General features: G+C 38.2%; 3 protein-coding genes across 5 annotated transcripts; 1 reads left to right on the plus strand and 2 right to left on the minus strand.

The window, feature by feature from the left end:
* Window positions 1–9,411: 9,411 nt before the first annotated feature.
* dhx38 (DEAH (Asp-Glu-Ala-His) box polypeptide 38) lies at window positions 9,412–27,155 on the minus strand. 2 transcript variants are annotated; one of them, XM_071489048.1, is made up of 27 exons: window positions 26,897–27,155; window positions 25,921–26,249; window positions 25,024–25,214; window positions 24,522–24,677; window positions 24,239–24,401; window positions 23,976–24,094; window positions 23,808–23,884; window positions 23,548–23,703; window positions 22,512–22,673; window positions 22,277–22,384; window positions 21,352–21,476; window positions 21,057–21,194; window positions 20,782–20,968; window positions 19,716–19,901; window positions 19,445–19,585; window positions 19,155–19,265; window positions 18,800–18,916; window positions 18,539–18,646; window positions 18,275–18,387; window positions 16,957–17,165; window positions 15,296–15,450; window positions 14,509–14,664; window positions 14,019–14,153; window positions 13,437–13,562; window positions 13,248–13,343; window positions 12,889–13,010; window positions 9,412–10,639 (listed from the first exon to the last, which is right to left on the minus strand). In XM_071489048.1, exons 2-27 carry the CDS (start codon window positions 26,244–26,246, stop codon window positions 10,558–10,560), a joined length of 3,765 nt encoding a protein of 1,254 aa, XP_071345149.1. In that variant the 5' UTR covers window positions 26,247–26,249; window positions 26,897–27,155; the 3' UTR covers window positions 9,412–10,557. The 2 variants fall into 2 exon arrangements, with proteins under 2 accessions (XP_071345149.1, XP_071345150.1); XM_071489049.1 differs by having other exon boundaries at window positions 9,770–10,639; window positions 25,024–25,211; window positions 26,897–27,034.
* Window positions 27,156–29,401: 2,246 nt separating this feature from the next.
* On the plus strand, window positions 29,402–34,654 carry cyb5b (cytochrome b5 type B). Of its 2 annotated transcripts, none has more exons than XM_071489444.1 (5): window positions 29,402–29,850; window positions 30,589–30,717; window positions 32,532–32,558; window positions 32,698–32,729; window positions 33,037–34,654. In XM_071489444.1, exons 1-5 carry the CDS (start codon window positions 29,650–29,652, stop codon window positions 33,125–33,127), a joined length of 480 nt encoding a protein of 159 aa, XP_071345545.1. In that variant the 5' UTR covers window positions 29,402–29,649; the 3' UTR covers window positions 33,128–34,654. The 2 variants fall into 2 exon arrangements, with proteins under 2 accessions (XP_071345545.1, XP_071345544.1); XM_071489443.1 differs by having other exon boundaries at window positions 29,499–29,850; window positions 33,034–34,654.
* Window positions 34,655–38,538: 3,884 nt separating this feature from the next.
* Window positions 38,539–42,446, minus strand: LOC139627872 (histamine H2 receptor). Its single transcript, XM_071489032.1, is given in 7 exon segments — window positions 38,539–40,297; window positions 40,300–40,484; window positions 41,716–41,779; window positions 41,781–42,073; window positions 42,076–42,156; window positions 42,159–42,314; window positions 42,317–42,446. Coding segments are annotated over 7 exon segments (1,005 nt in total). The 3' UTR covers window positions 38,539–40,201.
* Between the last annotated feature and the right edge of the window lie 29,643 nt (window positions 42,447–72,089).

Here is a 72,089-nt window from a genome sequence, read left to right on the forward strand (position 1 = left end):
CTCTCCATCTCACAGAGCAGAAACTCGCCTTTACATACAACCATGTTTAGCACTCTTCTCCTTCTGCACCCTCGATGACCCCCGTTGTAATCTGCTCGACTCTGGCCACCATGTGTCATCCCCACCTGTGTGGCCCGGCCTCCACTGATGGCTAAAGCTTGTTAACACTGAAGACACATTTGTGCAGTTTGCTGGGAAATGTTGAGGGTGACTGTGATCAAAGGACATGATACAGCAGAGGAAGAGGTTTCACCTCCATGGCACTGTTCAGAGCTGGCAAACTTTTCACCCAGCTGACCCAATGACGTTCTGTCCTCTGGACGAGACAGACAGATGTGTTAGTCACCTAGTAGCGTTCACTGAGGACACATAGGACACTTTAAGTAAACATGTCACTCAAGCGTCACCATGGAAATTTCTAACTTTTTCTAAATAAAATATGAATTGTATGTGTTGCTTGAGAAAGGATTATTTGTCGGTGGAATGGTGTCCCACAGTTGAAGCCATCTAATTTTACTCAGCCAATACCACTCTGCCTCACAGTAAGCCAGATTTGTGTTACCTGACATTTGCCTGCAACACATTCCTATCTGATATCCTCTCAAATTGAAAGGAGGGAAATTGGGGCTGATTGAAAGGATAAGTTTTTGGTGGTGGAAGGAAAGAGACAGCTTGAGAACGAGGGGAAAAAAATGTGAACCCAATCTGCCATGTGTTGACTGTACTGAATAGGGTCTTGTGCTAAGAAGAGCCTCTCTATCCCCTCATTCCCTCTGTTTACTTTGAGCCTCACCACCTTTCTCAACACAGGCATCACTGCAACCAATCACTCTCCCCATCCTCCTCTTCTCAGCTTCAGCAATATCACCTGCATCACAGGAGACACAATTGCTCCGTTGTATGCCACACTCGTTAGCTTAACTAGGGCTAGAAAGGATTTGATAGTTTGTAAATCCATTAGGAGAAGTGCAGTAAGCAGTGTGATAGGTATTAAGAGATCTGGACATGTCTGAATATTTGCTCGATTCACAGTGGTCTGACAGCTCTTCATGTGTGTTTATTTGTGGTCACCACTGGAGAGCTGATGAGAACTCAGCACATTAATGGCCACTGGATGACTGGAGCAAAGTCCACCTAATGTTTTGGAGCATTCAAAAACCTGCAGGGAGCCAGGAGTACAGATTTGGGCTGAAAGCAAACCAGTGATCCAGGGAATAATAATAAATAGATAAATAAGTGGATGAAATGGCATGAGAGAAGCTAGTGAAATACCACATCTATTCTCACACAGCACGTTTGTTTATTTATGGTGTCTGAAGGCCTGGTCTGGATGCTGGGTGGGGGCTGAGGGAATACATGCGCAGGCTTTCCCTCTCAGAACCCAGCTCCCTAGCTTTCATTAAGTGTCATTACCAGTACTTTCAGAAAGCTGGCCAGGCTGAGACCTGACATCCCCTCTACAGATAGTTGGCCATGCATATGGATGGATTTCTGATCCCTCTTATCCACCACTGAGGAGGGAGAATTAGGCCAGCGAGAAGGAGAGTGGGGGGCTTAAAGGGTGCATCCATATCTGCCATTAATGGCAAAGATGGAGCTATTACTTCAATTGAGGGACAGTGTTCATGCTTGGTTTGTTGTTGTGTATATGTCACTCAGGTTATCAACACTGTGAGTGTTTTCACTTAATATCTTTCTTCTTTATGACCATATGGGTCATATACACCGAAGTCTGTTCGATCAAATACATTTTACACTCTTGTGAATAATTGTATTTTCATGTCAGCCAGTTGTACAATATATCCACAGTGCCATTTAAAAATGTGCATTTCTAGCAGCATGCCATTCATTAGCAATTTGCTCTTCCAGTTCACATACTGTGAGAATGTACCCTGATTGATAGGGGGGGCTTGTTCTGTTTATTTGTATATCAGGAAATGAAATATTCATATTGTACGCCTTTCCGAGCAGAAGTTATCTAGATTCAGTGTAAATGGTACTTGGGATTAGATTTTCACAGCAGATTGCTGTTATTAAGGGGAAAAAGCCAACTCCTTTGAGCAGTCATCTTCCTGGGAGGCAATCTATTTTTCTTTCACGCAGCCAGAGTGCTGGACCAGGCTCTTAATGCACTGAAGCAAAAGTGCTTTGGTCCGCAACCTTTCACGCCTTCAGCTCTCCTTTATGTGATTGAATAGTTAATAACTATGAGTCGCCTTTGAAAGCTCTGTGCCGTTGGTCCTTCTGAGACACTTCTCTTCTTTTTGTCTGTTTGGCTTCTGTACCTGCCCATTGCTCTGTCTCCCTGCATGTCTACTTGCCCCAGATGCCAAGTCAACTGATAGCCCACCTCTTCTCCACCAACCCCTCTTACTTTTATCTTTGTCTCTTGCCTGACTTGCTGCTTGTGTGTCTGGCTGTCTGGCTGTCTTAGTCTGTACATCAGAATTTTGAGGACGAGGGATGAGCTTTTTCATCTCCTACTTCCTCTTTCTCTTCCTATACACATTCACACAAACAGACACACACGCTCACTTGCACAGCTCATTAGCCCATCCCACGCTCACAGCTCTGGCAGAATGTGACCCTGCCTAATTGTGTACCATGCTCATTTGTTCTCCCTGCGTGATGTTACGATTGCTTATTTATTCTCCTCAGGGCTCCCATCTCACATTAAAATGATTGACTCATTTCATTCACTGCACATTTTCGAGCGTTATTTGATAAGCTCATTTCCCTTGGCATTCAAATCCCTCCTTTTCTCATGCTTAAAAGTTATAATGTTAGCGAGGCACATTATTATTCATACTCGGGATTGTTTCTTCAGCTAATTATCTGTGTTAGAAAATAATTTTGCACGTGTGATTCTGTTTATTCCGGTGGAATTGAGCAGCACAAAAGGGCAGACATTAACAATGCAGCTGGAATAGCTGAGGAGCCAACTGTGTACACAAAGCTGGCATACGCGGTCAACAAGAAGCTTAAGAGGGATTGGGACACTGCGGAAACTCGGCCAGAATAAGCAGAGCAAATTTGCATTCTATTAGAATTTACATCTGGTTAGAGACCTGTTTTACAAATAAAAAAAGCCATCAACCTTTTTGTCAAATCATGTAATAAGGGAGTGTTTTGACACAGAAAGAGGCATAACAAGCGATTTCTGATCGGGGATTTAGGCAGCATTGTTACAGGGGGATTTTAGCTCTTGTGATCTCGTCAGCTGACAGTCGATCTTTTCTCCCTGCAGCTACTGTATATCGACCAGGCCCCAGTGACACAGCAGCTGCTGGAGACCTGCTCAGTGCTCTGGTAGGTCAATTCAGAGTGAGATATGTGATAGTGACAAGCACAAAAAGGTGTGATTGGCAGAGGTTAGTAGCCTAATACACATGAGGCATCATTATGGCTGGGTGTTGAAACTCTCTTTATTTGGTACAGACCAAAATGTACCTGAGTATCAAAAACTGTCAAGATTGAAGTGTGTGTGAGTGAAGTGTTTTTCCTTACTTAACTTTTACTTACTTTGTTTTTACTTATTCTCAAATAATTTCTAAATTAAATTTAGACATTTGAGAACAGGGCACTACACTTTCATAGGGTTGGAAGACTCACAAGAGACAGATAAAAAATCTCTTCAAACTTGAAGCAGAAGAGGCCATGGCATCCCAACTTTTAGTCTCTAATATAGGCCCAGCTACAAAAAGCCCACTATTCCCATATTGCAACTGAGTATCATCATCAGGGTCATTTGTGAAACTCATCAAACAGAAAACATTATACATCTGTTTTCACAGGTTAAGTAGCATATTGATAAGTTAACTGAACCAAACTCAAGTAAAATCAACAGAGTGTCCATTAAATGAAAAAGCATATCAGAAAAGCATCCCTTTAGTATTGGAATCAAAGCTGAGATTTCAAGATTAATATATTGGCAAGAGTACACAAAAATTTAACAAAACCCAGCCCTAGGCATCATCTAGTTGTTTTTTTAAGTACACTGAAACATCACAGAATGCTGTTTAATCATCAATTCATTGGAATTAATAATATCTCTCTTTTGCTTTTGCAGTGCTTTGACTATGAGAGGAACTTGATTAGTGGAGCAGAGAGCCTACAGAAGAACCTATCCAGATTTGGACATCAATTTGATTATTCGGATCCCACCTTTCCAATCCCATGGACAATTAGCTATTACGTTTTCATGAATGATTTTAGAGTTTGGGGAAACTTGTGGTCTCAAAAAAGCTATGAAGATGTATTTTTTATGTGTTATTCAAGTACCCAGATTTGTTATGTTTTGTCTTTTTTGAGTTTGCAGCCTCATTTGAGAATTTCACTTGTGTGTTTCTTTAGATGGCCAGACATGGCATTATATTGTAAAATGTAGCTCTGAATAATCAGAGACCTTGTCCATGTGGTGGAATAATATTTTTTTTACTGCCCTTTGTTGTTATTTATCAGAATGTCCTCACATCAGCGTATTGATCTCATTAGTTTTTAGAACATGTAAGCTGAATACATGATGATCTAAAAGGAATATTAATCTATTTTTCATGATTAAGTTTCTTTATATTGATTTCTGCAAAACAAGAGTGCTTGATGTGTTTTGAGTCACATACAGTAACTAATCCCAGAGCCATAGACCCCACAAGCCAATGTAGCCAAAATCTTAATGAATATGGGCATGTAGACAAAAAATGGCAGCCAAATAAAAGAATAATAAAGGCATCTAAATCCTAACAAGCCTGCCTTTGTTCTTCCACTCCACCCACCACAAGTTGGCTGTGTGAAAGCAGGCATTGTTGCAGCTTTGAGGGCAGCTCTGAGAGTTCCATGCCCATCGGCCTTCAATCACAAGGGATGTCTGAGTTTGACAGTATAAAGTCTTTCTTCTAGAACAAAATAAGACCCCTAAGCAATAGTGGATGAGCTGTTAGTAACCATACAGTCCACAGGGAGGTAGACCAAGCATGGTAGTACAGTATACACAAAGTGTTGGTTAGGGATAAGACAATGGACCAGTAAAAACATTGCTGAATGCTGCAACTCCCTTAAATTTCTTACATTTACTCCGAATTAAATGTTATGTTATGTTGTGTACTAAGATTCAGTTTTACCAAATAAAGACCAAGAACAAAGTTTGAGTGAAGTATGGGAAAACTGAAAAGAAGGTTGTGAAAAAATTACTTAAATTACTCAGTCATAAAAAAGATACCTGAAGCTTTCTCTTTTGCTTCCAGAAGTTGTAAAGTCAGTTGTATTGTACTGACTTACTCCTGCTTCCATAGCAGGTGCATCTGTTCTTGCAGCATACTGTCATTCCATACATCTGGTTGTGCCCATCTCTTGTTTCCTTTGACTTTTCAGAGGGCATCAGTGAGGATAGACTGTGAGCTCACATAGCGGTTGCTGTGTTGTAGTAGGTGAGTTATTCACGCACTGGCAGCATTTAGGGGTTAATTCCAGTCTTACAGGAAAAGGACACCATCGGTTTCTGCCTTGGCCAATCAATAAGCAACATTCTTTCTAGCATAGCAGTCAATACACAACACTTAAGGTGTCTGAGGAAACTAAAGAACACCAATAATTGTTATTAATGCCTTAGATATCCCCAAGCATTGCATTCAGAAGCAGTAAAGGCCTATTCTGCTCTAGTAAAGTGTATTTGAATACTCACTGGGAATATTGACCAATATTATATGATCAATTTCTTTCTAAAATGCCTTATATGACTGTTGTGTTGACATTCTGAGGAAATTTAAGCCATGCTAATGGCATGACTCTAGGGATGGTGATGTCACTCTGTCCGTGTTGGTCCAGAGTGAAATATTGTGGATTACCATGAAATTTTGTACAAGCATTCATGGTCAATGGAGGATGAATCCTAATGACTTTGGTGTACTTTTCCTTTAGCTGAATTTTTTGGTTTTACTGAAATTCCTCAGACACTATTTAACTAATTCAAACCCAAGGAATGAATTGTAATCACTTTGGTGCGTACACCTAATTTATCCGATAATTGTCCAATATTGCTTCTTAGAAAATGTTAGCACGCTAGCACTCAAAACTAAGATATATGAATAATATAGAATAACAGAATATATTATACCTAGCATGAGCATGCTGATATTTGCATTTCGCTCAAAGCAACACTGTGCAAATTAAGCCTACTATGGCTGTAGACTCTTATTGAACACATACAGAAAGATAGTCTACTTTGGAGCAGGTTGCACTGCTGATTGTTACTTGTTATTGGCATTCAACTTTAAAGAGGTGGGCACTTGTCTTGGACATAGAATTTTTGCATATCTATATTTTTGCATTTTGTCAAATTGATTCTCTTAACTTACAAAAGTAATATGAAAAGATGTTTTTACCATCCTAAAAATGTTAATGAGTCAGTTAACTGTTGATTAAATATATATATAGAGAGAGAGAGAGAGTCAAAAAAACATTTTCATGATTGACTTGATTACACATGAACAGTTTTTAAACCACATCGCATCAGTAATTTATTCAGTTTAAACACACCACAGTTCACAGAATTTAAATAATTCTTACAGTAGTCCTCACATGATGCAGGGACACAACACACAAACAGGCTTTGGTGTACCGATTGGAACCAGCCATTGCACATTGTATGCAAAGCCACTCTATCAGTACAAGCAGTTATCAAGTGAAGGACAGCTAACAACAAACATGCACTGCTTCCACAATAAACCACATGTGGATTCAGAACTGGTGAAGGTAAGGGACTACAGAAGATGGGAGGGTGGGGGTGTCACATTCAAAATTCAATCAAGTGAAGGCCATCTCCAGCAGCGTAACAGGGAGTGGAGGGGGGTAAGATGAGGGGAAACTCAGCTGAAGTTTCCACTGGGCCTGCTGTGCTCCTAATGCAGCCTTGGATGTAATTGGGTCCCAGAAGGCTGTTCATTATCGGGGGTGAGCGAGGCAACAAAACAGAAAGGGGTGGAAAGAGAAAGAAAATGTCTCATTCTTTGCTCAGTGCCTCCGTCCCGCCACCATTATGGGACAAGAGTTAATTAAAAGAGCAGTTGATGCCTCTGTTTTTCTCATCAATCTCACTTCTGCTCTTATTAAGTTTGTAATGACAGCAGAGCTTGTCCCTGTCTGCCACCAGACACAAAAACAAGGGGGAGGAATGAGTGGAAGGGAAGGGCGGGGCAGTTAATGTGAGGGACAGCTCATCTCAACAAATCTCAGTGTTCAACAACTAACATTCACTGTAATCCCTCCATCAAAGCTCAGGGTGACGATATGTAGTCAGTAGAGGAGAGCTGTACTTTATGAAAAGGCAGCTTCTTTATTTGGGGTGTGGCAGAAGAGCTCATTTAAGAGGCGTGGCTTTGCACCATAATCCTGTGGCTCCTATCTCCACCGCCTTGGAGGCCATTTTAATTCCCTCCATCATTACAGGGACCTTCCCTGGAAAGCTTTGGTAAAGGTGACTGCTGACACTGTCATTCACAAGGACTATTTCAAAATGTCAGCCCATAGCTGAGATTTGTCTCATTAAAGTTGGTGGAGTCCATTATATCTATCCCCTCTTCCGCCTGCCACGCTCAATCAAGACGACTTGGAGAATTGAGGGGGTCAAGGGAGCGCTCATAATCATGGTTATTTGCATAAGGGTTACAGTGCGACAGACTATCACTGACCAATAAGAAAGGAGAGAAGCAGAGGGATACAACTAAGAGAAAAAAAACTGCAAGTTGTTGCACACTACATTTGAAGAAATCACAGGCAAGCCAGCCTCTTTTTGTCTTTCCCCCTCCAAATTGATGCCAGCGAGTAAGACTGGTTTCAGCTGAGAGGCATCAAGAAATGTCAGCATAACCGTGATGAAGACGCTGGAACATGATCCAGGCTTTTGTTCAATAGTCTCGTGACCTCAAGATTTACATACAGCTTCAATAAAGCCAGACCCAAGATCCACCCACATATAGCCTAGCTCTTCATCTAAAGCATATCAACATCTTTACAGCTGAGGGGTTTCAAAGCCCCGGGATCACTCATGTAGATGTGTGACATCTGTGGGTGCGAGAGCCTGAGCGAAGGAGGGACGGACCCAAGCTTTTTGTTTCTCTCTGATCAGTTTCACTCGCCTCAGCTCACAATTGTGAAACTGACAATGACAATGACAACAACCATTCTGCGAATTTCATTATACAGCTCACAGGACTTTGCTGTGTTTAGGTTGTGTCGTATTTGTATTTACATGTTGTGCTACCAAGGCCCAGGACCTCAAGTTAGTTCTAAGAAAATATTGATCATATGCAGAAGTTGACTGTTGGGATGATGTAAAGTCCTTTCCAAAAAAACTAATCAGTGTCTTTATCATTTATTCTAATTTGGATGAGCAAGTTTTGTAGAGATAAGTAGCTCGTTAACTGACAGACACTGTTTCATAATTTACTGTTTCTGTCAAGAAAAAAAAAAGCTAAACATTACCTGGCTCCAGTTTCTGAAATGTGAGGATTTGCTGTTTTTTGTGACAATAGTTAACTTAATATCTTTGGATTGAGTTGTTGGATGAACAAAAAGAGCAAATTAAAGGTAAAACTATTATCATACAATTATTTAACTGATTATTATTTATAATACATTAAATGGTGAAGCCATTGTTCCAGCAAAAAATCTCAAATGTGGTTTCAGCTTCACACTTGTGAAGATTTGCTGATGTTCTTTGTCATATGGTAGTAAACAAATCTTTTGACGTTTGTATTGTTGATCGGACGAGTTTGAAGCAGAGCAGACACAACTCATTTGTGAATAGAAAATTAATCTGCAAGTATCTGATAATCGTTTAAATGACTCAGTTGCAGTCATTTACACAATTCAAACAATTGGCTGGTTGGAGGGCTGGTCTGACAAAACAAGCAAGTTTAACGGATTACATTGGACTTTAGAAAAATGTGATTTCACTATTTTCTAATATTTTGTAAACTTAACAATAAATAGATTCTGGAAAGATCTCCTTGGGCTCGAAGAAATTATAACGGGGGTTTTCGCAAGTTTTGGAAATGTTAAGATAAAAATTGTTGATCTGGAAGTAATTGGCAGCTTACCTTTGCAATGACTGATAAACTCTCTGGCTGTTTAGACTAGGAAAAAATTGTGGACATCGAGCATGTGCACAGCCGAGAACTTTCAAATGAACCGTTCACCACTGTTTTGTTTGTATAGGAACACAAGAGAGCATTCACTGAAGAGCCCCATGCTGCTTAGAGTTTTAGTTGCCTCAAATAATTTGCACCACTTTCACTTATTGAGCTAACATTCATGCCACTGACTTGAAATGCTTGAAAATCACATCATTATTTTAGGTACTTGCAGTGCACAAAAACACACATTAGTAACTATGACATTAAATGAAATCACCTTGGATTAGAAAAATAGCTAACATTTATTTTTTTTTCTTTTACAAAAGATGTTGAGAGGAAAAAAAAAAAAAATCCATTAACTGTCCCCCTGCTGTCTGAGTCCCACATAGAGAAGAGAAAACAGAACCACTGTCACTATCTAAACATGGCCTTCATTGAACTGCACTGCACTGAACTGAACAAGCCAGTGTATCTGAAGCTGCATGATATTCTGAACAGCTGAGAGGGGCAGCAGAGGGCAAACATCAACAAAAGCACATTGTTTACCCATTTAAGAGATATGTTTGCAAACATTCAGAGGAAAACCACAAAGGAAAAAACTGTGCGCTTTTTTTTTTTTTAAAACACAAGGACCATGAAGATAAAACAATTGATTATATTTAATCCAGTATGGTGATGTTTTGAATGAAGCACAGCTGTGGTACATTACATTGTTGGAACAGGCATAACTCAAAGTACAAAAAGGTCGATTGCCTAAGCCTGTATGAGTGTAATGTGTGTGTATGTGTGTGTGTTAGGGGGTATTATAATACATATCTAGAGTATGAAGACACTCATGCCACAAGTACAGTCTGAATACTGCTTTAGTGTGTCAAGGAGTACCTCACAGTGGCGCACACACTGTTCAAGCTGCAATAGTACAAGTAGTAAATGCGTGGACACAAGACACAGGCAACATTAAAATTAGATCACTATTTATCAGCCTCCCTCTGACAACAAACTCATGATGGAAAAAAAATGCAGCAGCAAAATGTAGAAAATTAAATGTTTCTAGCACAGGTAAAATCATCATGTTCATATGTCTGTAAAAACACTTTTCAGTAATGACAACATATTAATACTGTATATAGAAAAAAAAAACAACACATCCTTTAGTCTTCCTTAAAATGTATTATGGAAACAGTTGGCAGCTGTCGAAGGTGGAGGGGGGCTTTTTGATGGTCCTTGCTCATCTTTGAGTCTTGTGCCTTATACAAGTTCTCACTCTAGTGGTCTGTACATGAACTGCAGTTGATCCTGGCCATGCTGACTGGGACAAATGGTAGCTGGAAGGTACAGTGTTTCCTTATGCTGGTGTGGTCCACGTCTGGATGACAATGAGTTCTAACGAGCCGACGTGGTTGGTGGGCTTTAACTTCAAGGAGGAATTTTACAGTCCAAAGCGGGCAGGGGTGCGTCTGGGTGTCATGGGCAACTCCTCTTTTCTGCCTGGTGTGCAGATTTTCACTGCCCTGAGTTAGAGGAAAAAAAAAATCAGACAAGTTTTATTTGCTGTCACAATTCAGCCTCATTCTTTGCTGTACTATTTAATCAAATACTAAACATTGCTAACATTGGGAAAGCAATTGTGGTTTTTAATTTCAAAAAAAAGGATAAAGGCGAGAGAAAGACTGGCCTGTGCAGCTGAATGTGAACATGAAAGCAGTAAGACTGGAGGAGAATGAAAAGACAGTGTCGAGTGTTGGGACGTAGAGCCTGACGCCTCTGACAGCACAATCTATCATCTTTAATTACAGCAACGTGACATCCTCACACTGCCCACACTTCCCTCATCTCTCTCTCTTCCACACACACACACACACACACACACACACACACACACACACACACACACACACACACACACACACACACACACACACACACCTGCAGCAATTACAACCATCAGGCCATAACCTCCTTCTGTCACTGTGTCCCCCTCTCTCTGTTCACTTCAAGAGAAATAGTTGTTTCTTTCCATACATAAGCTTCCACTGGTTTCACACCAGCAGTGTACACATGTAGACATTAAGAGTTAATGTACTGGCGGTATTCAGATTTGAACAGATTAGCTTCTACCACTTTGCATTTCTATTTACTACATATTGTCTATGTTTTAAATTACAATTTAGCAAATCAGACTACTGTGTTTTAAAAATTAAAATGTTTTTGTCCCATCAATATAGTAGATATCTACTGGTTTCTGTTGCTTTATATACAATATGTAAATCTATTAGGCCTGCATACATTTTTTATCAGATAAATTATTGTTGAGTCAAAATGCAGATGTCTCAAATTAGGCTGCCTGGAGTTGTAGCAAAATTACATCCATAAATCTATACCTGTACACCCTGTGGTCAAAAATGGTCAATAAAAATGTGAAGCATACATAGGCTTTGTATTATTTGAAATGTGTTTGATATTAGTGAAGATGTGACACTACAGTTTTGGGTTTGAGAAGTATAAACATGTTTTTCTAAAGTATGTCTAACTAAATTACAGACTAAAATTGGGAAAATTATCATTTTAACGAGAAACTGCCTAAACACAGAATAAGAAAAAGGTAGTGCAAATCTAACAGTAGATGTGATGCCAACTTTTAGTACTTGACAGAAGGGCTGCAACTAACTAAAAGCCCAAAGTGACATCTTCAGATATTTTGGTTTGTCAATCCCACAGTCCAAAACCCAAAGATGCTCAATTGACAGTCATATAAGACAAAGAAAGACAGCAAATCCTCACAACTGAGTGAGGAGTTCTGTTCCTATCAAAAAAACAGAGGTTCAATACCCAGCCCTATGTATACATCAAGAGGCTAAAAGCTGTGGTATTGTCTTGTAAATGCTTCATAGCGCACAACAAGGGACCCCCACTTCCAGCTCTTGCCACTGATGTGATTCTAAGAACACTGACTCCACAGTTCTACATTTATACACAAAACAGATGACTGGGCCATTTACTAATTCACACCACTGATCTGTGCTGGTGAGCAGGGAGACAGGTGATGAGCAGCCGGCACACGAAGGCGTACCTGACAAATTATTTCATCCTGGTCACACTGAACTCATAGAGGAGATGCTTGTGAGGCCTGCTGGAGGACAAAGGAAGCCAAGAGCCCAGGAGAGCCTTTGAGGTTCATTATCACACATTGAACTTCCTCTGCTTAAATCTAATTCTTAATCCTATACCTCGAGTGTGATTATTTTCAAAAGATCTGTCACAGACGTCGTCACACAAACTCAAGACAGATAAACCAGCTGATTAATTAACTATTAAAGTTCTTTTTAAATCTGTCTTTATAACATTATTTCTCTGTGTAAAGCTCCTGGATGGGTGTGAAATTAATTTTTTGGTCTAATTTGAAAATGAACGTTCCCCTCCTTTCTCTCCTCTGCTATGGCACAATTTAAATTGCTGCTGTAATGGGGGTCAGCCAGGAGTCAATATTATTTCTTTTTGTCTCGTCTGGAGGGACCAGAGGTGAGAAAAGCTCATCATGAAGAGTGAGAGAGTTGGAATAGAGAGAGTGGGAGAGGAGAGGAGGAGGAGGAGGGAAGGAGGGAGGGAGGGAGGGGTGAAGATTTGGAACAGCAGTGTGGAAGGTAAATTAAACGTTTCTATCTTGACTGTGTATGGAAAATGAGGGCCACGGAGAACTATTGTTGGATGAGGCCCATTTGTGAAGAGGAACCAAAAGGAGGAGAGATGGTCACTGACTTACTTAACACTGCCAATGTTGCTCTTCTTCTCTTGTTCCTCTCGGCGTGTTCTCAGCTGCTCCTCAGCCAGAGCCATCTCCTCCTCCATATTGCTGATCTCCTCCTTGGCCCGCCGACGGTTCTCCTGGAAGAGCAACCCAAAGAGATTGGACAGTAAGGTCTGGGTCCCAGTCAGTGTTCCTGTTCATCTCAAAGGTGCCAACCAGTCAAACATTTCTTTGTAGATCTGCTTTCTGCACAGGAGCCATATTTTCCCCAAACTGTTGCCACAACATTGGAAGAACACTATTGTCCTAAGGCCTAAAAGGCTGTAAATGAACCTAATATGCATTGAGCATGAAGCAGCCATGTATTGCCTTACCTGTCTGCTTTTTCCTGCATGTTTGATGCTGTAAAACATGGGACCCAGTTCTGCCAGCCACTCTCCATCCACTGCAGTCACACACTGCATGTACTCCTACAACACAAAGCACAAGTTGAACATCAACAACGCATATATCATTTAATTGTTTTAATGCTGGCTAAGCTCTGTAGTCGACAGATTATTTACCTTGGTGGTCATGACCAGCTCGTGGTAGATGATGTAGTCAGGGGTGTAGCCCATACCAAACAGGGAGCTGGTAGGATGGAGGTGGCATGGCATGCCTGTCCTCACGTTCACATATTCCCCAATGCCCTGGGAGCAAACACATGCATAAATAACAAATTAAATGTGCGACTCAGAATTCATGGATGAGGAAAATGGGACCCTGTGTGCTAAAGTTTAACTGTGTGTATTAGTCCATGTGTGTGTGTTTGTGCCTGCATCTACGGGTGCACTTTAAGGTCAGAGCAGAGCAGGTCATGTGGGCTAATTTGCTTCTTCACCTGGCTTAGGCAGCAGGAAAATGAATTTTAAGTATATCCAACACTGTTACGATTGCTTGGGTTAGCCAGGAACTCATAAGTCAAACTGAGAACCTTGATTATGTAGTCATGATTTCAAATTCCCTTTCAGATCTCAGCGCTGTATTAATGTGAGGCCAGAAGGGATATTTCACCACTCTGTAATTATGCTGCTATAAATCTGCCACAACCAGTTGCCACTAGGCGTAACATATTAACTGAGGAAAACCCTGAGTGCAGAAAGTACCTTGAGCTTGGCAGCCTGGTGGAAGTAAGCAGCACATATGCACTTTCTGATGATGTCCCAGTCTGAGCCACAGGAAATCAGGTTCATTCTCTGCTGCACCATGATGTCCTTTAACTGGGAACGCACCTCACGCACCTGTACAAAAACATTATGTATTGGAAGTGGAACCATATAGAAAACAAGTGCTACCTGTTGCTGATTGTCCAGAGTGAACAGCTGGTTTAAAATCAGTTGTTCGAGGGAAAAATACATCACTGAGTGTCACAGAATGAAATATCAGAAGTTGCCCTATTTACAGACCGACAGCATTTCAAGTTATTCAGCAAGATACAGAACAGGCCTCAAAGCACCTGAACTGTAAACTACATCTACTCAACCACCGAACTAAAGATAAGAAAACAACAACAACAAAATTTAAAGTGTGAGACCTGTAGGAATTCAACAAGTGAAAAGTGATTGACAGGTTTCCAACCAGCTGTGGGAGTCTGACCTTGCGCATGGCCTTGGTGTGGATGAAGTGCTCGTTGCACCAGATGCTGGAGTAATTGTTGTTCTTCCACTGCATATAGACATTAAGGTAAGTGAGGTGGTCACTCTCTGGGACTGAGAACTTCTCCCTCACCTGATCACTCTCCTCCTCACGACCCTGCAACGCAAAACACACAAGCTCAATATAGATAGATGCCACCTTTAATGGCCACCTTGCATATGTACTCATTCAGCAAACATGAGCAACCTTATTATTCATTTGGCGTCATGTTTCTTGCGCACCAAGTGAATTTAAGTCAGTATTCATGCTTTATTTTCCACTGTGTTCACCAGTTAGTCTCTAACTCTGTCTGCTGTTTGGTGCTGAGCAGGTACTGTACAGTGGGCTTTTAGTGTCTTTTTACTGAACAGCCGTGTGGTACAGCCAAAATCAATGCTATGAGAGTAGTGAGAGTGAACCACAACAGTAAGTTTGTGGGCTGGAAAACCTAAGCAAAATTTTTATAAGGTGTCATAGAGCTGAGCAAAATTGTGGGGTCTCTGGTTTCAATACTATGAGCGACCCGTTTCACATACATGTACTCACAGTGTGATCTGTTGTAAATACAAAAATATGGATTATAGCTATTTTAGAACAACAAAGTACATTAATACAAATGGATTCTTAAAAAAATATGTAAAAATGGTGATGCCTGCCTCTCATCTACTTTGTACTGACACTTTACAGTAAGTGGATAATGAATAGTAGGTATTTCAGTTATGTAGTAACAGTCTCAAATGAGACATACCTTAGGTCTGTAGAAGATGGCTGGCACAGACAACATGGAGACGATGATGAGGATGTCAGCACTGCAGCCCATGTCACAGGACACAATCAGCATCTTAGAGAGGGCGGGGTCAAGGGGAAACTCCACCATCAGACGCCCCGTCGGTGTCAAAGCACCTGAGAGGGCAAAAGAGAACACAATTATAAGGTCACACAAGTGCATGAGATGTTAAAAATGTAGAAAGGACAAGAATAAGCCAAGTGATAAGCTTCTTTTCCATCAAAAGCCTGCTGGCGTGAGGGTGAAGCAAGTATAATGTGACACTTATTTGTCTATCACCATGAGAGAGGAGGATGAACTGCTGACAGCTGAGAATACTTGTAGAGAAAAAAAGAGCGAGATCAAAAACTTTGCCAGTTCTGATTTAAATGATTAGACGACAGAGTCTAAGAAGCTTATGAGTAGGAAAAGCAGAGAAGCAGAGCAGCCAGTTTGGGGCAGGTAAGCCTTAATCAGAGATAATCTGCTGTTAACACACCATACAGGGAATCATCAAAAGTCCCCCCTTATCCCCAAATCCCTAAATCCCCTGGAATCTGGCTGAGGATGAGACAGAAATGAGACCCGACCAGTCAAATCAAACACAGGATCAGTTACTAGGCAATTACTCTACTGGCTAAATCTCACAACTACCTCCTCCAGGCCTGTTTGCAGTGTCTGCATCATCACTGCAGCATCCTTTACAGAAGCTAGTCTCCTGTCTGTGTTTGCAGTTTCAGCATCACTATGTAGCAGCTCAAGTCCACAATAATCTATGTTGCATCTTCATGATGCTGCACGTACTGTACAAGACTGTTCTAGGCCAGGTACCGCCTGCAGCAACAAGCAATACAAAACTGAGATAATTTTGTGTAACAATTCTGATACATTATCAGTGAGTATTTATTGAAATGAATTGTTTAATTATTACTTTATTAAATGGTGTGAAAAATACAAATTAGTTTTACAGTACACGTTAGTCACCATGTTTGCATTCATACGTACCAAATTTAAAATTACTTATTTATGTGACTCTTTGCAATGTCATTTAGCTGCAATAAAAAAACAGGGTGGAATGAGTTGCTTTAAGACTTAACCTGTAAAGTTATTTTAAATTGTATTAAATTTCATTCTACAGATAAAACTGATTTTTGACAGAGTCTTTTTGACAAAGTCTTCCTTTGGGGACATAATTAGTAACTAACATTAATTTTCATTAAATATAAATTTTCCAACTATTGTCCTCATTAACTGTTTGGTCTATAAAATGTTACATGACTACAGTGAAAAAAGCACAGCATAATTTCCTAAATACCAGGGCGGTGTTTTTTCAAATGGCTCATTTTACTCGAGAATCCATCAAATCCCAAACATATTAAGTTTACCCTCACATGAGACAAAGAAAAGTATCAAATCTTCACAATTAAAAAACTTTGCATTTTTGCTTGAAAACTATAAAGTATAATGATTAATCAATCTGCAAAATAACACAGCTCTACTTAGCTATCAAAAAAAGCTATTAAAATGCAATATATTGAAATATTCAACATATTGAAAACCAACACTGTAGATGTATAACATCATAATGTGATAACATCATATTATCATGCCTCTGGTAATTCCAACCCCTGTTCACCACCCACCTGTGTTGTCCAGAGCGCCCAAGATCCAGAGCTGGTACATGGAGTTGAGCATGTTGTCCTCAGGTGGTGGATCCATGAAGTGGAAGAGGAGCAAATCCTGGACACCCAGAGACTTCAACAGCAGGACTACATTGGCCAGGTTGGTCCTCTGGATCTCTGGTATGGTGGTAGTCAGCATCTCATTCTTAAAAGCACTCTGAGTATAGAGCCTGGACAGAGAGGAGGGCACAGAGGCACAGGTGGACATAGACATAAACAATAGGCATTAGATGAAGATCAGCTGCAACGGAAAATTCAGGAAACTACAATTTATTTAGGGAAACATCTACAGCCTGAGTTAAAGTAAAGGACCTGCCTTAAATCTTACTAAACAGCTGTTGAGCAGCAGCCTGATGTAGTAGTCTATAATTGCAGACTGATTTGAATGTATATGGAGGTTTTGAGCTTGTGTGTGATTGTCTGCCATCACAGCTAAAAGGGTCTTTGAGTGGGGAATTCTCCATGCATGTGGAGCAAACGAGTGTGACTCGATTTGTGCACAATTTTTGCACAATTCTACAATGTTTGCACTGCAGGGAGATCTGCTGCAACAAACCAAGCACTCCCTTTTCTTCCTTAGCTGTTAAAACAAATGGCAGAACTGTGTCATGGTGAAATTAAAAGCAAAATGAGTCAGATAGATTATGTGTGTGCAACTTAAGCACTCATGTTTTACTGTCACCAGTATATTGTTGGTTGCACCACAGCGCGTGTAGTCTGGGGAGGAATAAATAAAGGTCCATCCGTTCCTGTTTAAAGCCTCAAAATGTTGATTTATTAGACAGTGAACTGCCGAAAAAGGATTATAATTAAGGTTTACAATGTTGTTGGTCTGCATAGTTGTGTTAGATCATATACCATAGTGTATGCTTTGTTTACATTATGAGAAATGGGTACCCTGAGGGTGCAAAGCTGATATGAGTCTCACATTTCAGTTACAATCATCCTGTTTTTCTATCTTTCCAAAGAAAATATGTAATACAACAACAACAATAATAATACTAAAGAGAGAATATGTTGCTCAAGGATAGTGAGAGAACTGTGATCTCAATTCAGATTTTTAAAAAAATCATGATTTACATTTTAACTATAATTATGCAGCCCTACTTTCTGTATTGATAACTAAAAGCCAAAGTTAGGAGATACCTGTGCAGAAACCCCAACATGGCAAAATATGAACTATGCATTATTTCCGGCTCAGCACTCTTGGCATGTGACTATGCACATGTGTTTGTGCCTGCCAGTGTATGCTGGCAGCAGACAAGGGCCTAACTATTACCTGTAACACTGCCCTGGTCCTGTACGTCCTGCTCTGCCAGAACGCTGGTTGGCATTAGCCTGGCTGATGGGATAAACCTGCAGTGCATCCATTCCAATGCGAGGATTGAAAACCTGTTTTCAAGAAAAAAAATAAGCGAGTAAAACATAAATGTTGTTGGTTTGCATAAATAATGTACACAAAATAAAGACCTGTCATAAACTTCAACATCAAAATATATACATATACAATTTATTTACAATGTGACTTGAGGCCATGGAGTACCTTGAGTTTGCAGTATCCTGAATCCACAACAAACATGATTCCATCAACAGTGAGGGAAGTCTCGGCAATGTTTGTAGCAACAATACATTTCCTCACACCATCTGGAGCCTAGCACAGGATGAAACAAAGTCAGCTATATTTTCTCACTTGTGGCTATAACATGTACTCAAAATACGTAGTGTGGACATGCATGTGAAATAAGGGAAATACATTCAAATCTAAAAAAAAAACCAAACATTATGAGCAGTGACTTATAGAAACCTTCTGGAAGATCTTGGCCTGGAGGTCAGATGGCAGCTGGGAGTAAATGGGCAGCACAGCCAGAGGTGGAGCATTCTCCAAGTCTTCCAACCGCTCCACAATCTGATCTGATGTCACCTGCAGGGACAAGAAAATACTTTAATTCCCTTCAGACTACAGAATAGATAATCTGTTGTTCTGCATACTAACACACAAAATATATATGAATGAAATATACATATTAAATGTAAAATGTTTAGTTTATTACATTTATTTATGCAGCACATTTTCTACATGGAATTAAAATCACAGTCCTTTATAGAATATGTTAATACACAACAACCACTTAAGTGATAATACCAGCCATGTTTCTCACCTCAATATCCTCCTGCCCGGGCATAAAGATGAGGATGTCTCCCACCAACCCACTGAGGTGGATCTGCAGGGCCTGCTTCACTGCTGCCTCCACATAGTCCTCCTGAGGCGTCTACACATCACACAACAGAACACATCAGTCCAATATAAACCAAAAATTATTATTATTATTATTATTATTATTGTTATTGTTGTGTCAAGCTGGCAAAAGGATCTACTGTCTAAGATGCAATATAGTAAGGATGTATTGTAAGTGCCTAAAGAGAAAGTAGAATGGAAACATAAACATACCTTACTGAACAAGATATCTACTGGAAATGTTCTTCCTGGAATATGGAATATAGGTACATTGCCAAAAAATGCTGCAAACTTGTCTGAGTCCATAGTTGCAGAGGTAACTATGAGTTTCAGATCAGTGCGTCGAGATACAACCTAGCAGGAAACAGTAGACAGAAGTGGTAAATCATCATTGAATCACACAGTACACACGGCTATCTGTCTTGGAAATGCAAGGAAATCTATCTTTAATGGGGTGTTCTTGATTATGTAGTTGTGTACTGACCTCACGTAACAGGCCAAACAGTACATCAGTGTTCAGGGAGCGTTCGTGAGCCTCATCCATGATAACAGCACTGTAGTGGTCCAGGTCTGACTCCCTCAGTGACTCCCTAAGCAGGATACCATCTGTCATGTACTTTATCAGAGTTTTCTCTGATGTGCAGTCCTCAAAACGGATTGCGTAGCCCACCTACGGGAAACATTGTTAGTCAGTAATCAATTAGAAATAATATGTCTGTACTTTAGAGTACTTTCCTACACCAAATACTATTGTATGATATTCATAGGGATTACACAACATTCCAGCAAATTATGCCATCTTGTTAAAATCAAAAGTGCTTCATCTAATATCAGTTTTTTGTGAGAATATAGCAATTTTTGACAAATTCTACATAATATTTAAGCGGCTCCAGTGTTTCCCTTTAGTGACACTCCTGTTTAGACCCTGCTAAACCCTACACCTGCAACACATGTTGTGTCCAGTAGATGGTGGTGTTATTCCATATATGAATGAAGTTTGTGTTAGGACCTACAGACTGCCCATTACACATTAGATTTCATACTATACTGTACAAGAAATTTTAATCAACTTCATAGCAGAGATACAGGAGCAAAGGAAGCAGGAGCTGTGTTTGTCTCTACTCAGAGATCATAGGTCAACTATACAATAAACAAACTACGTATATTTTTGAAAGTACTTATTTGAAATTAAAAACAGGGCAAGAGTTACAGTTGTTAATCAAATTGTGCAATGCTGAGGTGACATCCTAGCTCAAGTTTCCCTTGTCATTTTAGATGATTGAGAAATGATTTAAACTTGTTGGATACAATTGTAAAAAGCTCTTGCCATCAGCATTTGTCTATTCCCATATCTCAGACATCTAAATGTTATCATCTACCAAGCTGTCAAAAACTGCAATAAATAAATAAATCATACTTCTTGTTAATTTTGCATATGGTTAAATTAGCTAAATTAGACAAATAAATTAATATGAGATGGCCATTCTATTTCCACAGCGATAGAGGACCACACAGAAGCAGACTGGTGTAACTCCAGTCAGCTGTCTCACCTCCTCTCCAAGGTTGGTGCCAATCTCCTCGCTGACTCTCTTGGCCACACTCATGGCTGCCACTCTACGGGGCTGAGTACAACCCACCATGCCGTAGCTGGTGTAGCCATCTTCATGCAGGTACTGGGTCAGCTGGGTGGTCTTCCCACTGCCTGTCTCCCCAACAACAATGACTATGCTGTTGTCCCTGCAGATGAACATTGAAACAGTCAATTATATCTCAGTCTAAGAATAATTCATCACAATCCTGATGCAAAAATTCTGTTTGTGTATACCTTATGATGTTAAGAAGTTGCTGTCTGACAGCAAAGATAGGCAGGTACTGTCTCTGCTCCAGAAGGCTCTTTTTCTTAGCAAACTCACTGCTGGCCTCTGTCTTCTCCTTCATGTGGTCTGCAAATTTCTGCTCTGCTCTGTAAGGCGGCAAGAGAACAGTCACCAAAAATGAATATGGCAGGTCAGACTGTCTTACTCTACAGTTCTGCGAGTTAAGCCTGGAAATTATTATTTTTTTAAAAAGTGAAATGTCATCTAGATCCAAATTTTGAATAGACAGTCTGGTCTGGTCACCTGTAGTCTACTTTGCCATCCTCGCCAACTACTTTGCCTCCAGAAACATCTTCCTCCTCTTTCTTCTTGATCCCCATGATATCTCCCAACTTGGTGCCTGCCAATTCCCAGTGTTTGTGCTGTGCCTGAAAAAAGAATTATTCCAAGCATATCATACAATTATTAAAGCTTCAGATTGCAATTTCATGCACATTCAACACACAGAAGTGATGACAAAGCATCTGGTGTCACATTTGTTAAGTTGTTTCATCTTGCTGATGGTTGTTTGCAGTGAAAATGTCATCCATCAACCAGGTAAGGTAATCTTGAATAAATTATTTGTGAAGTGATGAAGTTAGACAGCATTGGCATTATCAACTGGACAGGTGCGCACCAACAAAGCCCATTAACATTTCTCAACAGACGAGTATGAAGATCATGTCTGGTTTTTTATATTCTTGCATACAGATGGACATAGCAATGATGGCGATGAAATACATACTGGTTTTAACTTTAAATGTATGAATCAACAAAAGCTGCAGAATCACGAACAACCTACATTTCATCAAACATAACCAACTACTGGTTACTTTTCTGGGTCTTGAATTTAAAATGTATGGGTATTCATCATGCTGGATTTTATCATTTGGTTACCTTACAAAAGGTCAATGTTATTTTCAAACACCTTTTCAGCTGAGAACTGCAGAACTTCTGTCTTAGAGATCCAGGACTTTCTATTAATATATGACTGTCATAGTGATTTTAAACTGACCTTACACTAACCTTAGACCAATCTGCTTATATAATGTAAAACTAAATTTGTTAACTTGTTCAAACCAAAGTCAAGCAGTGTCACACACACATTAAACCCAGGTATCTATCTGCATCGGTTTGAAAGTAATGCACATTTTCTGTAAATCTGCTTCATTTTAGTATTTAATCCAACCTTTTTGCGTTCTTTCTGCTCACGATGTTTACGGACGAGCTGGCTGCCCTTTCGAGAGATAATTGCCATGTCAGAGGTAGCATCTTTCACAGGAATGACGGGCTCTGGCTGCAGCAGGAAAACAAATACACACATACAAACATTTAGATCAAAAACAAAATCCTTTAGTATAATTCTGGCAAAAATATATCATCAGATGCACTCAATTGTAATTAAATATTCCAGCCAAGGTCACCTGCTTAGTGAAGACTATTCTTCCATCCAGGAAAGGAGGAACCAGGTTGTGAACCAGCAAGTGAACCTTAGCAGCATTGTCCTCCTCAAAATCTTCATCCACCTCCAACCTCTGCACCACACCACTGGTCAGCATACGGTTGGTCTCCCACCGCTCATTATCCTGAAAGAAGAAATACAGCTTGATACACAGCCATGCTAACACAGAGAGATGCATTAAAAAGACAAATAGACAAATATGTTGACATACCGACACTCACCGGCCACTTTATTAGGTACAGCTGTTCAAATGCTGCAAATATCTATTTTGCCAATCACATGGCAGCAACTCAATGCATTTAGGGATGAAGACATGGTTACGTTATTTGAGTGACTTTCAACGTGGCATGGTTGTTGATGCCAGATGGCCTGGTATTTCTGCTGGATGATAGGGTAAGAATATGCTGTCAGCAACATGAAAGCATGGATCCATCCTGCCTTGTATCGACGGTTCAGGCTGGTGGTGGTGGTGTAATGGTGTGGGGGATATTTTGTTGGCCCCTTTGTTCTAACTGAGCATCATTTAAATGCCACAGCCTACCTGAGTATTGTTGCTGACCATATCCATCCATTTATGACCACAGTGTACCCATCTTCTGACAGCTGTCACAAAGCTCACATCATCTCAAACTGGTTTCTTGAACATGACAATGAGTTCACTGTACTCAAATGGCCTCCACAGTCACCAGATCTCAATCCAACAGAGCACCTTTGGGATGTGGTAGAATGGGAGGTTTGCATCATGGATGTGCAGCCAACATATCTGCAGCAACTGCGTGATGCTATCATGTCAATATGGACCAAAATGTTTCCAGCACCTTGTTGAATCTTAAAATCTAAAGCAGTTCTGATTTAGATTTAAAGCAGTTCTGAAGATTTAAAGCAGTTCTGAAGGCAAAAGGTTTACCTCAAAAAAGTGGCCTGTGAGTGTACAGTATTTGCCTGTGCATGCAGACACACAGTTCTGATTAGGTTGATATGAAGAACTGTGGTTGTACCTCATTGATCTGTCGCTTCTGTGCAGATATTCTTTTCTGAGTCTGCTTCTGAAGAATCTGTTCTCTCTTCTTTACATATTCATCAGACGTGGAAGTGAAAGGGTTGTGGAACTCATCATAGCCTTCATCCATCATGTACCAATCCCTGTCAGCTTGCTGTAAAACAGTAACACAATAAGAGTTGTCAAAAACAACCATACCACCAGAAAATAGTTAATAGTTTCTATGAGGCATGAATGAGAGATAACTCGACCACTCACCTTCTGGTCCTCCTCCCACTGTTCTTTCTCATCCTCATCATCAAACATAATTCCTCCTTCACCATCTTCTTTCTTACCTGAAGACGAGACAGAGTAAGAAATGGTATCAGACATACACTATTTAAATCTTTCATATGAGAATAAGTGGCCTATTTTTTAGAATAGTACCTTTTCCTTGTGATAAACGAGGTGTAGAACCCAAATGCTTTCTATCATTGGCCCATTCATTGTACTTATAGGATGGAGTAGGTAGTGGTGTGTCATCAGGATAACGTCCTCTGACTGACCTAGGCACATGGCAGACAGATGTTATGGAAGCACCAGGTAGCATTAGTTTTTCCGCAGCTAAGCATTTGACATGTTTGAAGTGTATTCAATCGTTTTGGGAGCAACAGAAAGAAAATGTGGGCTAAAATGAATGGTTGTTTTACCTTTCCCTCCTCTCACTCTCGCGGCCAGAGCGATGGCTTCGCTCTGAGCGATCTGACTCTCTGTGAGATGGGGCAGGGGACGGAGACTCCCACTGGGAATGTCTTGAGCTGGCATAACCACTGTCATCCTCATCCCAGTTGGAGCGTGAGGGTGTGAAAGCATCTGTTTAAAATTAAGATAGCTTAGTCAAACAATATAATGAAAGGTGCTTTGTGTGATTACCATTATATGATGGTGTAACAATGTAAAGACATAAATCAAATAAATGATAAACAACACTACCTCTTGGGCGATGCTGTGGTGTCGGGGGTTCGTCTCTCTTACTACCCCGGCTTATGCGATTAGACCAACCATCTCTCTGTGACCGCTCACTCCTCTCACTGCGCTCCAAACGCTCCGACCGGCTGCTGCCACGACTGTGGCTACTCTCTCGCTCATCTGACAGACAGAGACAAGGGACAGTTACTCTCAGCAACTCTGATGGCTTAAATGAGTTGCCTCTAACATTTGTTTTCATTATTGACTGATTTACTAATCAAGTTTTTCAAATATTGATCAATTTCACAATAAAGAAATAAATAAAGAAATGTAAAAAAAAAAAAGTAAGATAATGACGCATCAGCAAAATGTAATTTATTATTGTTGTAAAATCACTCCAAAATAAAATGCATTAAATTTACAATGTTTGGAATTTTATCTTTATAGAGGATGCTGGACCACGACTAAAAGTCTAATCACATTAAATGCAATTACTGCTACATGATTGTGTCATCTTTTGAATCACCTCTTTCACTCCTTCGGTCTCTGCCCTTATCTCTGTTCCTTTCTCTGTCTCTGTCCCTGTCCTCTTTGGAGGAGGCGTAGACTCCATGCTCACGTCTGTCTTTCTCTCTCTGCTGGTGTCTGCGTTTGAACTCTTCACTGACCCCTCCAGGGTTTGAGGGAGTCTCAGAGCCAGTCACACGATACTTCCTGCTGCGAAGAAAACAATAAAACAAAATCACATGTTAGTCATACTTTACATATTAGTATGCCAATACAGCTAAAATTAAAAAAAATGATTAAAAGGGGAACAAAGAATATTCCAGCAATACAGAAAACATTTAGAGGGAAGGGGTATTATGTTTTACAATTGCTAAGTGACAGTCCTGATTTAGTATTGGATTGGATTGCATTGATATGGTAAGGTAGCCTTTTTCTATAAAAGGATTCATGGGATAAAATCCATAAAAAGTGCTTTAAAAACTGGTAAGTCCAGGGGTATATAGACCCAAAGTGCTGAATATTAAGTAAATAAAACACCATGAAATTACCGTATTAAATAATACAAACAAAGTTCTGCCTACTATTCTAAATAAATGTCCAACCTTTCACAGTTATGAAGTCTATTGCATTACTATTTCACTCCAGAGGTTTTTATTTCAAAATTCACAAAAGCTTTTTACCCCCAATTATTGTTTCATTTCATGTCACTTTCATCTCAAAATCTTGAGTGATATTATGAAATAAAAGAATTTATTTTGTTTGTTTTTACTCATGTATGTTTTTACATGCATGTTTTTTTTAAATGTCTTGTTTATTTAATAGAACACTTTGGTTTTCGATAGACATGAAGGATGGGTATTGTCTGCTTAAATCATGTTCAACAAAATATTGTCACGTATGAAGCACTGACGCTTACCTCTCCTTCTTAGTGCCTCTGTTCTTATCATCATCTTCTTCATCAGACCCAGAATCACTTTTACTTTCCTCCCAGTCCTTGTAGGAGGAAACCTTTGACTTCTTTCTGTTTCTGTCTTCACCACTAGCATCTGCCTGTTCCTTACTCTCACGCTCTTTCCTTTTCTGGGCTGCCAGCAGATCCAAACCCAGCAGAGATGTGCGTGGAGTGGGTGCCCGAAAAACATGGGGCTCTGCAGCAGCACTCTTCTTCTTCACAATAAGACCACCAACTTGAGCAGCTGGATCAGTCCCTTCCAGCCTGTGCATAGACACATCGTCATCCATTATCTGTGGGGAAATAACGACATATACAAGACGTGAAAATGTGTAATACTACTAAACTGTTATTTTATGACAATTCATGTGAAGCATAATTCCCCAGATATCGTTTCTAACAAGCTTCAACTGGATTATTTCAATAAACAATAATCTGTGGGTATTGTTTTAGATAAATCATTTGACCTAAAAGAGAAATGCCCATTTCAAGTCCCCAGAATCAAAGGTGGCATCTTCAAGATGCTTATTTTGTTCAACAAGCAGTCTAAAACCTAAAGATATTCAGTTTACTGTCATAGATGACTAAGAACAATTAAATGATTACAATTTTATCTTAATAAACCACTTAAATAATTGGGTTATCGAAATTGGCAACCCAAAATATATTTAGAAAAATTAAAGGCTTTTGTCGTTATCTACCATCAGAACAATTAATCGACCTATTACTTTCAGATCAAAGGGGCAACGTAATATAATCTATAATTTACACAGAAACAACTAAACAAACAACCCACAGAAATCTTAGCTAAAAATTCGTAACTCACTTTTATAGCATGCACACTATCAGCATATTTCCACTAAGAGTAGGCCCACTTGCTTTCTTATGTGTCCTCCGTTTAACAATTGTCAAATAAAATCAAAATGAAACAATCACGCACCTCAGAGAGCAGCTAGCGTTAGCTGAGCCGAGGCCGGCTACGAACTGTGGGAACTGCCGCCTTTTCTTTGGGTTTAAAATGCAGAAACTTTCAAATCAAGTTAAAGATTTGAGGTCTGCTAATGGCCTGTTAAGTAGACCAGGAAATGAGGGACCTCTGGCTGTCACTGCAAAATATCTAAAATGCCGTTTTCGTAAACACGACGCGTATGTTTACAGGCGAGACGGCAGCCATTGCAATCCCACAATTCCCGAGGAGTGGCAGAAAAAAACCCAAACTTTATTTACACGAGTTGAATAAAACAGGAAGGAGAAGAAGACAAAAACAAAGCATGTACACACAAGACTCATTCAACCACAAAGAATAAATAAACCAGAACACTTAAATGTAAATGTGAACAATAAATATGAAAGAAAATGTGGGCAAAGGTGAACTGCACTGAATGATTAAAACATGGATTGGAAGAACAAGAAAAACAAGAGTCTTAAAAAATATCTTTCAATCTAATCCAAAAATCTCCATTACCATACCACGATCAAAAGTTAAAAGACAACAGGAAATGAAACATTCCCATTTAAACAGTTTTAACGTAGAACATTATTAAAGGTTTGATGATTTGTCTTTTGTTTGTTTATGTTTTGGAGGTGTTAAATATTGTTTTAAAAAATAGTTTAAATTGGACCGTAAACTAATGAAATATTAATTTAAAGAACTTGTTGCTGAGAAGAAATGGAAATCACATCTTGGTCTTGAAATTTAAAATCACAAAGAAAACATACCAGCTGCCTCAGAAAACTGAAGACTGTGTGGCATCTCTGCCTTATGTTTGTGTAAAGTACTATGAGTTTTAAACAGATTTAAAAAAAAAAAAAGAAAGAAAGAAAGAAAGAAAAGCTAGGGGGTAGATTAAACATAATGATGGTCACATCAAGTTCATGCATTTTAGTGCACTAACTTATATTACTAACACTTGCACAGTACTCTGTTTGTTATGTTATTAGACGCCTATAAGAGGCAAAGATTTTGCAGTTAATCCTCTTAAAATGGTGCCAAAGGGGTTTTTTTTTCGACAAAAGGCTAGCAATCGACACCATAACCAGTGATATGTGAATATATAAATGTTTATTTGGATCTTATTTATCCCTACTTCATTCATTTCAGTCATTTATTTACTTAAGCCTCAAAAATCATTGAGGTTTCCCTCATTTAGCCTACACAAGAGGTATAGTGAGGCAAATTATGTTCAGACTTTGGCATGGTGCATAGAAGTACTCAAGTACTCTGTTGGGGTGGGGGTGGGGTTGGTGACAGGGTTTGATCCCTATACAGCAAGTGTTTTTGCTGTGTCCTTTCATTTTGAGTTTCTCCTGAGACAGGTTTCTTCAACCCTGTAATGCCTGACCCCAGAAATAATGGACAGAAAATTCTGATTTCTTGAATCTGGAACCTTTATTTGGCCCTTTCACAAAATTTGAAAAAAAAAAAAAATTACAAAAAATTATTTGCATATAGGTTTTTCCAAATTTTATACATGATTTTACTACATACTAAAATGCAAAAAGAAATGTAATTATAACTTGCTTCAACAGATTAAGTGTTCATGTTAGAATATTACTAAAAATTTCAAAGAAAATGTTACTGGAAAATTGTAAAAATCACAGTTTTCTTTACCTTGATCCAGTGAGTTGGGAACTATCTGAAGGTGGCCAACCTGGATTGTCCCATGTACTGTGTTTGAATTGTTGTAGTGATAAAGGGATCCACCAGGGGTTGGAAGACAAGTATCAGATTGGACACAAGAGGGTTTTGAGTGAAGTTTTTACCATAAGGTGATGCAATAATAGGTCTCAGAAATGCTTGTATCAAATTTGATGCATTTGGCATTATAGGGTTAAAGACTTTGCCAAATATATACATACTAAAATGTCGCTGCATGGGATGAAATCCAGACTTGACATAAAAAGTATTGTGTGAATCATTGTATCTGCCACCATTATCTTTTTGGATGGTTACTTCACCTATCAGTAGAAAACATATGCTTCACAGGCCCCCCTATCAGCACAGGAGGAGGCACATTTAAAACTTCTATCCAGTTGTATAGCACAGCAGCAGATGGCATCACTACTTATTATTACCCTGAGTAAAAATGTAAAATTGCTCAATTAAAAATTTGATTTTGACGCATCACTTCAATTAAATCCCCAAATTCCTTTTTTTTATTGCTTGGAAAATTATTATCATTATCAAAAACAAACATAATGTTACTAAATGTTATACATGTCCACATAAAAGACGCCTTATGCCAATGGAAACGAAAAAACCTTTGGGGGGGAAAATCTTATATGCGCACTTACAGCGCACAGTTGACAACCTTTGCAAAAATGAACCGTCTCATGATCATCAAGTGGTCGATTCTGATAGGTCGCCACTCCGGCAGACTCATTTTCATTGGTCAGTTGTCGTGGTTGAGCTTTATGGTAAAATAACACGCATGTCATTGGTCTGTTTCACATGTCTGCTGATGTGCCGGGTTAGGCCGTTTTGTAACTCGCAACGCGACAGTGTTTAGCCTTTGAGCGCTGTTTATATCGTCTCTTTTGGCTTTAGGAGTTTTCTGAGCACTGCTAGCTTTATCCGAGCAGTGTTTACATTGAACTAGACGAAGCTAGCTCCATATCCATCCACACCTGGCTAACAGAAGCTAACGTCAGCTAGCTGTTCAGTCGATATAGGTTACTCGCATTCACGTAAGAATGGGTGAGGAAATTAACGACAACCTCATCAATACAGGCAATGGATCTGCTAATAACGCCAATAGTGACGAAAACGGAGATACAGTGGGAAGCGATGTAAAATATTTCACGTTAGAGCAAATAAGATTGCACAACATGAGCAATGACACATGGCTCATCATCCATGATAAAGTATACGACATCACAGGTTTCCTCGAAGAGGTAAGAAACCCCTTCTTTCAGCTGGAGGCAACAACTCAGCTATTAATGCTGTCATAATTTCCGTTTTTGCTGTAAACCTTTGGTTACCTAATTTCGGCCAGGACTACTTCCTGAAGTCGTAAAACGTATCGCTAACGTCATGTATTGATGTCCTTGCAGCAGACTTTGCAGTCTTCATTCAAGCTGTTGCTGTCCCACTTTGTAAAGCTCGTTATTAACATCGGTATAAAGTCGTGCTCTCAAGTCACCTCAGGGTGGGACAAGGTTATGTCAAGTGACACTTGGCTAAAACCTCTAGCGACATTAATTATTAGCTATCAGGTTAGAAAGTATTCATAACCTGGATTAGCGTTGATATCGTGGATCCTCACTTTAGGAACATTTTAATGCTGTAGCTGCTTGTAGTTGTTGTTAACTACTTTATATACACAATTGGGTTGTTTGATTTATAAGAATGCATTGTATTTGTTGAAGCTGGTCATATGCTTTGCATGTAAAAACCTTATTTGCAAAGAACAATGTGTCCATGTAAAATGTGTGTGAAGTAGAATAACAGGGAAATGCTCAAGGACTGTAAGATACCTAAAACACACAGTACAATAATTGAGTTAATGTACTTTGTTACTGTAGAGTTTTCATTGCTTTTTAAACCTAAACATAGAAATGAACAGTATCACGTTTTGAGTGTGGGGGAAATGATCTGGCTCAACATTGCATTAACCCATTCTCTAATTTCAGCATCCAGGAGGTGAGGAGGTTTTGCTGGAGCAGGGTGGTGCAGATGCCACAGAAAGCTTTGAGGATGTGGGTCATTCCACAGATGCCAGGGAGATGCTTCAGCAGTACTACGTTGGCGAGCTTCACATGGTAAGAGGAAAAGACCTGGTTTCCTGCCTGTAGTACAGATGGCCACATACCTCTGTTAAATATCAAGTCATTATCATTGCATATATCTAACTTTATAAAACAGAATAACAAATTAGTGTCACCAGACACTTCACTCAAGAAAAAGGTGACCATTTGTTGCACAAAAATTTGCTCGGAGTCACAAGGTAGTGTCATGCAATAATTTGGGTTTAACTTATATCAAACTGAAAATGGTTTGTAATATCCTTTAGACAAGGGTGTCATGTGGGCATTAGTTCTGTATCCAAATCTTTTGTAAGATTGTAAACTGTGTCTCGAAGCTGTAGCCGAGACACAGTTTAAATTAGTTTTTTTTTTGTATGTCCTTCCTATGTACCATTCAGTCTCAGTATTAAGTTTTTGTAATTTCCTGTTTTTCTTCCACTCATTAAGAAATAAAATGGAAATATTGAGGGATGGTTGTCCAACTAAATTATTGCTGCACTTGGAGATCATGCCAGTAAGACAGCAAGCAATGTGAGCAAGAGGCAACTTAGTCTAATGTGTAATGAAACAAAAACTGAGCTTTTTCAGCCAAAAGAAAAATGTTATGTTGGACATTTTTTATCACTGTGATCAGATCATTAAAGTATAGGTTTTATGAAGTTAGTCTTTTTAGTACAATACTCTTTGTGTTACTACTACTACTGTGCCCCTCGACTGCAGTTCAGCAAGGAAACAGAAAGATCAAACACAGAATAAGGACTGACAATTGTGTTCACCACTTACAATGAAAGCACCTTGGGAAGGGATATCTTACTGGTCAGTATAAATAGGAATGATTACAATGAGCAAAACCTGTTTACATGTACATATAGGCAAATTATTGTTTTAAGACAGACTTAAAGATATTGTGAACCTTTCCTTTAACTGACAGTGAACACAAAGGGATCTCCTCCTTCAGCAAACAGTGACAGACAGTGAGATAAGACAACAGAAAGTTGCACATTCAAAGTTTTACATTTTCCAGCCTTGCTATTTGTTATTTAAATTGTAGTCTAAATTGGTTTGTCCTCCTCAGTATTTATCAGTGTAACATTGTATTGTGAGGTAGTAATACTGGTGAGGATAATCATACTGTGGAATTTTCATAGCTGCACATGCCTTCTCACGTTATTAGTTTTAACATAAAAGCAGTTTTGCTTAGCTCCCAGTAGTTTTTAATGGCCCCAAGTTTTATGTTGCTTTGTTAATATCTTGCTGTTCTTTTTGCAAACACACTGCTTTGCAACAATCAGTATGTAAACATGTATCATATTTTATAATTTACAAAATTATAAAGCAAAATTCTGTCACAAAATTTCATAAGACCGGGACTGATTCCTGTGACTGGAATCTTTCCAACAAGTTTTTCTTGTCAGCGTTTGATAGGAACTGGCAACACAACACATAAAACATTCAACTAATCTTTCTCAATCCAGTGGATTCAACCTTCCACAAAGGAATTCATGATTTTGTGGTTATCAGCTTTCTGGTACTTTTACCATTCCCATTTTTCTCAAATCATGAGTGCCGAATGAAATTTGAAGCAACAGTGATAATCATGCAACAATGATCCTGATGTGACTATTAACAAGAAGAACGGTTGTTGTGTGTACGTGTTTCCAAGTCCAAGTTTAGATTTAAAATTACAAATATTATCCTGGTAACACATATGAATACATTTGAGTTTTGATCATCTATGGACTACCTGAGAAACCTAATTTGTATCCTTGTTTATGAGCATGAACCATCACATTAAGACAGTTATACTAATGTATTAAATTTCTTTGTAGGATGACAGGAAAAAAGAGAACACAAAGGTAAGCTCCATTGTCTGTTTATCTGACCCATCTTAAGTGCTATAACAAAATCACTAGCATGGAATTTGTCGAGACGATAGAAAGTTTCTGGTGGGTGTCTAAATCACACATCATTTATTTTCTTTTTTTTCTGTCATAGGATGACCATGTCACAAATTCAGGAGAGTTCAGGTGAGTAGATGATTTGCTCTATGTGTATGTGTATATGTTTTTTTTTCTTTTTTTTGTTTTGTTGTTTTGTTTTTTGGGAAATAGTTTAAATAATTGATTTTCACAGATTGCTGTATTATTGATTTGTGGCTTCCACCCATTTGTCAGTTATCAGTATAAACAATGATACATTCACAAATCAAAAATGTTACTAACCATATGTAATTCATATCTGAATCTTATCATTTTGTTATTGTTGTGTTACTGTTCTGTTCATTGTAATTGCTCTGTATCAAAAAAAATGTTTTTTTTCTCCCCCCCCCAGCAGCTCCTGGACCACGTGGTTGATACCTGCTATTGCTGCAGCTGTTGTTGGTCTCATGTATCGCTACTACATATTTGAACACAAGTCCTCTTGAGTGCTGGCGTCCTGTTTTCATCTCATTCTTTTCATCTGGAGGCCTTTAAATGTTTGACCAAAACCTCCTCACACTGAGTGCACGCAATTAGGAGTTTCTGCATCCTCTGCAACAAGAAAAGGAGGGGAACAGTTTGATTAAGTACTTTTGTCCTTGTCCATCTAAATAGAGTGCACCAAATAGACAGTTGGGCAGAGACTTTATTAAATTGTCTGCCTTCAGTTTCTTTGTACCTGTTGTCATCAATGTTAAATGTGGTCTTAAACTTACAGTTTCATATGCATTTGAACCAGTTTGTATGGTCATTACCCATTTGCCTGCTCAGAAAAAGGTTTTGTTTACAACCTGAAGAACATGCACCATCATTACACAAGAAACAAGATGGAAACATTTAAGGAAATGTTAAGTATGCAGAATGGTGTTGAAATTAGGGTAATAGTTAACAGAGGCCATTCTACTTTTTACATTGAATTATGACTTCTAATGCATTTTCGTAGTTTTAATAAAGTGAGAAATGCTACTGGTCTCTAACTCACAATAGACTCTCAATTGTGAATTATTCTGTTCACCTCTCGCAGTTTCAAATCTTGGTGTCTGTTCCTTTTTGAAAATAGTGGTGAATTATATTGTATCTGATTATTTAAGGTCGCATTTGTTCTGACTTGTCTCTTTTTCTACAGCTGTGTTATCAGGCAATTGTGTAAATTTTCAGCATACCTGATTCATGCATTAATATAAATTTGTTATATGTAATAATACAATAATATTATGTTACCCATATATAATATCTGGCAGTGAATGACTGAGTGAATACCCTTGAAAGAAGAAAGTATTTGTGATTCAGTTTGAGTTTTTAAATTTTATTGTCTCTCATTATGTCATTTCTTATTTAACTGATGTTTTTTTTTTCACAACTTTGTTTCACTTTAATTAATTTTAATGCATCTTAATTGACTGTTTTGGAAGAATTACAGCTCTAAATCATTCTTTTCAGATTTTGGCAACTGTCACTGAAGGGTTTAAGTTGTATTGAAGTCTGGTGTGTGTTTCTTGTTTGGCTGATGTTGGTAAACTGTGGGACTTGCCAGTTGTCACTAGAGCCATAGTTGAGTGTCTTCACTCAACTGCACACATTTAATAATCTATTTTAGTTATGCAGCCTTTTTAAATTTTCTAGGTTTCTTTTCAGATTTTGGCAATGATAAATATGTTTCGGTTTAGGAAAGCTTTGCATAGCATTTCTAAAACCTTTGATTATTGAATATTCTGAAATAAACAATTTATTTCATATTACTATTGAAAACATTTTTCAGCAACAAAAACCCATAATATGAAATCCATTTATCACCTCTCAGTTCACAAATGTTCGAAATTTCAGAATATAATTTGCTGCTATTTTTACATGTGACTACAATATTACTTGCAGATGTCAAAATTTAGTTGACTATAACTATTTGCCATTTCTTTGCATTTTAACTGCCATTTCCTGTCATTAAAAGTCTCTTGAATAAAATTAATCTTTCAAAATGTGTAAATGACTAGCCATTAAAATGCAGTGCAAATAACATAAATGTGTGTATACGTGATATGTTTTATATGTTTATTACAGTATGGGATTATATTGTTATTATAAACAAACAGTATGTTTGTTTAGTTAACTGTCATTTGGAAATTTATTATGTGCCTTTGGCAATTGTCAGACAAATACAACAAAACATACAAACAAACCAAATGGTCTATGTACAGAACAAAAAAAACTGTTTGTGTAGTGCCAATGCTGAACTGTATGCAAACAGTCTTTTATGCAAGGCTGAGGTAAGTAATGCAACTGAGCTTATATGCAGAAAACTGCAAATCAATCATAAGTAAATTATCACAGTCAAGACCCTAAAACATCTGTAATTTGAATGCTTGAAAGATACGATTGTGAAGTACTACTTAGTAATACTATTTAAGAAAAATCCCAGACAAAGCAATATATGACTTGAAATAATTGCATTATTCGCTCATAAATTATTTAAATATGACAGATGGGTTGTAGGAGGATGGTTTGTATACTTGCAGAAATTGATAAAATAATCTAGAAAACAAAGATTTGTATTTTAGCTAGAGAGGTCAGACATAGCCTAGCCTATATTGTCTGGTCTTGATACACTTGTAATTGCTGAAAATCAGCTTCTGAACTGAGCAGCAGGTTCTTTCAAGCCAGAAGTCTGACCTCAATTATTGTTTGGGCCATTTATAAGTTTGAATGCAAAACAAGTGCAGGGTGGTTGGGGAGTCTGGAGGTCCACTTCAATTGACACCTTAAATGGCAGCAGCCCAGAAGACAAAGCCACTCACACACTCATCACTGCCAATAGATGAAGCAGATATAATGAATGGAGCTGCTGCTCTTGTGCCTCATATCCCGTGTGGTCACCACAGTTGGCTTTGTACTGTTGGGTCTGTCTCAGACAATTATGACAAAAATGACAAGGTCTTTGTATTGGTAAATAACCACCATTATGTAGTTCTCCCTTTCCTTTAAAAATTCATGAACCCAATAAGGGATAGTGTGTCATGACAGTCCTGTGCTAATATGAAAGGAAAAGAGAAATGAAAAATTTAACAGTTGGGTTTAATTTCACCCTGTGGTCCTGCTCTTGGCCACAGTAAATAAGATGGATGCTCATGCATACTTAAAAAAATGATATTAAAACTATCTGCCTAACACTGCAACACATTGGTAGGCAACAAATATATGTCATGCACTTTTCATGCTTTACAGGGAGGCAAGTGGCATAGAGCAAAATGATTAAATAATTGTTGTACTCTCCAATCCTTCTGTTAAAGATGTAATCATTGTGCCACTTAGATTCAACGAAAAAAAAAAATTAATTTGGGTAGCTGGTGTGCTTATGTACTTATACTCTGATTTGTTTTTCTTAGGTAACCATTTCGTAGTGCAATACTGACACAAACTCAATAATACTTGAGTCCTGCATATGCCTGCTCCCCCCAGCTATTTATCCCGTGGAGAGGAGCAGGAAGCAGTGATTGAAATTAAAGCCTTTCCATCTGCAACCTCCATAAGAGCCCTCACAGTGCAGAGTGCCCATGACCAGCAAACCACAGAAAGCACAAATCAACACCCATTGATTCATCCTTTTTAATCAGGTGGGACATTTTGAGAGCCAGATGCCCTCTCATTACATAAAATGATGAATTGTTTAAAAAGAATAAAGAATTTTAGTTTATCTGAAAAAGATTCCAATACTTCATTGCATACTTGTAGTGGCTTTGTTAAATGTACATCAATACCACAGTTTTACAACCAGCATGGACCAACCTTAATCATGACAAAAACAATACACATTCAATATAATAAAATGACAGCAATTCATTCTGTTGACCACCACCACAACCAGACCGAAATTGAAAATTTATTGATGTTTAAAAGGTCTCATCCTTTTTGCCATGCCATACTTAGTATAAACACAAGGTGGCACTACAACCTAAAGCTGTTAATATGTGAGAAAAAAAGGAAAAATGTACAGTATATTAAAATGGCTAATATGAGTTCTGCACCTTATCTGATATATTCATCACACAAATCAGAGGAGTTATCTCCAGATTTTCATGGGCATGGAACAGCAGTAAACATAATAAACACAATTCTGTCACACATAGTGGGACAAACATTATGTAATGGAGAAAAACAAAAACCTGACATACTGCTACTGTGATAGAGTGATATGGATAAAGATCATGTGCAGTGAGATGGTCTAAAACAGCTTTGCACTAGTTTTAAAGTACTGTTCATGAGCAACAATATTTTAAAACAGAAGCCTTTTTCTCAGTTTTTCATCCAAAGACCATTATAGCCACTGGTCATTTTACATCCGTGTCTGCCTGCTGTGGCAGCAATTATGACCAGACAGAATAATGAGCTCTTATGAGACAGCACACTGTATCTGTGGGACTATATGAAACTCTCTGATAGACATCATTCACCATGACTGAATCACTTGTCATTTCTATCAGCAGTCATCCTTAAGGAGAGCTGAGGCTGCTAATGCACAGCACTCCAATGTCCTGGGAGATCTGCACTGCAAAAATCACGAACAACTGGAAAAACACTTGTGGATACAGCAGGGATAAAGATCATCTCTGAGACAGCTGAAAAGGTGTCCTATTCATGGAATATGTATACAGTATAACAGGATAAAGGAATAACATTAAAAGCAAATTCTTTTTTTTCTTTTTTTTTCTTTTTTAGGCATGTTTGGACACTACAACAGCACCAGTCTCAGACCTTCTGTCTGCAGAGGGAATCCCAGGTGGACTGTACAGCTTTGACAAGTGCCTAAAAGGTTCACTTAAGGCTCACCTCTCACAATAAAAACATTACCGGCTTTACTCTATTCTGAAGGACTTACATCCATTAAAGCATTAAATCCACTCAAGAGATAAAGTGAGATTTTCTTTCCTATCAAGTCCTGTGACCCTTGATCTTTGCGTGATAACACATCAATATGAATTAATAAAATATAGTAATTTTAACAGTTTTCTAGCAAATGATGTCAAGTGAAAAGCTATAAAATGTATAAACCAGAATAGTTGTTGAATACTGTATGGTCCATGTGATTACACCTGCTTCATATCAAAATTTCATTAGCATCACATCACAAGTATGAAGGAAATATGTCTGTTATTGTTTCTCTCTTACCTCATTCTTTGCTTAAACTAGTTTTGTGAAACTACTTGTAGTTGCTTCACAAACAACAACAAGTTGTTGGCCTCATATATATACATAGACCTGTTGTTCTGTTGTTCATCCTCTGGTAGAAACAACACCAGACACAGAATCAATCAAATTTGTACCCATCCATTATGCAAAAGCATCATCCTCTGATGATATTTTCAATAATGTTCTTTAACTCCATACCTCTGGCTCAACCTGTTATCTAACATGGCACTGGTAGGTAGTAATTAGCATAATCAAATTCAAATTATTCATCTTAAGACATTTCACCAGATATACAAGTCAAGATACTGAACAGTGAGTTCAAACATGATCGAAATCCAATGACATGTCAAATTTTTGTGCATAGACTAACTTACAGATAGATTTTTTTTTTTTTACTTAGTTACACTACAAAGTGTAAACATTCCTCCAGCTCATAACGGCCAACAACTTTGACAATACATGTGATTCTGTTTAAATAGACTAGAAACTTTCAGTTGAATTTGTTGGTCATCTAATCTCTGGGCTGCATGCTGTTTGTTTGTGTTAGAATAATACATAGGTAATAAATTCAATTTAAGTTCCACCTTTCTGCAGGACAAAAATGCATGCACGAAACACAAGGAATTGTGCATTCCACTTCCATTTCCATGAATGAAAACAAAATAATCTAATAAGAAAATCAAATCAACAACATCTACTAGAGACATATGTACAGCATAATAAAGCAGCGATGTTCACTGGAAGCAAACTACACCATTTTGTCTGATAAGGTAGAGCAGCTCATGCTGTAACAGACTGTCAGAGCACTGAACAACTTTATGAGACTCTTCACTGTTCCTTCGACAGGTCTGTTTTGTTCTTTAGTAATGTGTTGTGCAGCAGAACATGCATGACCATGAAAATTATGATACAAATTGATCAGTAAACACTATTCACTTTAACTTAATGTGTTTTTTTTTTTACTAATTATACATTTGTAAATATTGAACTAAATGAAGATGTGATTCAAAGGCAAAATCAATAAACCAATACATTATCTAATGTTATTTGTTCATTCTCCATAATATTAGGAAACATAACTAAATGTATACATACATAGGTCATTATTAAGTGAGTAATTTTCCTCACATAATTTCCTAATAATAACATATTTAAAAAAATATATAATTTCCATGTAGATGTTATCTGGTGCTCAACACATTTAAACAATGTCTGCAAGTTTTTAGAGAGGGCAAGAATTTGCCAATGCTCAACCTTTAATGATTGTGACACCAAGCAGCAACCTAAAGACTAAAATACCTTGCATAAAATAGTTTTGAACTTCAGTTTGGATGTTTCTGGAAAACTGTACTCTTTAAATCTACACCAGCTGTCACCATGACCGGAAACTTTGTTCTGACTAAGATGACATGGGCATTAAGATCGTTGAATCCATACTGTGGTAGACGATACTGAGAGCAAGATTATGGACCTAATATCTCTACACAAGCAACCACAACCTCAGAAGTTACCCAAGTTATCTTTTGCCGGCACAAATGTGGTGACCTTTCTACAGTGTAGCTGCTTAATTACTTTCCCCTTGCATACACTGAAATGACGTGACTTAAAGGTTAACTTCTCCCAGCTGTTATATGCCAAGGTCTTCAACACACTGTTGAAACTGAGGAAGAGATAGATGGCCTCAATTCTTCAAAGTGCTTGTAATCAGATAGTGATGTCACTTCACAAATGTCTCATATGAATAAAAGTCTAAATATTAATTTCTTGTGATGAACTAATAGACTGACCTCAAATGTTTGAAGTAAAAGTTGTTGACCTCAGCGACGAGTCTTACTAAGCAACGGTGACACTGTTAAAAGACTGATTATGTAGCTGTAAGCAGAATAATAGTATGCATTTCTATGGCACAGACAAAGTTGATGGCTAACTATAAAACAACTAAAAGATGATTTAAGAGGCCGTCTCTGACAGTACATCAAATCTTGGTAACACTGTGTGCATGAGTAAAACAAAAAATCCAAATAAGTTATAAATCAAGCCTGTGATTCAGTCAACCAAAGACTATTCTTAGACTGAAAATGGATAAAAAATAAAAACAAGAAAAAACCCAAATAAGAGACTATGATTATTTCAAATACCCCCCATCATAACCTTTTCTATTAACCCATTCACATTGCAATCCATGTGAACCATTACTCAACTTCTTACCCATGATACCTTATGTAAGAATATATCAATAACTTAGCTTCAGTTGACCAGCTCAGCCAGACAATATAAGACATTACAGAGGTCAATGACCATGTATTTTACCATGCCAGTGTAGCTCTTCAGGTGCAGACATCCTAAGCTAAGGTCAACAAGGTGCAGGTGGAGGATACACTGGAAGAGTGCTCAGGGTTATTATCCAGAATCCCTGACACAAACTGTGTCAGTGTCAGGAAGTGCTGCAGAACCTGAGGGTGCCAGCCAGTTCGGGGCAAGTCCGCCACTGGAGGACGTGGTAGAATTTGTTGCAGAAGCTTCGATTTACTCAGGAGTACAAGATACAGTTGAGAAAACTGTTGGAGGTTGGCAGCCATACCACCACAAACTCAATCCACTCCGGTACACTCCTACCTGAGACTGCTGTGGAATGGAAATGGGGGACATGGGGACTAAAGTAAGGCAGATATCCACAGCATGACAACAACAGAACAACAAAAGTGGTTCACCTTTTGTTGACCTTTTTAATTAAAAGGTCACAAACAAAACAAACACAATCTAGCTATCACTGGTCTATGATCACCCTCAGATGTGAATCTTTCTCCTGAGGGCAATAACATAACAAATAACTTAACATTTATAGTCTAGATCTAAAAGTACAAAATTAACTGGTAGATTTACTGGAGTGGAAGCAACCACTTTAGAGTGTCATTTGGACAGTAGCACACTTTGAAGTTAAGACTTTCAGCTTCATTTTGCAGGGATTTTCATCCATATCAGATGAATTACAGACCTCTTTGGAAAAGGTCTTCACTTCTAAAAATATTCAGCTTTGACTCCACTTTTAGTCTTGATTACTGCAAGACAGCACATGGTTGGGGTAACTGAGAAAAAGTTAAAAAAAGAAAAGAAAAAAGTCTAAGTCATAATTGGCCCTCAATCAGTGGCCTATATCATGCCTGGTAGTATAAATAATGACAGTTATTTCTCTCAGTACAGTCACATCTAAAATTTGATGGAATAAAACCATAACCTTTAATACCAGAAATTTAACTTAAGCATAAACCACACTGCAATCTCAATAAACCCCCATTGAACTGTGTCATGTTTTCCCTGTCCACAGATTAAAAATGTGTCCCAAACAGGACGAATTAGCTACAATATTCTCTCATACAGCATGTATTGTTTGTAAACAGCAATAAAATTTGACTTTCTCCAGATGAATCCGAGCTGGTTACACTGATGTGTAAGTGAAATGCACACATCTACTTTAAATTTCTGGAGTAGTCAATCTTTTGAATGCGTAAGGTTTTCTTTTCTTAAGTGTATGCATTTAGATTTTTGGTTGTACGTTTGGATCATGACATGCACTTACTGAAAGTTGAACACCTCGGTTTTTGTTGGGTTATTTGAGTAAATATATCAGAGATATGCCAAAATGTGGTAAATATGCAGACTGGAGCCAAACAAGAGATATAAAGGTAAATGTGAACTTTTACCATGATGCTAGTGAGTTTTGGTCTGTACTGAAGTCTTAAATTTCTATTTATGTAAATATTCCAACCAACCAATAAATGACTGGCCCTTTCATGCCTTTTTAGCTCTCCCTTTAAAGCACTTTCTTTAAAGGTTTATTCCCATTGGTACTGCTTACCATTGTAGATCATAGCAGTCATGCAGGGTGTCCAGCAGGTGTAGTAGGCTGCCATCACAGGCACCGACAGGCACGAGCACTCTGGATGCCACATTGTGTCTGCCGCGACGCACGCAGTCGTATTTGCACAGTTTCAGTCTCTGCCTCTTGGCAGCGCACCACACTCTCAAGTTTGCATATGTCATCACGATGGAGCAGGGGAAAAATATAACACATGACAACCACAGGGAGTGTCCAACATTTGTGGAGTAGGATGGATTGCAGACCAGTGATGCAGTAGAAAAATGAACCCCCATAATGCAATCTGAAAATGATATTGGCAACAGTAAAACGGGAGGGAAGCACCAGGAAAATGCAGGCTTATTGTAGCCAGGGTATATATGCAGGTGGAGAAAACGGTGGGATTACAAAAGGCCACGACATGACAAAGAGCATCTGGCCAGTGTAGTCCTTTAGCAGACTCACCCAGAGATTCAAGGGCATGATCAGCAGTCCAAACAGAGAGTCTGCAGCAGTAGGAGAAAGGAGAAAGTACCTAGAGTTTCTTAACCAACCAGCCACGGAAGAAGTAATAACCAGGAGAACTGCAACATTCCCAAAGTGATCATCCCGCCCAAGGTGATTATTATGCTTACTTTGACGGACCGGTGAGCCAGCTCCTGCAGTCTCAGAGGGTCAGCACCTGACAAATTGGAGTCGTCAGAAGTTGAGAAGTTAAGTGTTGTATACATTTTTCTTCACAATGACATGAGTGCGACTTAATCATAAGTCACGTGAGGCAAAAATAGACAGATAAAGTGTATGAGCAAAGATGTGAGCTTACATCAGTTGCTGCTTGTATCCTTTCACTGCCATCGCAACAATCAGCAACACACCTGCAGCAATTAGTGTCGGGCGGTAGCCTAACAACTACAGCGGCCTCTCTCAGAAACCCACTGCAGCACTATCAGTTTATTTTACCCATGACATGATCTATCTATGATTTAAATTCATCTTATGACAGTAATTTTGTAAATTGTATAATGTGTTTATATAATAGGTCTTTCAATTAGCTCACAGTGTTAAAATATGATAAGGTAGGCTATCGGTATTCTTGACATAGTGATATATTATATAACACACTGACAGGGTCCAATTTACTGTATCATTACTGAGAGATACTCACAACGCATATTCTGAAAATGTGAATTTCATTATGATTTTTGTCCATGCATTTGTTTATAAATAAATTTCTCAATATACTAATGTATGCATATCTGTGCATATGGTTTTGTGCACATTTGCACATCAAGCCAAGTTGCTGGACTAAGACTGTGTAGAAGCTCTGGCCTGCATACTGTCTCTGTGGCTTTATTAATTACAATTAGCAAGACTGTTTCTGCCCTGCAGGGTTTCCATTGCATGCAGTAAGGTTGTCTCACTAATTAGCATTAAATAAAGGTGCCATGTGAGTGTTAAGCATGGCCTCTACAGTATATACTATTAAGAATTAAATGTATCCAACATCTCCCATGAATAAATCATTTGACAGGATCATTGCAGGACAAAATATCTTGTAAAGCGGAGATCCATACATGCTTTCAATTAATTTTAAAATGTTTCTATTTGTTGCAAACAAAGGTGGAAGCAAATGAAAATGTCACGACCGACTGTATTCTCAACTACACATTCCATCAAGCTCCAAGTTTGCAGGTGACCCCACGATGGCAGGTTTCATCTCCCGCAATAACAATGAGTCAGTCAGCAATTCATCACTACCAAAAAGGTCCCACCGAAGATGTACATTCTGTCAGCCTGGCATCTCACGACCAATCATGGTCCAATTTCCCTGATCTCACACCATCACTGGTAGGCTTTCCTCCACCTCCTGTTCCAGTGACAAACTTAAATGTTTTTGTCTGCATCGCTGAGTGGTAGCTGCCAATGTACCTCCTTCAAAAAAATAAAAAATAAAATAAATACATGGCACTAGGGCAAAGAAAAGGGCAGGAAAGATTGTCACTGACCTTTCCCACTCAGGTAACCATCTGTTTCAGAGGTATTCTTGTGTGATAGTCAGTCCATTAAAAAGAAACACACAAACCTATGACCCAAACTCATGCTTCTCAGGGCCAGTCACCCACTTCCTGTATCCCCAGGGAGACTAATACCACCTATGATTTATTATATCTCTAGCAGACAATCAAACAATCTTACACATCTTAGTGTCTCCCATGATGAAGAAGAAGATGGGACACGTACATCACCAGAATGAAAAAAAAACCGTTGTTTTATATTGTGCAGGAAATACTCAGATCAATGAAAAATCTAATATTGTAATGTAGAATTCAGGTTATGAAACAATTTTAACTAATGGTTCTCCCCAACAGAGTAATACAGTGGCTTCAAAATCATCAATCTTACATCTCTCCTAAGAATCCACTGCTAATAATGTTAATGTTTAACAGCAGTATAGCTGCTGCTACAGTGTGCCATGGGAGAAACATTTCCTATAAAAGACTATACAGCAGATAGGACAGACTGTAAATATACATGTATATACAATGTATGGCCCTAAGACGCATAGCTTTTCTGTTCTGCTACCACAGCCAGATCCCCCAGAGGAGAACTGACAGCTATCTGCGTTTGATATATGTGTTTCTCGCGGTCCTAATGAGCGGATTTCTCTTGGTGATGTCTAACATGAGGCCTGGAGGAGCAGATGGATTCAGGCTCTCAGGTTAATATTCTCAGTCCCCCTCCCCCAGTTGCACACCTTCATGTTCATTGCACAGTCACTTACACGCCTCTTACCTGATTCTGTCTCATTTTGAAAGGATGTGGAAGCACCAGACAGTCACAGATATAGCTGCTTCATATTATACTTAGTGTAAATGGTTTATAGTAGCCTACTTTTTCTCATAAGGAGTGCCAATACCCTGTGGTGGAATAAGTACTCAGATCTTTTACTAAAAGTAGCAATGCCACAGTGTGGAAATACTCTATCACAAGTCATCAAAATTAAAATAGAGCGAAAAGTAAAAGTGCTCATTTTGCGGAATTATTTGAGTATAATTATTTATCACTTTATTTTGCAGCTGGTAGAGATAAAGATAATTCCAACTTATTTATACACTCAGGTAGTTTAATCTACATCATAATTTATTTGTTAATTATTTACTATAACCATCAAATAAAAGGAGTGGGGAAAAAAGTACAAAATAGTGAAATATAGTAGAGCATAGCTGATATAAAGTAACATAAAATGTTACAATGGTATAGAAAAGTACAATAGTTTAGTAAATGTACTTTGTTACTTTCCATCCATTTATTTCCTAAAAATGTTCCACTTTTGCTTCACTAGGTTTGAAATATTTACCGCATCTTCATGATGCTACAAAATTAACAAACAGTTAATAAAGTAATTTACAGTATTACTTACTGATGTAAAACAAATGCAACCAAAAATTGGATGGATTTTTAAAGAGTAATCTAATGCCCATTTTCAAGGAAATGCACTCATTTTTAAATAGTCTCAGTTCATTCATAAATCCAGCTGGTTTTACAGTATTTTTGTGTGGCTTAAAGCAGGAGGTGTTCTTATGTGACAGAAAGAGAGAGTGTGTTTGTGTGTCTGGTTCTATGTTGGGTCTAGATGTGTGGGTGTGCACACACAAGCAGTGCTTGCCCAAAGGTGTGTGTGTGTGAATATAGTTGATGCGAACATGAGTGAGATAGAGAGGATGAATTTGCACATGCTTGCAATTGAATATCCTGTGAGTGGGTGGACTCCTCCATTGGCCACCTACTGTACAACATTTCCTGATGTGGAGGGAGGTAGCCATTGATTTCATCTGTCTGTGCATGCGTGATTGTGTGTGTGTCAGTGTTTGTGTAGGCAGCAACGCTATCTAATTCTACCAGTGAGGGTTGATGCACAATGTTTAGGAGAGATAGTATAGCGGGGAGGTTTGATGGGAGATTGTGTGAAAACTTGTCTGTCTTGACAGTCTGTCTAACTGATAACAGGCTTCTGCCAGCACAGACAAAACCAACCTGGCAGGTTGGAAGTTATTAAAGTGGTGTATAAGATAGATCCTCTTTGTGCCTACACTCCAATGTGTTTTCCCTGTGGGCTCAAATTAGGAAGACCATCATGTGCTGTATTCAGAGATAAGTGCAGAAACTGAATGGAGAAAGTACTGTAAGTGGACTGCTTATACATAATCTTCATAATAATGTATTACATATCAAAGACAGAAGAAATATAGATGCATATTTTTCAGATTTAACTGAGCAGTTACATACAAATAATATTCACATTGCTCTACTGCTGCATAATCCTCCCACTCTTGGAACAAATGCTTTAATCTAAAAAGTGACTTCAATGAAATATCGAATGTTTTTGCTGAAAATGGAGACAGCGTGTATGAGGTTTCCTTTATGTTTCATGGACACCTTATATGTATATAAGATATATGTTATATATCAGAGGTGAAGCAGAAGCAACAAGACAACAGTGGGAGTTTATTGATGAAGTTTAGTCAATTAAAACAAGCTTATCTCAGGGATTTGCAGAGAAACCTGCTTTATTCCTAAATACTGTGTGTGGACTGAAAGATAGCAATCTGGTGCTCCACATTCCTAAAAAAATACTGGGTAATTTAAGCAGCACATACTGACCCTGTTACACAATGTTTGTATGTCATAGTGCCTCTGCTTCTCTCCCTCATACAAAAATACCTAAACTAAGGCTAGAATTTCAGCCTTGCATAAGAGCTATTCACCTCATTTAATAGGCCTGGGTATTGAATATCATCAAACCTCTTTTTACTTTTAGTGTTTTTCAGTGACTCACCATTGAATTCAACTAATGTGCCCCTCTTTAGTCATTCTTATGCAACAGGGGTCTTAATTTGTAACATGACTCCTTAAAAAAGGGTTGTCAGACATTGGAAAAGTGATCAGCCAAAGAGGGCAAATCTTGCTCCTAATGCTGTGCATTGAGCAGTATACCATGATAATAGATTTAAACTAAATGAATAAAAGTGTGTGAATGTGACTATGTCAGATGGAGCTGTGTTAACTGTTCCAATATTAAATGCGGTACAAAGAATAATACAGTTGTTTTTATGCTCTGTGTGTGGTAATGATTTTTCATTCTTAAAACTCTACAATGTAAAACCTTAAACTGTCAGAAAAGCTGCACCCATTAATTTGACCTTCAATTTTTATGCCAGTGGCTGCAACTTACACACAACTACACAAGCAGGGCAACCACACAATCCTTCAGTAACCTTGTAGGTTAGCAGCACAGGAGTTTTATTTTGAGGCCAGTTTCTCCCCACTGGCCTTAAATGAACACAATCTGTCATATCCAGATTTCGAAGTATTACAATTTGATTTTTATACTGCAGCTTTTAGTGACAGATTTGTAAGTCTTATTTGAAGTCTCATAGACAATTTCTATGGTTTAATAATAGAAGATACATAATTTAATCAATTTAGGAGCTAAATCTGAACTTTTCTCTGCAGCTTATCGGAACTGCTATTTGCCATTCTTTGTCTTAAACAAGATAACACAACAAAACACTTCCTGATGCAGAATAAACACTGAAACACTGCCATTTAATTTTTCAAGACTGCACAGGCTTTAGTCCTTGTCAAAATGAGCATATCACACCCAGTGCAAACAAATTATTTGGTCGGTGATCTGTTGCTTTTTTTTTGGTTGGATATCACATTTAAATGGGCGATTAGTACAATCTACATGAAAGCACAAATAAAGGGCTATCTGCTGGGCATTTCTCACACTCTTCATTGATGTTTCACTCCATTAATCCTAGATGGGTCTCTCAGCTCTAACGAGAGCCATGCCTTCTCCTGTCTGTAGCCTAGGTTGATAAACTTCAGTTAAGTTTTCTGTTGTCTGTCCTTTCCAAGCCTTTAGAGAGGTGTTTCATAATGCTGGTAGCTATGTACTTGTCAGATTCGGACAGGTTGCTCCACCAGCAACAGAATCTTCTTTCCATCCATTGAGAATGAGATAAGGTTGTTCTTCAAGCCTTTTCAGGAGCTGGATAGTATAAGCCACTGTTTGGAGAAGGCTGGCGATGTCATCCATATAGCTGAGCAAGGCTGCTAGTAGTTCGCCTGACTGTTATCTGTTACCTGGGAAGAACATTTTTCATTCCACTTTCAGTGGGGAGATGCCTCTGAACTGGTTAATGTTGTGGGAATCTTGTTCTTTTGAGATGAAGGTGGTTACTGCTCTACTCTTCTCTGAAGGGATAGTTTGCAACTCTCATTAGAGCACCATGGGGCAGTGTTAATTAACCATGTAGGGTATGTCATTCAAACCATCAAAACTGGGGCTGAGGTGGCTATTGTCTTGTCTACCTTGATCTCTGCTGCTTGGCTGCTGTTGGAAACTAAATGAGGTGAACTACAACATCAGTAAACATTTTCAGTTTTCATCAAAAAGCTTGTAAAATGTTATTGCTTCTAAAAGTCATTCTTTGGTTTGGACTTTTGAACTTTGTTAAGATGTGTGGTAAGCAACACTTAACACTGCATATTTACGAGTAAAACAAAAATAAAGAGAGGAGAGAACTGTAGTATAGGCAAGGCAAGGCAAGGCAAGGCATCTTTATTTATATAGTGCAATTCATACCATGGCAACTCAATGTGCTTTACATAAAAAAAGAACAGCATAAAACAGCATAAAAACAAAAGAAAACATAGAGTTAAAAGCAGGGGCAAAAAAGTAAAATAGAAGAAAATAGAGTATAGATCACTTAAGAATATGTAGAGTAACCTCATAGGCCATTGGACCAGGGACAGGCTTGTTCCAAGGAGTAAATGCTTAAACCTCCGTCACTTTGGGCAGGCTATGCCTCATTAGATTTGTTAGAGTCTCTAGAATTCAAATATTCAGTTCATTTTGTGCTAACCATAAGAACATAAGTATGATTTATTAGTATCTACAAACATCATGTACCAGCAAAACCAGTGATGCGGTAGTGACTTCCTACCTTTGAGGAGGTCTAGAAGTCCACAGATAACAAAAATCAAAAGTGGTTTTATATCGAAGTATTCCAAGTTATCAAGCAATTAATTATTTGCCTAATTTCTCTCCACATTTTATTCATTTTTCTCCTTCCTGCTGGAACTGTGGAACTGTGTCAGAGGGCACACGTGCTTGATTTGCAAAGATCAGTTCAGATTTAACTCCAGGAGACATGTCTGAAGACAGCAAGCATGCTTGTTTCAGTCGGAGAAAGCGCTGCTATTGGTTACTGCCTTTGTCAAGCACTCTAGCTTGAAGACAGACACCTTACATGTCCAATGAGACCAAACAAGGGGAGATGGGCACTTCTGAGCCAATGCAAATAGGCTGTGACAGGTGTGAAACCTGTGGAGAGGCTGCAGGCAGAAGGATATGAAAGAGAGGAGGTTCAGCTCTGTTTTGAATGGTTTAAAAGGTTTTTAAGAAATCAAAATGCTTCAGCATGTTTTCTATTGTTTCATGTTTGAGAGGTAAAGAACACTCCTCCACAATTTTTATTCCTATTCCTATTGGAGAGGTTTATGGGCACCAGTGAAAAAATAAACTAAAAAGTCCACAGCCCCCATATTAGGCCCAGAAGCCTGAAACTTAACACAGGAGTTTTTGACAAGATGTAGACGGAATATAATGGGCTTTCATTGCTCTTGTATAAAGTATATTCTAGTAATGGTTATCATATATGACTTTTTTTCAGGCAAGGACAAAAAATACAAAAAAAACTAAAACAAAACATGTATGGGCTGCTGTAGTTTAGGTTGGGTTTTAGTCATGCAAAATAATCACATTTTCTGAACTAGAAGATGTTACCTTTCAAATAATGTATCATAAATACATTTTGGCCTCACAGCTCTTCCTTTATAAGCTTATTACATTTACATAAGGTAATATATGCAAATTAGGTTAGAAACAGGTGGGTTTAATCATTTGTATTTGTGACATCTACTGATGCACAGTGTTCTTTGGTAAGCTAAATAAAATAATATGTGTACTTGGCCCTCAGAAGCTCATCACTTTATATCACTGTTCTCTCTGTGCTAGGAGAGGTCATCACTGATTTATGGTCTAATACCATCTCTAAAACTGACTTTGCCTGTTTCACTCCATTCCTGTGTAAATGGTGAGAAAAGATTACTGTTGTGTAACTGCAATAATAAGACCTTGTGTCTGAATGATTGTGAAAGCTGAAGTTACTGAAAGTTAAGTCTTCAAATATTGCAGTTTTATCTCCATGTACAGCACATCCTTGGCCACAGCTTCACAAATAAGCCATAAAATATGATTCATTTGTTTTGGTAAAGTTCGACAGTGAGATGATGAATTTCATTTGTGAGGGTGAATAAGCCAAAGCATGCTCTAATATAAATGGAGTTTGTTGCAGTATTGTTAAAAATATGAATGTGGAAAAACCATGAGACTCTATTTACCTTCTTCAAACTGTTTAGTTTCTAAATACTGACTGCACTAGACAACACCCAGATGCCGTTATGCCAGGGCATGGCCAAGAGGTCAGGGAAGAGAGAGGAGCAAAAACAGGTAAAGCACCTTGCAGTAAATAAAAGACTGAGCATGCATCACTTGTTTAATACCCTGTATTATGACTGGTTCACTAAACAAATGACAATACTAGATAGCTTTGGTCAAAATCTCCTCTCTGTGAGCACAGCTGGTCACTTTTCTCTTTCATCTGTTGGTTCCTGTTGACTGTGCAGAGAAATTTTTATTATATGACATCATCCATGTGTGCGTCAAACCTTTGATTCTGACTAACATGCAGTGACTGGCAATGAGCCCACTGAGTGGTACTGAATTGTACCTGTAAAGGCTGCCCATTACATTTATGGCAATAATTTTCTACTGTGCAGCTGTGCTTACCTCAGAGTTCATTAGCAGTTTAATATGCTGTTCTTCAACTACCACAGCAACTGTTTGTTGTGGCAAGGTTAAGGCTAAGGCTCAAGGCTAAGAGTATACACAGCATTGCATGGAGCTAAATGTTAAATACACTGTGGCAGGTGGGAATGCCATTGCTTTGTATGTACTGAGTCATAAACCAAAGTACTGGACAAATTTATATTCTAACCGTTCTAACTGCATGGCGTCACAAGAGGAAAAAGGGGATCAGAGTCCCTAGGATACGTCTCCATCCACCATGACTGTCTGGATAAAATTTCAAGACAGTCCATCCTATCACAGACCGATTTACATTACCATTGGTAGAGCTGCTGCTAATATGGCTAAATTAACTGTGGAACCATTGATAGAAAATTTTAAAAAAGGGGTTTGATAATCCAAATATAGTAAAAAGTCCTAATCTAATTTATGTATAAATCCTAATGCACTAATATCAGTCAAATAAATTCAATGTGATATGGCCATTATATACTCTACAGCATAGTGGACATACTGTAGAGTATGTTTACGATGTATGATAATGATTGTGCTGTTTTGTGGTATTGCCCTCCCATAATGTAGGCACACACACATCAGTTCACACAAACACATAAAGCAGATAAAGCACAAAACACATAAAGTGTGTTGAAGCGGCAGATGCAGAATGGTTTATCTCACGGTTTGAAGACCACATAAAAAGATCAAAGCAGAATCAATGTAATGCACCCACCGTCAATGTTTTATCCCCAGCCTCACTACTGTCAAGCTTAATAATGAGCACTTATTAAATACGTCTGTTGGGAGAATCCCCTTATTTATTGCTAACAGAAAATCTGATTGTAGCTGCCACAGATGAAATCTTGCTGGAAAAAACAAAAACACATTTAAAAGTAACACTGAATAACCAGAGGAATGCTCATCTGCTGCCCGAATGTTCAGCACCTGACTGTGATAAGTGTTATCTTCAGGCTTCATCTGCAGGCTCTGAAGGAGAAAATGGTATTTGCAGAATTACCTGATAGTATGGTTTCAGACGTTGTCAAGACTCTATACTGGTGTTATCAGACAATGACGCTTTTATTGCACACCAAATAGTGTATCAAAGGTTTTACCAGCTGGTGCCATCAGAGTTAATATATGATCCATTTTTTGTTCCTCTGGATTTGAGCTTGAGCTTTATTTTGTTAATCTTTAATTTGATAGGGTTTACATCAATATAGGAAGAAATGTGTGGGGGATTTAATCATTTTCACACATAGTGCCCAAATTGCAAGAGTTCAAAAGTAACTGGACACTTGATAACTAAATGTTTTTTGAGCCACAGTGTTTCATTTAAAAGTTAGTTCTCACTCACAGTTGATTGAGTGCTGAGATTTGCCATTTAGATTGAGATGGAGTTGTTTGTCAATATGAGGAGTAAAGAGATGACCATGCAACTGAAGAAGATTATACGGATGCTCAAAAAAGCAAAAATAGAGATAGATAGGAAAACATGGCAACAACTTGGTAAACTGAGGAGCACAAGTCTTGTGAGTAGAAAATTGCTATCAAAATGATGGACAGAGGAAAGTGAGGAGGGAAAAAAAGCTAATGACCCAAAGTCACCACCTCATCTGTCAAACATGGCAGTGATTCTGTTATGGCTTGGACATGTATGGCTGCCAATGGAACTGGTACACATTTATCGATGATTTCACTGCTGATGGAAGCTAGAGAATGAATGCAGTGATGTACTGGAGCATTTTGTGCTCAGATTCAGCCTAATGCATCAAAATTCATTGGATGACATTTCATCATTCAGCAGGACATTGGTCCTAAACATACAGCCAAAGCAACCAAAGAGCTTTTCAGGTTGAAGAGGAATATCCATGAGTGGACAAGTCACTCACCTGATCTCAGTCTGACTGGTCTGCATTCCACCTGCTGAAGACCAGACTAAAGGCAGAGAGACCTCACAACAAGCAAAAGCTGAAGGCGGCTGCAGTGAAGGCCTGAGAAGGCATCACCAGGGAAGATACAAAGCATCTGCTGATGTCTATGGCTCAAAGACTTCCCACAAAAATCTGTTCATTTGTTAAAAGGGATCTATCTCCCACATAGGGTTGGATATCATTTGGATTTTATCAATTATGATTCTGATTCCAATTCTTTCTATCAATTCAGGTTCTTAATGATTCTTAATTTAAATTATTTGAGGGACAGGGTCAAAATAGGTGACCATGGACCTGACCATGAAAAAAACAAAAAAACACAACTTGTACAAGTCATGACATATTCATATTCACAACTGACTTCGGTACTTTTTGATCCACTGATATGACAACATGGCAACAATCTAAAAACCAACTTACAGTTTTGGCAGCTACAGCCATGTGGATGTTGACCAAGAGAGAAGTTTGAACGTCCATGCATGGTGCTTAGTGCACTTGCATAATTGCGACTGCACCAAATCAAAAATATGCAAAACTCAAACTCTGTGACAACAGTTTGCTTTGACAGGAAGGTAGTGGTCTTGAGCAACGGTCATCGCAAGTCAGGGCAATCTAGCAGTGTTCTCCCTGGGTAAACAGGCTAATTTTTACTCCTTTTCTGTGCTGACATCTTTCAGAGCACAAACATTGTAAACACACCTGTCACCTGCACAGCGCAGTGCTGTTACTCCAGTAAATCAGCAGCTACACCATGCTCTGGGATGAAAGAGTGAGCAGCCCCAAAATAATTACAGACCAAAGCATCTTATACCGAGGCTGTGAGACTTTAGAGTAGCACCAAATTAGATGGGACGGATCCATTCTACCAGTCTGCCTGATGGCTAGCAGCTCACTGTTTGAATTTGTGTGTGTGCTCTGTAATTGTGATGACATCGGGCCCAGCAGTTGTGCATCCTCTGTAAACAGGAAGGCAAACTCAGCAGGAAGTGTAAATTAAAAACACATTAGAGTATTTGCACAAATTTGACTCAGTTTGCTAAAATAAAAAACAAAAACATTTTTATAGCTAATTTGCAGTCTCATTGTTAAGAATAAGACAGGGCATTTACTTGTCACATACCTGAACTAAGGAGGAGAGGACGTGAGAGGGAAAGGAAGAATGGCACAACTCATCAAACAGGTATACTCCTTAATATGTATAACATGCTAGTAAAGGTGTTTTGCCATGTTAGCAGTGCATCCTCCCTTGCACAAAATGTGTTTGCCACCAACCACACCAGTAGACTAAATGTGTTGTTGTACTGAAATTGAAATGAGCGCCAGTGAAACGACCCGATTAGCAAAATTAAAATTTCTTAATGATTCCTTTGGAATTGGAAGTTTGGAACTGGTTCTCATTTGGAATCGGTTCTTGATGCCCAAACCTACTCCTACATAGATCTTTCTATATTGAATTTACTCAAATCAAAGCTGAGACTTAGCACTTTAATGTAGTATCCATTATTTTATTTATGAATGTGCTGAAACTCAGAGCCTGAGGAGCAAAAAGTGTGTAACTGTCCAAATATTTATGGTCTGGAGTCTATTGTTATGAGTACTGACTTAAGATTCTACTTCAGTTTCTACGCTTAGAGAATTATGTAAGTTTATCATAAGCATAAACAACAGCAACACTAGAAATTTTTATTTCTTGGTCTAATTCTTAAATTCCTTAGTCTGTGATATAACAACTAAAAGCAGAATGGATGCAGTTACTGGCCATAATTTTGAAAATATATGAGCTTGCTAGGTAGCTAATTGATCTGCTCAAGTCAGCAAGGAGGATGCAGGTCAAGAAGAGAGGTCATGAGGGTCTCAACACTGAATAATTGGTGGCGCTAAATGCTGAAACCCACATTTTCACAACTCGTATCTGTATTCAATTTAGGAGGTGGCTGGAAAAGCAAGATGACTATCCATCACCCACTTGGAGAAACTTGGAAGAAAGACCATTTATGAGGACTTGATAGCTGTATGGATCATGCCAACACAGAAAAATGACCTTCAGGTCAAGCAGTAGCACCAGACAAGGAGCACAGTGTAGATCGACACACTACTTCACAGAAGTCTGAGCCAATGAGCCAGACAGAAACTAGTTACACATCACAGCTTGTATTTTGCCAGCCGAGTTAAGCAGTTTAGAGCATGTTAACCTTTGTTAAATAGCATTAAACACAAAATACAACTGAGGTTGAGGGGAATGTAGTTAGTTTTAAAGGTATGTGAAATTTGGACCTGAAGATTTGGACTAAATGAAATGTCATCAAAGTTATTACAAATCAGCCCGAGAGGGACGTGAATGTGTGTAGCAAATTTGAATCCATCCAACAGTTGTTCAGTCATTTTCCTCTCAACCAAATAGCAACCTGATGGTGCCACTAGGGGAAAAGTCAGGGGATTACGAACATCAGTAGGATTCCTCCTCTGGGAACCAGAAATCTCTGTTATAACAGTTATAACAGTTAAAACAATTATTGAGCTTTTTAGGTTGCAGTGGATTGACAGTTTAACAGCTAGACATTGCCACCTCAAGGGCATATTCATGAGGTCAGCAACCCTGGTGAAGTTTCATTCTGCATTTGTTTACGTTTAAAAAAAAAAGAAACATAACTGAGGCAAGTCACTTAATTGCATCAAAGATCTAATGTTGAGCTCTTTCTATTGCGCTTTCCATTTTACATCAGACATCCTACAAACTGTCATTGCTGAATGATAGAGCACTAAACATCCCCACCTATCCATCCTCCCCTCCCCCTCAGTCTACATCCCCTCCTGTTCTGGATTCACTGCTGTTTATCCAAGTAGGGGCAGGTGTTTGCAATAGAATCCCCCAGGATTTCATCTTCATATGAAGCTTGTTTACATTCACATAGTGGTGCACTGTTCAGTATCAGCATCTAGCTTCTGTGTGTGGTGGAGAAATGGGGAATGATGGATTGCTGGTATCCAAACATTACAAAACGCAGCATATTCTATCATTGAAAGCAGAATAAAAGGAAGACTGATAAAGCCCATTATCATGTGGTCGACAGTTAAATACTACATTATGGAGTTGTCAGTCAATTATTGAGAGGTCATTCGTCAGTAAGCTAGAGTTTTTACTTAAAGGTAGAATAAGAGATCATACAATTGTAATCTAATACGATTTCTTTTTTTAAATCAAATTCAGTTAATATCTCATTGTGGTCGCTAGCTGTCCATTCTGTGTGTGTGCTGTGTGTATTCCTACACAGCCTTGGCTCTGTAAATGGGAAATAAGCAAAGTGGCCTTGAACCGAGTCACACAGCACTATTCCAGCCAGACAGCAACAGGGATGTTCATGCTTGTGCACAGGACAAGGGAAAGAAACAGAGAAGAGGGGAGATGGGCAAAAGGGGGACGGGCAGTGCCAATTTAAGGAATACCAAGGGAAGGGGAAGGAGAATTACACTCTTCCATCGCTGTCAGACCGTGTGGAGTTTTGAATAGGATTGATTGGGAGATTGCAGACAAGAGACCAGTGCAAAGACTGGGGGTGAAGGTGAGCGCATCGACAAAATTTCTACTGGTGGTGGTGTCACAGTAGAATATACTCCACAACATAATTGCATTGTCAAGAAGGGGAGATGGCCAAGGAACAGCCAAAGAGGAAAAGGTCAGAAGAACAAAATTTTAAAAAGAATGTGATCAGGCAAGGCCAAACAACTTTAACATTGGTAAGGCTTTCCAGTGGTGGAGACTGCACGGTGGGACTGCGAAAGGCCTGGTCTGGTCTTCAGCAGGTGGACTGGCCGCCACCCCAAATGACAGGCACACAGAGATGGCAGTGACAGAGACTGACTGGAACAGTAAAAACTTACACCAATACACAATGATACACCGGCCTGGCTTTGGCCTACTGCTGCAGTGGCCAACAGGGATTTGGAGTCACTATGGCCAGTCCAACTGTATTGGAGAGACGTCAGAGAGTTGTTTGATGACATTTTATATTATAAGGTTCATTTTGCTTAAGTATAGTAAGTATTCACTTTCACACTGTATAGGACGCTCTGGATTCGACCACTGTGTCGGTGCTTTGGCAATGCATGTCCATGAATTTGGGAGGTGGAGCTCCTGAAGGAGCACTAAAGGGAGGGGTGTACTTGTTTTGCTGTTGAGTTCAAATATCTACAGTCTTTCTCCAGCACAGCTTTCTCTACCTTTAATTTACCTTAGTGCTTGATAAATGACTGGGTTTATTGTATTTGTTTGTCATTCTTCTCTCCTCCATTCTTTTATAACCACAATCTTTTACTTTCAGGGTGCACAAAACCACAGATACAGATGTCTACGTCTGACCTGTTGAGAGAACAGACTCTTGTATTTGTATTTGTTTGTTGGGCTCTGGTGAGTCATCAAACATGGGAGACCCCTTTGTTCCATCCAGAAGATCCACTGGTAAAGAAACAAATTTCACTGTTTATAGAGATCACATAAATTCATATAATGTGTTTCACAAAAGTGTACACTTCTCCCCAGATGTTTGAAATTTCCTTGGGTACGCTTCTCTATCCTTGAGAAATGAGAAAATAGTCAAGTTGTCTCATGAGAGCCTTTCACAATAAGTATTTTTTTATTTTTGTGAATTAAAGAAGCAATATGAGAATGTTTGGGTCCATTTAACATTATTATACACAAGGCAATGTGAATATGGACTTCTTAAATTATTTATCCTTTTAATTTTCTCAAAGACATGCAGGCAAATATTCACTCAGACACTGGAAGACTTTGTGTGCATTCCCTCGAATCTCTTCAACGTTTTGTCTGTACAAAGCTCTACAACATCATTTTAGATGCTTCTTTCATTTTGTACTGTAATATCACCTTTGCACACATAGTCTTTGTTACGACAGACTTTTCTCTGGGTCATATTATCCTTTGAAGGTACTTCTAAGACATATGCATTATGTACTATAGAGTGGAGAAGTGGCTTTATGTTGAACAGCCAAGGTTTCAGAAGCTAAAGTCCCAATAATAATAGTCCTCTCATAAAAAATAAAGATAATTAAAAAGGACAATGACCACATACTTGTGATCACACTTCTAGGGTGCTAATATCCATTGCAAAATCAAGTGGCATACTCAGGAGTTGGTGAATGAAAGTTGAACCCTAAAGTATCGATACATGCTGAGAAAGCCTGGCTAACAGGAGAAAAATAGTTTGAATCACAGCTTATAAGTGTTTTAACTATGCAAGCCATCAGGTCCAAGATAAATATTGCTGAATAAAAACAACAGTGGTACTAAATTGCTTGCAGTTGGGGGCAAATGAATCACTGTCAGGATTAAAATGAAGATAATAGATAGTGAGGCAGTGCTTTTTTCTGACCTAAAAGAAATATGTTACCCAATGAAAATTGGATAGGAAGGTCTTATTAAACCCTCAGGTTTCACAGACCAGGCTCCTTAATCAGATCATTAATCAGCATTAGTTTAGTCAGGGATAATATTTGAGGTTATCTTTAAATGATCACTAAAGAGATACAGCCTGGATTTATAGCAGTATATAAGCAATATAATTACAATTAAGCTAATATGATTACTGTAATAATACAAAAGTATTATTTGATCATGAGCCTGGCCCTAATTAAATTACAGTTGTTTCTTTTGTGTCTAAATTTTTCCATATAATACATGTTACTTTCAAAGCCAACATTTGTTTGTAAAAATACACAGGACAAACAAATCAGAGGCAAAACAAATACTGATGCAGCTTTTCTTAGAATTTAGAGGTATCTTCTATCAAGGCGTCAGTTCACTCAGTCACGAACATCAACTAAAAACACACAAAAAAAAGAAATCAAAATACACCCATGGAATCCAACTCAACAAGCTATACTTTTTTATTCTGATGCAAGGTTTTATTATGGATATGAACCCACAAAGCAGAACACAGAATTACGATGGAACAACAGGATTACCAAAAAGTCCAAAACAACACAGAGCAAAAGGTTAAGAATCAGAGCTTGGCTGTAGTGTTTATACTACACAATGTGAACAATCTGGAAAACAATGGCAAGTAGAACCGGTCCTTAAATACTGCAGCTGGTTGTGGAGTTGATTAAATGATGAGAAGCAGGTGAGTTTGGAGACTGGTGGGAGCAGGATCTGGAAAGCCACGCCCAGCACACACACAAACACACACACACACACACACACACACACACACACACACAAAACAAGCACAGAGAACAAACTGTGGACAAACAAACACATGAATGATGGGAAAACAGCAGAGAACAGAGTGTCTGCTTTATACTAGGCTATACTCAAGTGCTGTATGTTTGCAATGTACAGGTAATGTACAGATCTTATATAGGCTGATATTCCAACAATGTGTCCATTAATGAATCTTTAATACTATCACAATACTGTTACAGCCATGGTGATAGTGAATATGGACGTTGGTAGCATCATGTCTCTGAAATGGAGGCTTCAGTAGGGGCACACTGGCACAGAGAGCGAGAAATGTATTTTTTTGGCTGCTGCTGCATCCCATGTGTCACAGACTCGACAACTCTCTTTCATCGCCTCCATTTACTGTCATTTCCACTTCTCCAACACCTGTGATTCATCAGAGTTGTGCGAGCCAAAAAGAATATGAGATGAAAGATGAAAGATGAAAGATGAAAAAGTATGTTAGTTTACGTTCATGTGCTGATAAGATTTTTAGAGAAGAGAAAAGGAAAGGAGGAACTATACAAAATACACTGTACAGTATGTGGCATCATTTAAAATTTTTAAGGCCTGAGTGAAAACCAGAAAAGTATTTTATATTCATTTTTTAATTTAATATGTTTAAATGTTTTGGGTTTTTTTTTCTTTTTTACAGAATCACATGGTTTTAAAACGGTTACTTAAAATTAAAAGTTTTAGCTATTCAGAATATAAAAGTTAAATGCTTTCTCAGACAGTGTCCTCCCATGGAAACAAAAAATGTCTCGTGCTCTTTCACACTCTTTTCATAATTCTCTATGTAAATTAGACAGGAGAGAGTGCTCCGCAGATCCTGTCCAAAGGGGATAGTATTGAGTTTTCAGTAATTTAAACTGAACTCAGAATATTGTATTATATTTCCCAACTATTGGACATAGAATCTGATTCGCTGTGCTGGACTCATTTAGGACAGAAGGCTGTCAAGAGTATATGGTTAGCACTCTCGCTTTACAGCAAGAAGGTCCTGGATTTGAATCTTTCTATGTGGAGTGTGCATGTTCTCCTCATGCCTGCTTGGGTTTCCTCTGGGTACTCTGGCTTCCTCCCACAATCCAAAGACATGCAGGTTATTTGGTGACTTGTGATTGGCCATGGGTGTGAATGTGGACATGAATGGTTGTTTCTATATGTCAGCCCTGTGATGGACCGGCAGCTTGTCCAGGGCGTACCTCGCCATCACCCAATGTCAGCTGGGATTGGCTCCAGCCTGATCAAATGGAAGTGTAATGCATTCACTTGAGAAAAAAAAAAGTTTGCTCTGTTTTTCTGTCTTCACAAGATTATTCTCTGAGAATTTTGAGAATAGTTTTCATGGAAAAAAAAATCTACTCTTGTTTTTCTGAATTAATGAGATTATTATCTCAGAATTCTCAAGTGAATGCATTACACCTCCGTAACAATGGACAACCTAAATCACAAAGACAAAACAAAAAAACAAACAAAAAAAACAACTAATGAATGATAAGTCAATGTGGTAGGAGACTTGAATGGGAATGAGACAGGAATGTGAGAGATGGAGTTGTCAGCCACTGACCAATGGCTGCATGATGATGCTGTAACCCTAATTATCAGACAACTCATTTAGCCTGACAGAATGATTCACAGGCACTGGAAATATATCTGCTGTATCCATGGTGAAATTCAATAACACAGGCACACACATACACAGATACACACACCAAGTACCACGTGAGAAATTGCTACTTTATTGATCGATATGTGTGTCTGTCGGTATAAGCAAATTTTCTTTCACTTTCTTTTATTTACTGGGACCCATTGGAGACTCACATTTTTTTTAAACTGTGCATTAAAACATTTTAAATATTATATACGTATACATACTGTATATACCTAGATATATATATATATAAATTTACAATGCCCTGGCAGGCTGAGTGTTAAAACGTGTTGATTTCTGGTTTATGGCTGGCCAGCAGCCTTTGCTGCATGTCATACCCATCTCTCCCTTCATTTCCTGTCATCTCCCTACTGTGGGCTGTATAATACAGGCATAAAATACATTGATAACTGATCAATATCTGAGTGTGTAATACATTACACATTAGTGTCTGACTGCAAGGGCTCCTATAAACATTTCCCTTCATATCATAACACAATAATTTTCCAATTTGCATGTGAAATTACAGTTTATTGTGAGACAAAAGACATATAATAGATGCCTTGTGGAAAATGTCATTAACTTAACTTGCAATTTAAGGTTTCATAACAGAAATGAATGATCAATTTGGCTGTCATGAGCACTTTCTTTTCAAACTTTTAGAAAACAAAAGAGTCATGACTTCCACTTGCTTAATATATGCAATTTTTTAATGTAAAATGTGTACTTGTGTGTCATTAACTGTTGTATTTGCATAAGGGAAAAGAGAATGTGTCAGGATATTATATTGTCTCTGTAAGTGTACAGAATTCAGATTTGTTCAAGAAGGAGGTGGCAATTTATGTTGATTTTCATTAAAACACAACTTAAGAAATTCATCTTATGAAAAGCGTGAAAGAAAAATACCAGTGTTTTTTAGGCCATAGTTATTCCATTATTCAAATTTCAAAAACATGGTTGCACCAGCTGTGATAAATAGCAAATATATAATGATTTATTTTCCTTTATTCCTCTATCAAAGGGTTTAGGACTTCACAAGATTAGACTATGGTTCAGTTGTTATGATCAAAGGCATACATCAAAGCTTTCGGTTGTAACTGTCTAAATTAAACTACACTCCAATGCACCATTACTTTTAATATACCTGGGGCAGATTTTGGATTGCGGCTGCAAAACCGAATAGTCTTTACTATGTCTATTAATTATCTATTTATTTTGGTCCTCTAGAAACAATAATTGTTCAGGGTACTGTGCCAAATTTGCCAGACAAAAAAAAAATCCCATGTCTTGGTTAAGTCATACCAGGTTCAGGTGAGTTAATTATTTTAGACTGTAGATGTCCGTAAGCATTATGAACAACTTCTGATAAGCTTGATTAATGATATGCTTTGTCATTGAAAAAAAACAGTAAATTTTCATTTATTTAGCCTCTCAGTCCAATTACAGTATATTCCACGTCTCGTGTCCTGAAAAATTGGCTCTTCAGACAAAATCTGTGGTTGTGATGAAGTGTCAGTCAAACATTTTAAAATGTCAGGCATATCGATATGAGGCGAGGCGTAGGTGGAGGTCTGTTTATGCTAGAGGGAGTATAATAGAGAGAACTTCAGGGATGGATTTTTCAGCTGCTGGAGACAAATCAAACCCTGCCTTTTAACTCTAAGCCTTGGCCTGAATAGCTAAAGAACACAAAAGCAAAGGAAATAGGCAGTATGATATGTGGGAAAAAAAGCATGTTTTTACCATTCCTCAACTTTTCTCCTGTCATTGCTTCAACTTCCCAATCTGGTATTTAATATAAAGGACTTATAAACTACGGACATATGTGTGTAATCAGAGAGCTTAATTCATGAAGGGAATGCAAGCATTTTAAGTGTCTGTCAAATTATTGTAATTGAAAAAAGGCGTTTTAGTCTTTTATTTACAATAAAATATGTTTGAAAAAAATCAAACAAATAACAGCTAAATAAAATATTGAAAACTAGTCGTGTCAATAAAGTTGTATTTTCGATTTTTTGGGTTTGTTTTCATCTGTTTCTTTAATTTCTAAAGGAAATGCTGTACTGTATAGTGTATTTTGTTTGTCACTGCCTTCTGAAACATACAACATATTTTCTGATTTTCTGTGAAACAAAGTGGTTTTGGGGGAAAACACACTTAAAGTTGTTGAAAGATAACAAGATGCAGAAAACAACTCCACACTGTTAAACATAGGCCATTTTGCTGTCATTTTGAGTGAGGTGAGGTGAGGACAGTCTTGCTTTTTCAGGTGCTTGAGATGCTCCCAGACTCTTTCTGCCACTTCTCATTTTTCTTCTTCAAGTTCATGAAATTGCACAATGTTTTTCCCCACATTGGGCCCTTCTTCAGTGTAGTCAGGAGGATGTTCTCAGAGAGGAGTTTATGCTTCTGTAACTTCAGATGTATTTTGCCTGCTCACACATCCTGACCTTCTGGCCCTCCTGGAGCTCAGCTACGCATTTTAGGTGGACTGAAGTTTTCCTGCCCTCCACTTCTTTGTCCAATGCTGTCTACTTTGGTGTGTTTCTGCAGGATTTCAATCTTCTCCTTCATTTGTCGCCCTCTTTTATGCTTCCTTTGTGGAAAGACTTCAGCACCTCTAGTCTTAAGCTTTTTCCATTTTTTTTTTTCTTGGTCGTGTTTGTGTCACCTTGTGTCAACACATTTTCTCAATATCTTCCCAGTCTCCCAGCCCTGTCTTTCCCTGGTGTAATGAGACTCTCATGCTGGAACATATATTTCACATACCTCAAGTGCCTCAACTTCTTTGCAGGGATTTGGTCATCTCTTTCTCTCAAGCTTTGTCCAGGTGTCTCTCTGAATCTAATTTTTCAAATGAGACTGCATTTGTCCAGTCCCTCCAGCTTGGTGGCAAATGACACCACCTTCTTTTGTTGTTCTCAGTGTTGGAGTTTTAGCCATTTACTTCTCTTTTTTTTATAGTGCAGTCTTTTCCACCTTGAAGTCCCTCAGCTTTCTGGGCAATCTGTAGGCACCCAAGGATCTCTGGCAATCAGCCTTGTCCTTCATGTCCTCCATGTTTGGCTCAGTGATTCAGTCTCTAATAATTCTTTCTGAGGTTGCTGTGCAGCGTTGTCTCTCTGATGAAACTCTGCCTACTTTCACAGAGGCTACAGTGTCCACAGAAGAAAATGAGTTCCAGTTCCAAGGAATTTCTATACAGGTTTTCCTGCGTGTTCTGTTCAGTTTTGTTTCAGTCTCTTATGTTGCGTTCAAGACTCTAACAAGTAGTGTTGACATGCATTGCCTGAATTGCCAGTGGTCTGTGTTGTGTGCTGAACTCTGTGCATCTCTGATGATAAGTAAGTGTTAACACAAGTTAATTTAGGTCAAGTTCATTGTTGTTCATTGTTAGCATTATTGGTGTATTATACTTGCAGCCAATTTTCGGCCACTTGCAGTATTGCAAGAGGCCGCTTATGGGCCTCAGTATTCCCCTGAGGCCCATAAGCATTTTTCCCATTGACCACAATTGTAAAATGGACGCCTGTAAAACTGTTACAGGACACCTCTAGCTACAAACATGGTCAATTATTACTCTTTGTATTGTATATTGTTAATCTTTGTAAAAGCACTTTCCTTTACTTTTACTTTGAGATTTTTTGCAATCATTTTTACTTGTTTTAATAATAAATATAATTTGGTATTTAATGGGGACTTAATAAATATATTTAAATACAAATAAAACTGAAAAGTTTTGGTGGATCTAATTGGTAAGGCAATAAATAAAGAAAAAGGATCAAGAACAAAATATCACAGTGCAAAGAAAATGCCTAATAACTTTATCTGTCACATTGTAGTTGTACTTCACATATAGGATCCATTTCTCATTTTAAAAAATTCCCAAAAGACAGTTCAACCTCAATATTTTTGCCAAGTTATGATTTATTGTGGAGAATTCAATGGGATATTATGCTCTAATTGTATAAATCCATGATCTCAAGCCCGAAGCAAGTTCCATAGGAGTTGTATTATAGCCTACATCCATGAAGTCTGCTAGCATAGCATTCATGGGTGTGCATCAACAGATCTAACACGCAGTTATATCTGGCATCCTGTTCTCATAATACATCCATGGTTAGAATGCTAGCCGTTAGCCTGCTAGCTAAATGTACATTATTTGCCATTTGTAGGCGAAGCAGTCCCACTGCCTTTCAGCATGCCTTTCAAATGTCTTTCTGAAAAAATTAAGCATGTTCCAGGGGTTTACTTTACACAAGATTAAGTGAAGTCCACATCAGCACTTGATATTACAATGCCTAATGTCATCAGAACTTTTGTATCTATCCGTAAATCTCACCATAGCTCTCATTTATTTAATTTCCCCCAACTTTTTAGAGCTGTCTAACTGTCTACGTATGTCTTCTCTGTACTGCTGTTATCACAGACAGGTCTAAACTAGCTGCAGACACTCTGTAAATGATGATATCAGATTTTTATTTTTATTACTGTCCTATCTAGACATATAGATTGAACGACACAACACACTCTGTACAAAGAGCAATATTGTCTGTGTCAGGAGGGATACTCTTTGCTTCCAGTGTGAAACCATGGTGCTGTTTCTTTTAACTACAACCATTCCACAAGCTTAAGTGTGGGTCTATTTTTGTAACTATGATGTCAAAGGTCCTTTAACATTAAGGAGGTACTTTAACCCAAACCACTATCTTTTCCTAAACCAAAGCAAATAGTTTTAATGCCTAAACCTAATCAAACCATGACTGTTCCACAACCTTAACCTCATTTTATTCTTGTTAGGACTGACTTAATTTTGCAATGCAATCATTATTTTACTGGAGAAATACTGCATTAACTAAAATAGTAGTAATTCCTTTGTATTTTTAATTTTTAAAAAAAACAGCAAGCACAGGTAAATAACAGTGCAGTGATTTAAAGAATTTCCTATCTAATACAAACATTGTTGCAGAGAGATATAAAAAATGAAATACATGGCTAAACTAGTGTAAACAAGTATTACTGTAATGCTCGGAGAGATGAAACTCATATCGATCCTATCTTCAAAACAAGTGTATTTCACAAAATGCCAAAGCATTCCTTTAACATTTACAGTCTGCGATCAATCATCTGATCATTGACACCAGGGGATTTGTAGTGCCCTCTAAGTAGTCTTTGATTGCAGTAAGAGCCTCTGATGGCCCTATATATTTTATTACACTTGATACAAAAAACAGAAATATTATTCATTAGTGTATGAATAATCTGTCAACAATGAAAGTGCATCTTTTCAATGACATATCCATAAGTTCAAACATTTCTCACTCTCAAGGCTCTTTGATGGCAGGATGGTAAACCTCACTGCAAGTCACTGAAGATCACAGGTATTCATTTCAAGGTACCACTTACAGACATGACATTTTGGAGGATTTAACCATCTCTGTTTTGAAAGGTGGACTTGACCTGATTGAGAGAAGGATAGTGTAACACATGATTGAAAGAAGTTCAAATATAGTATGCTGAATTTAAAATACTGCCTATTATACCACCAAATGTTATGGCTGTGCAGCCTTGTTTTCTGACTAAAGGATTTATCAAACATAAAATTCAAAATGAGGGTCTATGTGGCTATTGTGATTTCAAACATACAATGCAGAGCTCATCTTCATTCTCATAAATGTCTCCTAATAAGCAATGCACATCAGACAACACTACAGAACACGTATTGGTCTCAGGCTTTCCACTGTTAAGTTTTATATTCACAGCAGGCGGCAGCTGGCGATTTTTTTAACTGAAAAATTTTCATCACACCTAAATAGGCTTCATTAATTAATTCATCATTAGTTGTAGAGCATTTATCAGGACCTGTTATCTGGCTCTCTCTCTCTTCTATCCCTGCCTTCTTGGGAAGACGCCCTGCCTCTCCTCTCCTAACTCTTCAGGATGACTTTTTGTCGTATTTTAATAACAGTCTAAATAAGTTCATGAGTTGGTATTATTTAAAAGTCTACATGTTGGGGTCGTGTTCATGAAAAAGATGCTGGCAAAAATATCCATCGATGCATTTAGTAAAAATTAAATGTGGTATATAATATCTAAAAATATATAGTTTCATAACTCACCTCTTTCTTCTTGCATGGAGTCTTTCCAAATAAAGTTACCTGCCTACGATAATTTTAATCAAATAATGACAACTTGTATTATTATTTATTTCAACTCATAGTCTTGCTTCTTTATGTTAAGTGCATGGCTGCACTGTTTTCTTATTTAAGTATTATTACTAAAATTATTATCACAATAATTATTTTTAGGGGGGCTTAGGAACATTTTAGACAGGCTTCAGCCCCCCTAAAATAGACCTAATGACGTCCATGCTGTGGGCCAACCTTGTCCCAGCTGGATTCTGCTTTGTGACTGTGACTCCTCCCTGACCACAAACAACCTCTCTTTAAAATAATGATAAATAAATAAAAACAGGACAGCATAGTGGAATAAGAAACTCTGCCGCATACCTAGTGAAAGAAGAAGACATGCAAATTTATCTCTGTTTGTCTGTATGTTGTTATCCCACCATAAGATCTCAAAATCAGAAGGTTTTACTCAATGGTTTTTTTTTCTACATTCCCACACAGTGGACTGTGGACAGTGATCATTGGTGCAAAAGGGTGTACACCAACTATACAGCAGCTTGAGGCTTTAACTAAAAATGATGTATAATTTACGTTACTGCTTTCCGATCCAAGTATATACCATAAGTTTTTACACCTACATTGATTTCCTACTTTCCACAGAGCCATTATCTATTCAGCACACCGCCACTCTAAACCAATTTGCAGATATGTGATCCATCACTGTGAATAATTTGTCGCTTTTAGTCTTCTGTTACATTACCATTCTGTATTAATGCAGTTGTGTGTTGACTACATGCTTTGCAGAAAAGCATTGTTCAAGTTAACAGAACATTACTTTAAATTCAAGATCCCAAATATGATATGTATCTACAATAAAGATTCAGGAAGAAATGTTTAAAATAATGCACAAAACATCTTGGGTTCCTGTTTTGATGTATTAGGACCAAAAGAAAAACCATGGGAATTATATTAAATGCAATGCAAACATGTCATTGCCAGATTGAAATATTACATCAACAGACACATAATAAATATGTGATTGTGATACAGTTGTTTGTCACATTAACTTCAGAGTAAGAAGTAGAAAGTCAAGAAATTAAGAATCAAGACATACCAATGTGTATGCAGCATTGTTTGTCTGCCTACACAAAAGACCTTCACTGACAAAGGTGTGCGCTGACCAGAGATGAGGACTGTAACCACAGTATCTATTTTATAATCATGTTAATAAACTAGAATAATGTTTCAAGGTAATTTGGCTCTGTGAGTCCACTGAACTGTGTAACTTCTGCAGCTCATAAGTGAAATAAAAAAAAAGGGGGATCTTTCAAAGCAATTAGCAATATCTCACACAACAGAGCTGCTTTATGACATGCTTTATGAACTTGCACAGAGTGAACTGTGCAGGTCATTGACTACTCAGACCCCTGAGAATGCCTGTTCTGCATGAGTTCAGGTGGATGACAAAGCTTGCAGCAACCATATCATTCCAGCTCCAAGTCATCTGTTTGCATAGTTCTTAACATCTTGAAGCTTTTTGACCAGGAGGCTGACATTGTCTGTGATGCACTTTGCTGTGATAAATATTGCCTCAGTGTAATTGTTACACACTGTTCAAAGGCAGTGCAGTTTTTGTCAGTCACAGCCCATTTTCATCCCAGTTTTTCGGTTGCACTTCAGCTGTTTACTCAGATTCAGTGTGCTTGTGTCCTGGCAAACCGCTCAATAAAACAACATGAACAAATACATGTGAAGCTGTATCAGGTCAGTCTGTTTGGATGGCGCAGTATAAATGTGGTTTTACACCCTCACTCTTGAAAAGAATTGCCTGTCTGTCCACTAAAAGCAACACCTAATCTGCAGTCAAAGAAACTGTGGTACAGTGATAGAAGAGAGGGACAGGACAAGACATATTGAGCTAGCTCCACATCTGCTCTTCACCACACAGTTGGACAGTGGATCAATGGTATTGATCACAACATTGTTGTACAGGCCAGGAAGAATCAACAACTGGACCAATCCACAGCTTGACTGCCAAGAAAACAGTTTATTTATCTTTTAAAATGTTGTTTCTTGAAAGGCAGGCAGACAGCCACACATCCCTGTTAATAAAAAGCTCTATTGAATAAGTGGAGCACTTGCTCATTAATCTGTTGGTCTCTTTTACCATGGGAAGAAACCTTTAAGCATTTAGTGATTGACCTAACAAATCTCTTTGATGTTGTGCATATTTTCTCATCAAAACCATAAACCCTTTCTTTGGGATGATGTTTCACTGCCACACCAAGACCGTGATTCCACGAAAGGGAATGAGAGCTCCAGAAATTGAAATTAAATAACAGCGGGGGAACTCGGGTAAGCCAAAAGCTTGTAAAGGTAGTTGTCATTCATCCATTCAATTGGTCAGGGAGTAAATACCAAAAGCACAGATGCTTAATCCAGGATGTGTGGAACTGTAGAAATCTCACACCTACTGTATCAGCAGTTCAGTGCTTGGATTGGTCTTCATCTCAAAGCTTACTGAGATAAGAAGGAATCCCTGCTGATTGGTTGTCCAGAATAAGCAGAAATTTGATCCATAAATTGTCTCCAATGAAACACAACCCAGTAGCAGTTACTGAAGGAATGAGAGTGCCAGCTGAAATGTGTGAGACAGCTCAATACAATACACAAGGGAAACCTTAGTGTGACGTACATCTGAAACCAAGTTACTGAAGAACTGGATGTCTGGGCTTCTCATCATCTCTCTTGTTGCCATCTTGCTGGACCAGTTGGCCTCAATCTCATTTATCTAAAAATGCCATTTAATGAAAAAAATCACAGCTCATGCTACGATCACTTTCAACAGGAGCAGCTCTTTCAGGGTCTATTTTGGCCTTTGATCTAAATGCTAGCAACAGCACGCTAACATGCTCACAATGGCAATGCCAACATGATGATGTTAGCATGTTTGCCATTTTAGTTTGGCATGGTAACATTTGCCAGTTAACACTAAACAGCAGGCCTACAGCTAAGGCTGATGGGAATGTCATTAGTTTAGCAGGTGTTTGATCAAAAGCCAAGGAATTGGAAGTTCTAAGATTGAGCTGTTGGCGCTATAGAAAAAGTTAGGAAGTCATTAGAATTAAATATCTGTGAAGCATGGAAATTTCAAGGCAATCAAAGTTAGATATTATAGATATTTCAGATTGGAACAAATTGTTAGACTTACCCTAGAGCCATGACACTAGTGTGACTAAAAAGTTCATTTTAAAAAGTTTAATCTTATTCTTTGGCACATTTGGATCGCAACAGGTGGAGGAAGTCAGCTGAGTATACAATGTGCTGATGATCTGAGTAGTAATCTCTTGGGGATACTCCTAAAAACACACACTGGAGAGCAGGACCGGTATCAATCTCTGCCAGGTGTTCAAAAACAGATTTGCAGGGATTTAACTCACCGGCCAACAACAGTGGTCAGCCAACTCCATTTGACTTTTTTTCTCTGTCTCCCAACTCTTCTTAAAACATAGTTTTACAAACACACCTGTGTCTTTGTGTAAAGTGCTATGTGCATAGAGTAAAGTAGGCCTTGGCTATACAATATAATCACGTCTCAGTGTTGGTGCAGTCAAAGGAATAAATGCACATTAACATTTATGGCATACAAATCACTGTGGGTAAAGAGAAATTATGTGCTGACGCAAAGTATTTTCCCTTCTCCCTCTGGCCTCAAGATTAATCTATAATTAAAATGGTGACTTGGACCCCTACAGTCCAATCAGGAAATTTTGTTCTTGTAAAAGAGTGAGACAGTTACAGTATGACTGTAGCAATAAGTCCTAATGTGGGATGGGACAAGGGACAATAGCATTAAATCGCAACAGACAGTCCCAGATGAAGCTTTGACTTTTTTCGCACATACACTTGAGCAAACATTTAATGCACCAACCCAACTATTGTCACACACCTAATGGACTATGAACTGTTTCTGTGCATCACCCATTCCTCCCTGACTGTTAGCATTATAGATCTGTATTTATCTTCATACTGAAAAGAGGGTTAACCTTGAGTTGAAGAAGCGGCCCAGTTTAATAAAAGACAAACTGAAGGGATTAATTAAACAAACATTTTAACACCAGGAATCTTATCAATATACAGCTTCTAGTTTTACAACCCAGTTCACAATATTACAGGAAGAATAACAGAGAGTCATAAAAGTAAAACATGTTTCTTTTATAAAACCTCCTTTATTTTCTCATATAACACAGATCATCTTTTATAGTTTCTGTATTATAAAGTTGCACAAGCAAATGATCAAGGAAAATCTATTTAGCTATTTCCTGCACTCAGCTGGTCTCCTTCAAAAAGATCAAAAGGACGTGAGCAACACAGCACACATTGCATGCTGGAAGATATTCCCTCTATAGTTTCAGTCAATGACACCACATGATACTGTCCACAGACGTACACAATAGATCCCTCTACAACTGAAACACAACCCCATAGCCTACGTACAGGATGTGGTTGTGGGTCTGAGCAAGGACAGCTTTGAGCTTTGAGTGGAACTGGCCAAGTAGTTAGTTAGTAATAACACTAGATTAACAATAATTTATATTTCTTTCATGTCTTGACTTAAATTACTTCAAGAAAATACATGATTGATATGATGCTAATATGCACTGATTTAATTAGACATACACACCATATAGCCAAACCCTCGAAAATACACAGAACTATATGAGACGTCCCATGAAAATACTTTGACAAAAGTCATCTATCTGATGATGATGATAATATGATATGATTGAAAGTTCCAAAACAGCTACTGGATGCACTATGAGGTGTATTTCTTTTGTCAAATACAGAATTTATATTCTATCCTATAATATTAAATATGCTTAGTTAAAGGCTGATGAACTTCACTGCAAGTATGGAGCATAAAGTAACAGAAATAGACATTCCTGTCTAAATGCTTTGGAGGATCATTTCATACCATAGGGCAACATTGACACATTTTGGCTTTCATGCTTTTTTTTTTTTTTTGCTTTTTTTTTCAAATGTCCTTTGAGAATATTTTGTATCAGCAATAACTGTTGGTATCTCCTATAATAGGGTAACGAAATGTGATTAATAGAGACACTATCGTGTGGTCTGTTCCACAGAAAAGTAATGACAGATGTATTTATCCAATTTGTCAGTTCTGATAGATGGCACCTCTGTTACGGCTGTGCAGTTAGAGCCAGATACTGTCAGTGGCCATTAAAACAAAATGTGCTGTTTTGAAATTCCCCTCAAACATTGCTCAGGGACATTAGGGGGAAAATGTTAGCAATGCATTACTCCCACGATGGATGTGCTTGGTGGGGACTGACTGCTTTGTCTTGTGGACAGCACAAAGTAAATACAACTAGCTGTCTGCTGGGGAGCATTTGTCTCTCTAATGTTTTGCAAATATTCAGATTTTTAGTTTCAGAAAGTGCAGCCATGATAACACCTGTCCACA

The sequence above is a fragment of the Trachinotus anak genome, unplaced genomic scaffold (genome assembly GCF_046630095.1).
Source record: "Trachinotus anak isolate AG129_WGS33_773 ecotype Australia unplaced genomic scaffold, CSIRO_AGI_Tana_v1 ptg000011l, whole genome shotgun sequence".
Classification (NCBI taxonomy): Eukaryota; Metazoa; Chordata; class Actinopteri; order Carangiformes; family Carangidae; genus Trachinotus; species Trachinotus anak.

What these genes read in the sequence shown, in the direction of transcription:
- dhx38 (XM_071489048.1), bottom strand. Translation starts at nt 26,246, where the DNA reads ATGGATGACGATGTGTCTATGCACAGGCTGGAAGGGACTGATCCAGCT. An exon ending in TCGTTTATCACAAGGAAAAG is followed by an intron (nt 23,885 to 23,975) that starts GTACTATTCTAA and finishes TCTCGTCTTCAG; the next exon opens with GTAAGAAAGAAGATGGTGAA. An exon ending in AGGCCAAGATCTTCCAGAAG is followed by an intron (nt 18,647 to 18,799) that starts GTTTCTATAAGT and finishes ATCCTGTGCTAG; the next exon opens with GCTCCAGATGGTGTGAGGAA.
- cyb5b (XM_071489443.1), top strand. Translation starts at nt 29,650, where the DNA reads ATGGGTGAGGAAATTAACGACAACCTCATCAATACAGGCAATGGATCT. An exon ending in ACGTTGGCGAGCTTCACATG is followed by an intron (nt 30,718 to 32,531) that starts GTAAGAGGAAAA and finishes ATTTCTTTGTAG; the next exon opens with GATGACAGGAAAAAAGAGAA. An exon ending in ACAAATTCAGGAGAGTTCAG is followed by an intron (nt 32,730 to 33,033) that starts GTGAGTAGATGA and finishes TCCCCCCCCCAG; the next exon opens with CAGCTCCTGGACCACGTGGT.